We start from the raw sequence: 70,941 nt of genomic DNA on the forward strand, positions 1-70,941 counted from the left end.
AATAATCACATGTTCTTAACTCATTTATTTAACATTATAAATTATATAATTAATATTTTCTCAATTTTTGCAAATACTATAATTGCTAATTCTAAAAAATGTCTGATATAGAAATAGTACAGTTTATATTCTTTATATTCTTATTCAATTCGTAGATATATGATATATTAAAATGATAAAAGTGAATTCATCCAATTATTTTTCTATTAACAATAATTTTTTTTTTATTTTTGTAAATTTATACTTGATTCTCAATCAAAAAAATAATTGTATGTTCCAAATTTATTTATTTAATATTTTAAAGCTATATAGTTATCTTTTATTTAAAAAAAATAGAGTTCCTAAATAAAAAAATATTGCATGTAATAAAAGCGAAGAAAAAAAAACACAAAAATAATGAGTATAATTTTAAAATTTAATTTACTTATATATTATGACTTTTTAGCACAATTAACTTTATTAATACCCACAAATATTTATTTGATTCATATATTCCTTATCGGGATGATAAAAAGTTTGAAAGTTAGCCATAATATTAAAATTAAAATTAAATTAATCAGTAGTGTATGAGTAAAAAAATCAATTTATATAACTATAATAGTAATCATTAATGTATGTATACAAAACATTAATTTATTAATAAAGAATTATGAACAATAATTTGTACCACACCAAAAAGTTTTTATACGTCCAACTCAAAAATATATTTGCATATTTTAAGATATGATTCGAAACTATACTTATGAGTTGCTAATCATATTATATTGTTGAATGAATATATATAAACCTAGATATAAATACAATTTTATCAATATCAATAATAAATTAGTTGAGTATCTTCAGAACTTGCGGAAAACTTCAAAATTTCAATAAAAAAAAGTGATCCACAATAAAACTTAAAGAGTATAAAAAAAAAACCAAATAAGTAGCATTTAGTTACAACAAAATGCATAAAATAAGGAATCACCAAATATGGAATAAAATATTTAGTAAAGATAATAAAATATCACGTAAAAAAGAAAAGTAAAGAATTACATTTCTCATGTCTTTCTTCTGCTTCTACATTTCTATCTTCTTTTTTTCCATAATTAAATCGTTTCTCATGTAGTCTTTCCGTTGAACAGTTAGCAGGTTCTCTTTAGTTAAAAATTTTGGCATCTAGTTTGATTGCCCGACATGGTTAATTTGACTAAGATCACTTGATTGTGTTGACATAGAGGGAAACAAAATGTGGAAATAATGAATACAAAAGAACTAGGGACGAAAATTTACGAGATAAAGAAAAATCCCATTGTCGAAAACTTGAGAAAAATAGTCCTCCATCATCTCTTGCAATATTATTTGCATTACAGCTGAGGGATGAAAGTATTCATTTATATGCAAAGTAATAAAAGATAAAAGAAAATGAATTTATGATGACAGAGATGAGAGAAAGGAGGGATTGAAATAACCACACGTTTATATATATATTTGGAAGATAGAGACGGAAGAAAGGAGAGTAGAAAATCATTTGTAATATATTTTTTCTTAAAGGGTAAATATGTATTATGTTAATTGATATAAAAGTAATTAAAAATCATGAACCGGTTTTAAATGTGAATTACCTAAAATGTCCAATTATGTACGTAGAAATTATTGATGTTTATCACTTCTCATATAAATTTGCATTTTATTATTACACTTTGATACGTGTACTATATTCCACATGTGCATTTTATTTACAGACAATCACAATAGCGATGCGGCCGACTATCTCAATCAATAAATGGGTAGTATCTCTTTCACATTCTCACCACAAAAATACCCAAGCCTAAATCCTAAAACCGGGAACATTAATGTACGTGTTGTAGATTTGTAGTGAATAATAGTGATGCGGCCGATAATTTTGACCTTTACTTTTGTAATACCTTCACTAAAAATTAAGAAAATTGAAATGATATCTTTCATTAAGTAAATTGAAAATGGTGGCATGCATTTGGTCGGCTGAAGTTGACACGTCGAATTATAGTACATTCATTGACTAATTATCGGGTCCCCATTTATTTTTGAAATTTTCCACATTTTTAGGATTGGAACGTTTTTTTCTCGTTACTCCGAAATAAAAAATAAATTTTATTACTCAAAATTAATATTTTCAAATCGGAGTGATAAATAAATATGTTAGGCTAGTAATTCATGGAAATAGATCATGACAGAACTTTTCTAAAATTTAGTACACAAAACTATATCAATTCACCAATATATTGATATATATCAGTTGATATCACAAAATATATGAGTTTTTTACTCAATTCAGTTCGTAGATTTATGTATATCAGTTTCTAACTTAATATCAGTATTTGATATGTTTTATGATATCAACTAATGCGGTTAATGAATAAGCCCAACAACAGTTTTCTATTGAAAGTAAAGAAAAAGATTATTTTTGGGCAATTTTTCACGATTTCTTTTATTTTTAAGACCTTCTTTCATCCAACCAAAATGTCGGATTCAAAGCACAATTTCAGATAGCTGAGAACAAATATAAGAACTAACGAGAGAAAAATAAAATTCTTCACTTATATAAAAGACTTAATTATAATTTCACAAATTAAGTTTAAAAACAATATCGGTTACCATCTTTCTTATTCCTATATATAACCTTTTTTTTCATATCGGGGTACGAGTACAACCACAGTGTTTTCCTATATGCATCAATAGTATGTTCTATCATATCAAACGTAACTATTGATGGTTGTAATCCTATAATAATAACTTTATGCTATACTACTATTTTATTAAAAACAAAAGACAATGATTATATATTCTATCTGCACTTTAATAATTGTGAAGCCAATTAAATTTAATTATCTCTTCTGCAGAAAGAGAATAAATGTAGTATGATTAAAGATAAATTATCATGCATGTGTTAGAAAGAAGGTGTGCTGATAATGAAGGGTCACTCATGCACAAATACCATCTACATTATGATTTTCATCAAAATTTTCTTCTGGCAAAACCTCTTTTGTCTGTCTGCACTACACGAAGTGTGCCAATTATTATTACAAAATGCATCATTGCTAATTAATACCCTACTATTATTTTGCATTTTCCATATGGACGTTAGAAAATAAATTTAACATTAATATAATTATTTATATGTATTTGACATGATTATTTTGGGGAAAGATCAATTTATATATTGAATGTCAAGTTAATTTGCTCCAATGTAATTTATTGATAAAAAATTGCATTTTTGAGTTTGGGTATTAATTAGTTCATCATGATACACACACATATAACACATGCTATTTTAAAATAAAATATTACATAAAGCATACTGATATAGACATAAAACTTAAAAGTAACGAACAAAATAGAGAGCCCGACATGCATGCAAAACTTCTCCTATAGTGGGTTCAAAATGTTTTAGTTATTCCTAATACATCCAAAACATGGTCCTAAAAGTTCAATATATATATATAAAATTAGCATAAATGTTCGAACAAGATTTAAAGTTTTCTTCTTCCACCAAAAAAGGTTATTTTCATGAGGAGGAGATGTAGGAGAATTACTTGACTGTGATGTAAAAGGGAAAAACATGAAAAATGAAAAAAGGAAAGATTGCGCATGCTTTGAGGATCAGAAAGAGAGGATTGAGAAATTAGTGTTCCTTTCTTCACATTCACTCTACCCCTAAAGGGGGCCTCCTATGTTTTTTTTAAACATCATTTACACTCAGCATATACTACCATTTTATTTTTGTATTATTTTTTTTACCATCGTTATTATGATATACTATATGTCAATAGCCCTATTCTAGGATAAATAATGATTTAGGTAATCTATGAGACAGCGCATTTAGGGGGAGCCCATATATCTTACAAAATGTAAGAGGAAGTTCTTATGTGCTCCCTCCGTCTGCAAAATGTTGTCCATGTTTGTCTCGGTGTGGATTTTAAGAAATGTCAAAAAAAGTGAGTGGAAAAAGTTAGTAGAATGTAGACCCCACATTTATATACTAGTTTTATAATAGAACGTGAGTGTAAAAAGTTAGTGAAAAGTGGAGGCCATTTACCAAAAATGGAAAGGAAAAAAAAAAACAAAATTGACAACGTTTCATGGACGGATCGAAATGATAAAACTGGACAATATTTCACGGAAAGAGTAGTACGCATGTGTATTAATTATACCAACTCATCCATTGTGACAAATGAAAGTTCTTATAGGAGTTTGGATCGTTTACTTTTTGTTATATTTATTTTGCTTCATAGTAGTATTATTTTCTTTGTTAGTCTCCACATCGATTTGTCACCAGAAAAAAAGATTGATGAAAAAAACTTCACATAGATAGATTTATTTGGAATTTATGTGAATAATTAATTAATGGGTTTCGGGTGACAATGTTATTGAGGAATACTTAACGGACTATTAAATAAAAATGAGATACGATAAAATACTTATTAAAATGAAATATTATACAATGATTTAATATATTTTTATACATAGCATAATATAGTAGTACTTCTTTTATGTAAATATGTTTCGTTACAAATACAATAAAGCTTATTTATGGTTCTGTTTTTTACAAATTACATTAAATTTGTCTTTGTATATAGTACTTTTTTTATGAAAAATGGCTTTAGTCCCTAATATAACAAGTTTTTGCCAAAATTTGCTATTTTTCATAAACTTATCATATCTCAAATTCTTGAACCAATATAATAAGCTCAAACCAAAATCAGTTGTCACTTGGTCCACATCTTGAAGGCCCAATGACGACATACTCAGCCACGTGGACTATAGTTCTGTTTATTTACTGATTAATTCAATTAAATTCGAATAGAATACGACATCCATTTATAGTATAGTGCTTCTCTGTTTTTCAAAATCTCCAAATTTTATTTATTGTGGTGCCACACTATTTTTTACAATTCAATAGATCCGAGTGTCATAATTATACTTTTTAAATATATTACACACGGTTAGTTATTTATCAATTTTTTAATTTATATTTCGCACCAATATTCGTAGTTTTAGCATCTCAATTATTATCACAGTGTCAACCATTTGAGGCCCAAACTCGCCTCCCCTCTCCCGCAGCATAGCCGGACTGGACCACACCCCTATTCCACGCGTCTCAACACCAAATGAGGTTGCATTGGCATGTGCCCTAATCCCACCTTCTTTATTACTATCACCGTCCCCTAAAATTTGTCCCACTTTGACCCAACACGGGTTTCAAGAAATATAATGAAAAGTGAGTTGAAAAAAATAGTGCATCGTGGGTCCTACTTTTATATATTAGTTTTATAATAAAATGTGAGTATGAATGAATTAGTGGAATATGAGGTCCACTACAAAAAATAGTAAAAAGTAAAATGTAAAATGAGACAAATTTTGGAGGACGAAAGAAAATGGAAAATGGGACAAATTTTCGAGGACTGACTTTTGAAATTACATGTTTTTATCATCAAATAATCTAGACTAGAATGAAATATACACACAAGTACATATCTAATGAAGAAGCCATAGGCATGTTTCTACCAATCATACAAATAGGGGTACATAATATGGCAGAATTCTTTTGTAGATAAGTGATTACAACTCTCAACACTTTACCAATAAATCTGAATCTCACATATTTTATAAGTCATGTGTTCAGGCAGTAGAGTGATGCTCGGACCAAAGGTCATGAGTTCGAATCCACGTGGTGCGAGTGGTGAGCCAGCATAATATTGATATCTAACTCATTGAAAAATATCACAATCTATCACAATCTTATTTCTCATACTGGTATGCACCAAACAAATACCACCATTATTATTTTTGAGAAAATTAAAATCAAGCATGCAATTACGACTGCATAAAACGAGAGGAGTCGTTCAAACTTTTTAACATGACAATGTAATTTATACTAGTACTTTGTTTACAACACATGCCACTTTTGAAAATAGTGAATTGGACACACCAATTGCAACTATAATGAAAAATTAGTGAATTGGACACACCAATTGATTATGAATTGCATAATATAAATAATAGTAGTATGCAATTTTTGAGTGTTTTTAGAATAAACTATATACCTCATCAACATTGTCTTCGTCATTCTAACTTCTCACACTTTATTATCAATCATCTTTATAGATACTAGTATTAGATATGACTAGCTAGATATTTTGTAGTCGCTATCATAATACACTCCATAAACATCATGTGTCATAATTTTTGCACTTGTCATCCATCTAGTAACATTCATGCAACAATATTGGTAAAGTTCTCTTATAATTTGATTTTCTACTAAACTCTTAATACTAATGTGAATAACTCCATAAATCAATATGTAATGGTAGCATCTATAAGGGGAGAGATAAAATCTTATAACTACCATATTTACTTTCTTTTCGTGAAAAGTCATTCTCAAATGAAAAAAGTATTTGAGAAAGTATTATACATTTTCTTATTTAAAAGAGGTATCTTTACTTCTGCATTAATGGAGGTAAAATTTTCTAACTATTATACTTACCCTTTTCCATGAAAATTCGTTCTCTAAGGAGAATGTATTTAAGAAGATATTACTATATTTTTTTTTTTGCCTCGAAATATATCTTGTACAATTTTTTTATTTTTAAAAATAATTTACCTTTCCATTATTTTTTCCTTTCGAGTATGCTAATTTTTGAGAGGATATATTTCTCTTAAAAAGGAAAATACATGATATGCTTTTTTTATATATCTTCCTTCTTTTGGAGATGTACTAAGTTAAAGTATAATAAAAAACTAATAGTTAATACTTTTTCACTAATAACAATAAACCATAAAAGTCAACGAAATAAAGGATAGGAGTACAGAGTACTGCAGTTGCTGATGATATAATGAGATGCATAAAAAAAAAAGAAAATAAAATCTTTCCAATTATTTTGTAATCCAGCGAAGCGCAATTAATAAAGGCAATTTAAATTGAATTCCATATTTACTCCAATAATTCCTCCATCGAAAAATATACAATTTTATTTTTGGTTTAATATTAATTTCCTCGCTTTCTGAAGATTTCGTAGCAGTAGATTCCTCAGTTTGCTGACGCCCTCTTTTTCTCTCTTGTCGAAGAAACAGAAAAAGGGGCAATTATCTGTGAAAATTATTGATTTTTTTTCTAGTTCAATTTCTCGAGATAGTTATTGGAAAATATGCCTCGCACTTCATCGAAAAAAGGCTCCGCAAATTCGACATCTTCCGGCGCTTCATCAACGGTGGATCTTTTTCGCGCAGGTTCTCTCTATTTTACTTGGATTTTGGGTGTGTTCGATGTTTATCAAGTTCAATTAATTGCTTTGGTGAGGAGAAAAATATGATCTTGATGCATATATGTATGTATTTGTAGAATTATTTTAGGCGATTTGATTTTACATCCTTGATCATGTTAATTTTTAACTCCAAAATAAGAATTTATTAATTGGGCATCTAATATATGGGAGCAAGTAGATTCTCACTAGCATGGTGGTGGAATTGGAATGCAATTCGTTGTGTGATTTGATTATTTGAAGTCTTAAATGCTTTCCTTGAGTGATTGTGTTTGAGATGCTTGAAAAAGTGACTGATGTTTGCGATGCAATGAACAATGTCCATTGCTTGCTTTTACTTATTTCAAATTCTGATTTTTTATCAAGAATTTGTTGGAGTAAGTTGACTTAGTTATACATATGGTTGGTGGTAATGCTCTTTGCCTTTGGTTTCATTGATAATGCCAATTAGTATAACTCAATCGTCTTTCAGAAGATAGTAGTATAAGCTATCAATTATTGGACAGTAGACGGCCAGCATAATTAATTGTCACTTTAAAATGTTGAAGTGAAAGAAACATAGTGATTAATGAGCTTCTGAGTTTTGTATCTTCAAGAGGTAGGAGTTATAGTTGGATACACTCTGTAATTTGTAGTAATTGATTGAAACATGCCGTGATAACTTTGGTACTAGACGACTGCAATCAAAGGTCTTAAATTTCATAGATTGTCATGAGAATTGGCTGTGAAAACAAGGCTGATCCCATCAATCGAATTAGCTACTAAGATCTCTAAATTATTAGATCTGGGAAAGGAACAGATAGCAGTGTTGTGTTGGGCGATGACATTGCGGGAATCAAATAATTGAAAGACTGCTAGAAACCTGCCATCTTTTCAAAGTTCTAGTTGACAGTGCTGAATTTATACTCAAAAGCTACGGAGTATAGTTTTCCAATTAGTTTACCTATAATGTGGTTTCTTGGATGTCTTTGAAGATATTATGCATCCTACTACAACCATAGTTATGTCTTTGTTTTCTACACAGGAAAAGCTAAAGATAAGGACTTAATTTGAAACTTATATTTGTAAGTTTAGCATGGAGAGGGTTCTGCATTTTATCAATTTTGCTATTATTTTTACAAATTGTCTTAAGTAAGTAAATAACGCACACTCCATGGATTTGTTCAATTTTGTTATCTACTAGATTTTATCAATTTTGTTATGTAGATTTTATCAATTTTGTTATGTAAAGAAAATTGCAAGAACTGAAGAACAGCTATATGAGTAATATTTTCCATCTTGTGATGCTTCTATTTCTTTTCAATTATGTTCATTTGCTTACTGCAAGATATGTTTTTCTATGGTTCAGCTTCTGGTAAAGCAGCCTCTAAAGAGCTAGAGCGGATTGACCAGCTCTTCTATAATTATGCGAACAGTTCCTCTCGTATTATTGAGTAAGTACCCTCAATCTGCATTGTAAAGTATTATTGGTCTTATATGATCTGCTTTCTCTGTACTTTAACCTGAGTAAAGTTCATTGTTGCAACCCACTGGAGGTTGAAATTTACACTACATTTTAATCATGGGTCAGAATTAAGAAAATGTTTTATTTGTTTCGCATAATCATTTTCAAATTATGAATTCAGAGTCTTGATTTGTATCATATATATCAGTAACTATTTTATTGCAAGAGAATGGCGGGAAATTGCATTTCTTTCTTTCCACGATCCTTAGAAAAAGTTAGGCATAGACTTCCATCAAAATTGTTCCAGAAAATTCTATTCCCATGTCCTTATTAGCTCCATCTGTCCATTTCATTCTCTTAGGCATCTAGAGGTTGATAATTTTGCTTCAGTTACCACATCTAATAAGTCCATCTCCTAAGTTTTCCTCATAAGGTCCAATTAATTTAATTTAGCTAAGTTGAAGAAGAATATTTTGCTCCTCTAGCAATATCACTTCAGTTCCATGGGTCTGTTTAGTATCTAAAGAACAGAATACCATTTTTATAACAGCCCATTCAGCTGTAATTCAGCCCTCTATTGTTGCTTGTAAGTTCTATGTATTCTCTTAGCTACTGGTTAGTACTCATTGGTTTGGCTCCTATTCTCAATCACAAGTTTTATTCTTTCGTATGTATTTGCTTGGACGTGCCTGATTTTTTATCTTTTGTGAGCAGCCCAGAAGGAATTGAGTCACTGTGCTCGGATTTGGAACTTGACCACACAGATGTGAGAATATTAATGCTTGCTTGGTGAGTTATTCTTGTATTTGTTTTATGTAAACTACAGTTGAACATTTTTTTTATCAGATATTGAAATCTGTTTACTTTGATTTTAGGAAAATGCAAGCAGAGAAACAAGGATACTTCACCTTGGTAGGAATGGTTCTATTGTAGTTTCATATTCTACTTAGATCCTGTTGGGTGAATGTTTAAACATAGTCTATGATGCTATTCTCTACTTTCAGTTTTCTTTTCAATAATGGAGAGTTGAATATTGTGTTTCTCTAAATAAGGAACTTAAATATAAATGCAATTACCCCAACTTGTAGAGTGTATTCTCCAGCCTCATATATCATTGAATCTTGGGTCTAAGACAACTATAGGATATGTAAGAATGTGTCGCTGATATTGGCTTGATATTTGTATACTGTAGTTGGTTTTGTATTGTTTGGTGCTTAGTAATTAGATGTGATGTGTATCTGAAAATTGTAGAACTCTTTGGCTTTATCGCTATCTGTAAGGTTGCTATGGTACTGTCAAGGGAAAATTACGGATCTTATGCTTGAGAAAGAGAGTTGGAGAAGAATTATTTTTATCACTTGTTTCGATATATTTGTACGTCTCTTATGCCTTGTTTTGATGAGGTATATAGAAGATTAAATAGCTGTAAGCAGAGGGACTTGTTGAAACATTCATCTTATTTATTTTCACTTAATTTGATCAACCTTCTCTCATGAGTTCAATGGATTTCAGGATGAGTGGCGAACTGGCTTTAAAGCTCTGAGAGCTGACACCATGGTTAAAGTGAAAAAGGCACTTCTGGATCTTGAGAAAGAGGTACGAACTATGGTCGCATTCTGGTTTTTAAATGAAACTGAATTCCAGTGATTATGGCACTTACAATGATGGTACCATAATTTTTCTTCTAGTGCTTATTGTTGATTGAATTTGCTTTTTCTCTTAAAAGGTCAGAAGGTCGTCAAACTTCATAGACTTTTATTCATATGCCTTTAGATATTGCCTGACTGGTACGTTACTCGGAATAAACGTTCAGAGCTTTGTTTTCGAGGCTTTATCTCCTATTTCTGACCTTCTTGTGCTGTATGTTCTCTACTTCTTCCAGAGGAGAAGCAAAAAAGCATAGACATTGAAAGCATTTGTCTCCTGCTGGATCTCGTTCTCGGGTCACAATTCCATCCTCAAGTGGATGCACTTAATCAGTATCTGAAGGTACTCCATTTTACCATATTGCTGTCCATTTGCATGATTCATACGTTCAAAACGATTGATCGTACAATCATAATAGAGATTTCTCCATGTCTGTTTTCTTCTACTTCATTTATGCACAAAGGTTTAACGTTTTAGACCCCTCGTTTACATCTATCACCGGATATATTAAAGTCCCTCAAAGCAATAGTCATGAAGTTATAAACACAGTTGATGGAAATATATATATGGAAGAATATCTGAATAAGCACACATTCATTTATGTCATTATTACAAAAGTATTCATTACATATGTGGCTGATTACAGATACAGATTGATTACAAGGTTATTAACATGGATCAGTGGATGGGTTTCTATCGGTTCTGCAACGAGGTATGTTGATGATCCAGTTATATCTTAAACAAATCCAGACATCTAGAACTACTGTGACGACTTTTCTTGTTGACCGTCATTCTAGGAATATAATTACTATGGTTTATTTAACGATATTGGTTGATGATATTGTAACAGATCAGTTTTCCAGATTTTAGCAATTATGATCCAGATCACGCATGGCCTTTGATCCTGGACAATTTTGTTGATTGGATAAGATCCAAGTGAAGTTAAGTTCATGCCGTGTTGGGTGACATCTGATCGTTACCTGCACGTGTGCCTCAAAGTAAAGTATACATTTGGTGCACCATGCACTTTGCGAATATCTCGATAGGACCTACAAGCAGGATAACAGCTGCTAACATTGTTCCTACTGCTCCCTAGATATTGATTGTGATTGTTTGTCTTCTTCACTTGAAATTGGACATGAAATTGATGACAAACTGATAGCTTGCTATTGATTATATTTGCAGTTTTCTTGATTTAGGACCTTCTCTACCTGTACAAACAAAATTTCCTTGCTATGTATAATTTCTTTTGTCATGATTTTTCCATGTCTAGCCTTAATAAGTTTAAGTACTGATGGTTGCTCCTGAATCAAATTTTGAAGAGATTTGATAGTGATGGTTGGCTTTGATCGGTTGGTGTAGAAGGTAGGCCCCAATTGCAGGTATTCTTTGAAATTAAATAAGCTACAGATAGAAGACATAGAAGAAAAAATAAAGTTTGGTGCTAGATAAATCAAAAAAGGTGCCTTGATTGAGATGAAAGTAGTTACAAGTGAGAACACAGGGCAAATCCTTGAGAGCCATTGATCTAAGTAAGCCCTAGCTCTTTGTATGTATCACACGAGAGTAGATCATCTAAACTCGCATCAAAGAAGAAGGGCAAAAGCCCCTTTTTGTGTGTGGTGTGTAAATATACAGAGCTTTGTAGGGCATCTATGAGATGAAAAGTTTACATTGGCTGTCAAAGTCAGCATTATAATAAGATCACAAAGAATCGACACAGAACATACATTTCCCCTCATTCAATATTTGCTATAGCTGTTGGGACGGGACCTCTAGTTTGTATTCAACTCAAGAACCCCACTGGAGGAGGCTATGATGCCAGCAACGAGCTTCTGCTAGCTGCGGCCACGGTGGGAGGAGGGGAGGATGAAGAAGATGATGAATTTGAGCTGCTTTTGAGTTTCTTCTTCACCCCTTCACCAACATTGTCCTGCACTTTGTTGTTGTGTCCAACTTTTGTGGAGTTTAGGTTCACTGGTATGATGCATTTGCAAAGAAAACCTAAATAAAATCAAGAATATTATTTCTAATTAGCCTTAATCTGATTCATATAACCCAAAGTCTCCAACTTTATAGTATTATCTAATTTACTAACTAACTGCATTAATCAATATACACGTGACATGTACGAGAAGACCAACCAAACAAGGTCAAAGATGGTAAAGAAAAGGAAATAGGACTGACCAATTCTGGCAAGGCGATTGATCCAATTTGGGATGGGATTGGTGGTGAGTTTGATGCAGGCATCATTGCAGAAATGGTTGCAGTTTTTGCTGATCAAATTGTATGCATTTCCTCTGTATTTCACAGCAAGTTGCTCCATCAAAACTTTCACCTGCGTAGGGCTCATATCAGTCCATCCAATCAAGATAGACTTTCGAAATGTGAATCCCTCGCACTGCCTCGGCTCTCCTTCGAAAATTCCTGTGCTTGGATACTCGTGAGCTCCGAATGCATACTCCACTCCGTGAACTGCCAATTTTTTCAATCATCAAAAAATCATTAATTCTGTTCACCAGATTTAGATCTGGTTTTGCACGGATCATAATCTTCAGCTATAGCTACTCATTTGAGATCGAAACCGAAAACGATGTTTCAATTTGTGAGACGAAACATCATTTTCAAATCCGATTGATTTAACCATTCTAAAAAAACAGCTTCATTAATGCAATTACTGATTTTCAAATCAACGAATGAGAGAGAGAGAGAGAGCGGACCTTCTACACCGGAGTGATAGACGCCGAGGCCAAGCCAGTAAGCGTAGCCATTAATGGCGGTGAGATCATACACGTTGAGATACACAGCCGCCGTGGATCCACCGCCCCCTTTAACCGGACTTTTCCCGCATAACATTGCGAGAATCAATCGAAATTTTGAAATCCAAATCCAAAGAGGGAAAATCTACTGATAAATACTGATAAATCTAATGTGATTCGGCTTTTATCAAGCTGAGGTGGAAATGTGAGAATAATCCGGCGGCGGCGCAGTGGCAAACAATGGCGGAGGATTTAAATACAGAAATCAAATATGGGATTTGCAGATTTTTGAAGAGATTTATTGGGGGGTTAAATCATGTTGAGAGAAATAGGGGGAAAAGAGAGAGATGATTGGTTGGAATGTGAGCTGGTGTGATCCAATTCTCTCTTTTTCAAATTTTAAAATATATTCCTCTCCTTGGAGAAAGTAACGTACACTCATTATGATATGCAGTGGAACTCTATGTATTTTATACTCTATTCAAATATTTAATACAATATTTTTATATTTTAGGAATAATGCATAAACGAGATTCGAAATTTAAAATTTCTGCTAGATTCAGATTTTTATTTTTCTGAATGGGAAATTATATTGAAATCATGTAGTTAACACTATCAAAGTGTGAAGGCCCAGTTATATACTAATAAATGCAAGTTTGAATATGTTTAGTTAAATGATTAAAAATCAACAACTTATTATCAAAAAATTAGTGATTTGTTTCTATTGTATATGATATGTATGTTTTACATTATGTGACTGAGGACCAACTTTGTTGGAGTATATTATAGAACTATAGACTGATTTATATTTTGAGCTAAATTAGGTTAACCAAATATACACCATTTTTAATAGCTCTATACATAACATGTTCGATATACATCACTTTCTATCACACAAACATTTTTCATATGAGATTTGGTCATGTAAGTGATATAGAGTAGTACTAACACTTTTTAAATTTTGCAATTTCTTAATTTAAACTCATTTAATCTTAAGTACAATGAATTCTTAGTCTTAAACAATTTAAAAAGTCGTGGATACATGTTGCAAATATAATTACAAAATCATAAAAACAAACTTGAAATTAATAATTGATTTAGTAATTAATTAATACATCCGGAAATCAATAGGACATAGTCGTTATAATATTAGAGCATCCACAGTAATAGGTGAGCGACGGGCTAGCCGATACCCGGCGCTAGTCGGTCCGCTCGCCGAAATATTGCAATCGGCGAGAATATCAGCGAGCGCTCGCCGATGCGCTCGCCGCCATTGTAGGCTGGGGAATCGAGCGATCGGCCAGCGCAAATATTTTTTTTTTTTAATTAAATTTTCGAAACACTATATAAACGCGATTTTCACGTCATTTTCATTCGCACCGCTTGTTTTAACGAGTTTTCTCTCTCTCTCTCTTAATTTTTGTACAAGAACAACAACGCGAAATGAGTAATGCGGGTGGTAGTAGTGATGAGGAGTACGAATGGCAAATGGACGAAGCATTGGAGGCCTATACGGAGGGTGAGATAGACCGGCTGCTACAAAGGGCTATGCAGCTGGCGGTACCTCGACCTCCACCCGTGGTCCACCGCCGAGCAGTGAATCCTCGGGACCACGCAGCTGCACATCAGCGGCTATATGACGACTACTTCACAGAGCGACTGCGGTTTAACGCCAACATGTTCAGGCGGCGTTTTAGGATGCGCATGGAGCTGTTTATGCGTATCCTTGACGCTTTGGAGCGTCGATATCTATGTTTTCGCTTCAGGCACGATGCGGCTGGCAGACCCGGCCACACCCCTATTCAAAAGTGCACTTCGGCAATCAGGCAGTTGGCGTACGGAGGGGCGGCAAACATGTGGGACGAGTACCTCCACATAGGTGAGACGAGTGCCTTGAAGTGTCTGAAGACTTTCTGTGAGGGCGTCGTTGAAATATTCGGGGAACAGTATCTTCGAAGCCCTAACCCCCAAGACTGTCAGGAGCTGTTGCAGATGCACGGGGAGAAGCATGGGTTCCCGGGGATGTTAGGCAGCATAGATTGTATGCATTGGGAGTGGAAGAACTGTCCCGCTGCCTGGAAGGGGTTCTACACCACCGGCTACAAGGGAAAGAATCCCACGATGATCCTCGAGGCCGTAGCTGATTACCGGCTGTGGATTTGGCACGCGTATTTTGGGATATCCGGGTCGAACAACGACCTAAACGTCCTCAACTCGTCGCCCCTTTTCAACGAGCAGTGCCAGGGGGTCGGTCCGACCATCAGTTTTGTCGCCAACGACAACCAGCATGATATGGGCTACTACTTGGCGGATGGGATATACCTTAGGTGGCCCGTCTTTGTGAAGATGATCAGATGCGCAAATGAGGACAGGAAGACCTACTTTGCGAACGACAGGAGTCGGCGCGCAAGGACGTGGAGCGCGCATTTGGTGTGCTCCAGGCTCGATGGACGGCAATTAAGGGTCCAACGCGTTTGTGGGATGTCGGCTGCATTGCTTCTATAATGTACGCCTGTATTATCATGCACAACATGATAGTCGAAGATGAAGGTGTACAACTGACTAATTGGGCCAATGACAATGAAGCTGGTCCAAGCCACGGCGTGGCCACCCCCAACGTACGAAGGGGGGTACCTCACGATGAAGCCGGCCGCCTCCAGGCACATGGCGACATGCGCCAAGTGGATGCGCATATACAACTCCAAAAGGATTTAATTGAAGAATTGTGGGCGCGGAGGAATGCACGGCGATATTTTTTTTGGTTTTATGTATTGTTATGACAAATAGGGCAATTGTGAATCGAGAAACAAAAGAACGTAAATAGACACAGAATTTACGTGGTTCACCAACGTTGTGTTGGCTACGTCCACGAGCAAGAACGAAGAACAAATTGTAGTATGACTGCGGTTTTCAGATACAAATTGGATCTCAGATCACAGAATTATGTGCTCTACTCCCATATATATAGGCACACTCAAGACAGATTAGGCCTAGGAAACATAATCCTATCCCAATTAGGAACCCTAATCCTATACAAATTCAAGGCATACTAACAAATCTCCACCTTGACTTGAATTCTCTCTTGCAGATGCATCATCATAACACCAGACGAACAAACTTCTCCATTCTTGCCTCAGATTTGCCCTCCACAGACAACTAACAGCTCATGACATTAAGCAAGTCCAAACAATATTGGAACTTGTTCTGCGGGACTGACTTGGTGAACATATCAACAGGATTATCAGTAGTACCTACTTTCTTCACCTCAATTCTCTTCTCATCTCTTAGAAAATGATACCTCATATCAATATGCTTAGTCCTCTCATGATGGAGTTGATCCTTGGCTAAACAAATAGCGCTCTGACTGTCACAGAACACAACAGCTTGATCTTGATGTAAACCAAGATTACCAACTAGCCCTTGCAACCATATTCCCTCTTTAGTATCTTCTGTCAACGCCATATACTCTGCTTCAGTAGTAGACAAAGTAACTGCAGCCTGCAAAGTTGCTTTCCAACTAACAACAGAACCACTAAGAGTGAAAACATAACCGGTCATAGATCTTCTACTATCGACATCTCCAGCGTAGTCAGAATTAGAATAACCAGTCACTAAACAGTGAGTATCACCTCCATAAATGAGACCAACATCAGACGTACCTCTCAAGTAACAAAAGATCCTCTTCACAGCCTGCCAGTGCTCCTTTCCAGGATTTTCCATAAACCTGCTAACAACGCTGACAGCATGCGCTATATCTGGCCTAGCACAGACCATGGCGTACATCAAACTCCCTACTGCATTAGAGTACGGGACTCGAGACATGCACTCCTCCTCAACTTCGGATTTCGGTGCAAGATCAGATGACAAATGTATGTTTGTGGCACTTGGAGTATCAATAACCTTAGATGCAGACATGCCAAATCTTGACAAAATCTTCTCAATGTAGCTCTTTTGTGATAGAGAAAGCTTCTTCTTTTCTCTATCTCTAGAAATCTCCATGCCCAGAATTTTCTTCGCAACACCCAAATCCTTCATATCAAACTCAGCACTAAGCTGAGCTTTCAACTTCTGTACTTCAGACTTCGACTTCACAGCTATGAGCATATCATCCACATATAGAACAAGATAGACCATAGAATCATCATCAGCTTTGTTGTGATACACACAGCAATCATACGGACTCCTGCTGAATCCCAACTTGATCATGTACCTGTCAAACCTCTTATACCACTGCCTCGGAGACTGCTTTAGTCCATACAAGGACTTCTTCAACTTGCACACATAATCATCCTTGCCTGGAACCACAAATCCCTCTGGCTGAGTCATGTAGATATCCTCCTCAAGCAATCCGTGTAGGAAAGCCGTCTTCACATCTAGTTGCTCAAGCTCCAAATCATAATGTGCAACTATCACAAGTAACACTCTGATGGAAGTGTGTCTGACCACTGGTGAGAAAATCTCATTATAGTCAACCCCCTCCTTCTGCGTGAACCCTCTTGCAACTAGACGAGCCTTGTATCCAATGCCCTCATCTGGTGTAGTGTCTTCCTTCTTCTTGAAATTCCATTTGCAAGTGACAATCTTTCTCCCCTTAGGCCGTTGAACAAATTCCAAGTCAGGTTCTTCAAAAGTGATTCTATTTCTTCTAGCGTTGCAGCGAGCCACTTGGCACGCTCAGTGCCCGAAACAGCTTCCTTCTAGGTAGGTGGTTCATCTACCGAAGGCTCATCTTCGACCTCATTGGCAACCTGCAATGCATATGCCATCATATCCTCAAAACCATACCTCAACGGAGGCTTCACATCTGTCCTCCTGGCTCTGTCAATAGTGATACTTTTCTGACGAGCTTGTGGATGAACATCCGAACTAGAAGTATCAGCGGCTTAGCAGTACTGTGTTGATCTTCTCCACCTTGGAGTTGTGATTCACTCACATCGTGAGTGACTTGCAGCTCCACCTGTTCATCAACACCATCCAAATCCTCTGTAGCAATAGACTTCACAATAGAGTTAAACATAGAATTTTCATCAAACACCACATTCCGACTGAGAATAATTCTACCATCTGAAGATGACCAAATTCTGTACCCCTTAACTCCATCTCCATAACCAACAAATACTCCCTTCTTAGCTCTTGGCTCCAATTTACCTTCACTCACATGATAGTAAATAGTACTCCCAAAAACTCTCAACATAGAGTAATCTGCAGGTGAATCAGACCATACCTCGTACGGTGTCTTGCAGTCAATGCCAGTGTGAGGTCCACAGTTGATCAGATAACAAGTCGTGTTTACTTCCTCTGCCCAAAACTTCATAGTCAAACCGGCTTGGAAGAGCATGCATCTTGCTCTCTCCAACAACGTCTGATTCATGCGTTCTGCCACACCATTCTGCTGTGGTGTATGTCTAACGGTGTGATAGCGAACGATCCTTTCACTCCTACATAACTCATCGAACTTAGACGAACAAAATTCCAGACTGTTATCTGTTCTCAATCGCTTGATCTTCTTCCCAGTCTGGTTTTCAATTAGAGTCTTCCACTCTTTGAACTTCTTGAATGCCTCACCTTTATGTTTCATCATAAACACCCAAGTCATTCTTGAGTAGTCATCAATCATCGACACAAAATACTTGTGTCCTCCAATAGACTCAACAAGTGAGGGACCCCAACAATCCATATGAATGTAGTCAAGTGTCTCCTTCGTTCGATGAACACCCTTCTTTGGAAACTTGCTGCGATGAAGCTTCCCCAACACACAGTGTTCGCAGAAATTAAGTTTCTGCACCTTATGGCCCGAAAGAAAATCACGATTCGACATGATTCTCATGCCACGTTCTCCCATATGACCGAGCCTCATATGCCACAGCTTGGTCATATCCTTAGTTGCAACCTCGGATGATGCAATATCAGTAAAATTTTCCACGATGGAACCTCTCAAAACGTACAAGGTACCCCGTTTCAAAGATGTCAGAACCACCTTCGAACCTTTAAAAATACGCATTACTCCACCTTCACCTTTGAAACTGAATCCCTTACTATCAAATGTACCCAGGGATATCAGATTCTTCGTCATCTGTGGAACATGCCTAACATCGTTTAAGGTGGAGAAGACCCCATCATGAGTGCTAATCCTGATTGAGCCGATGCCAACCACCTTGCAGACCATGGTAACATTGTCTCCATCTATCTGCTCATAAGTGTTGAAATACTCCATGTGAGGACAGAGATGATATGACGCTCCAGAATCCAAAATCCACACATCATTACAGTGTGGCTGTTCATCCGCAACCAAGGCTAATTCTTCTTCCGAATTTGTGTCATCAGCTTCGGCCACAGTTGCAGAACGTTATCATCTTCCTTCTTGCCCAATTTCTTCTTTATCCTTGGACAATCAGCCTTCCAATGCTCTGGTTCTTTACAATATCTGCAGATGTCATTTGGCTTAGGGCCTTTAGGACCTTTTAAACCTTTTGAGTTCTGTTTCTTCTGTCCGAATTTCTTCTGTCCTTTATCCGTAACAGATAATCCCGATGGCAGATCTTTTGTGGCTGAACTCGTTGCCTGTTGACGATCCTCTCTGATGTGGAGAGCAGATCGAACATCCTCCAACGAAAGAGTTTCCTTGCCAGTCATAAAAGACTCAACAAAATTTTCGTAAGATTCAGGCAAAGACATAAGCAAAATTAAAGCAGCATCCTCGTCTTCTACTTTAACTTCAACATTACGCAAATCTAGCAAAATTTTATTCTAATTTTCCAGATGATCCCGAAGGGGCGTACCTTCCTAATGCGTAACCGAAAAAAACGTTGCTTCAAGAGCAACTTGTTGGTTAGAGACTTCGTCATGTATAGACTCTCCAACTTCGCGCAAAGAGCAGCAGTCGTCTCCTGATCCGCAACTTCGATGATAACATCGTCAGATAGGCTCAATATGATGGTCGAGTGGGCCTTTTCGTCTAGGGTTGTCCACTCCTTATCATCCTCCGTAGCCTTCTTTGTTTTGAGCGGCTCCCATAAACCCTGTTGCTTCAGCAGAGATCGCATCTTGATCTGCCATAAACCAAAACTATTTCTCCCGGTGAATTTGTCAACCTTCACGTTCAGAGCAGACATCTCGATTTACCAGACAAAATCCTCGCAGCGGAATTCAAAACCCTAGTTCGAAAACCAAGGCTCTAGATACCAGTTTGTTATGACAAATAGGGCAATTGTGAATCGAGAAACATAAGAACGTAAATAGACTACGTGGTTCACCAACGTTGTGTTGGCTACATCCACGAGTAAGAACGGAGAACAAATTGTATTATGACTGCGGTTTTCAAATATAGATTGGATCTCAGATCACAGAATTATGTGCTCTACTCCCATATATATAGGCACACAAAAGACAGACTGAGCCTAGGAAACATAATCCTATCCCAATTAGGAAACATAATCCTATACAAATTCAAGGCATACTAATGTAATTTTTTTAATTAATGTAATTTTTTTTATTTTCATAAAATTAATGAATTTTTTCCCATATATGTGTCGTAAATTTAATTCCGTATTTTGTGTTTGATTTCGTAAATTTAGTTGTTTTTTTAATAGTGCTGATGATGTGGTTAGCCTGTGGCTAGCCTATTATTTGTCTAGTTGTTTGTCCTGATGATGTGGCAGGAGGAATTTTAGTGCTAGAAAATATGGAAGGAAGAAAAACATAGGCTAGCCTATTTACCATTGCGGATGCTCTTGCTACTACATGAGCTTTTATCATTATCCGACCCACATTTTAAGAAACTGAAATTGTTATTTACATGTCTATTTTAACAAAACAACTTTATGGAAACATAATTTGATGTTCTCCGGTAGATAAATAAAAAAATAAAAGTTCAATAGAAGAATGGGAAAATAGATTGAATAATCGGGCATGATCACATTTGCATTCATACATTATCTCATATCTAGCTACAGTCAGAATTCAGTAAAAATAATTACGGAATTTCCCACCCAAATCGTCTATTAATTACTTCCCCCTTTTCAAAATTTGTTTGAAAATTCTGAAATATTTTGAAATTGATACTCATTTTGGGTAATGGGCTTCTTTCAAATGGACAAATTGGGCCTAAATGAAATACTTAAGCCCATTAATCGAATTGAATTCAGCTCAACTTCACACTTTACACTTCGATCCTCGTTAATGGTAAATGGAATGTTGAGCACAAGATCATGAGAAGAATTCTAGCGGGGAAGAAGATTTTGAATCGGATCCCATGTCCGAACCGATCCTTTTGCTCAACCTCCGGAAACAACAAACCCACTACGACCGGCGGCGGCGCCACTCGCGATGGGTCTTCTTCTTCTCCATCGTTGAGTAAGTACGATGAACAATACAAAGCTCTTGAAGACCTCGATTTTGTGAAAGCCGCGAAAATCCTCTTCTCCGACCCTCCCAAGAAGAAGAAATTTGGGTGAGCTCTCTTTTCACTTTTTTCCGGAATTTCTCTACAGGCATTACGTCGATCAGTTGGCGTGCAGTAGAACGACTAGTTTTATTTATTGATTGAGCTGATTTTGAGTTTAATTAATGCTTTTTAGGTTGGATTTCCATCTGGTGCAGCTATTCTTTGCTTGCTTGCCGTCGTTGGGTACCGCGTTTTATTCTTCTAATCTAAAGAGCATTTTTTTTCCATATATGTTACGACATTGAGCTGAGTTTTTGTTTTCGGTGGATTAATGATGAATTCTGTGATTTTCTGTGTCAGCTGTGTATCTTGTTGCTCAGTATGCCCGCGGAGAAATGAAAATAATGGATGCGGTATGGTTTTACATATTATGTAGTTTTATCATTGTTTAATGTAGATTTTTTTCCCATAATGATCAATATGTACCTAGAAAATAGGAGATTATGTATGATACTGAAGTACATATGTGTTAGTAGTGGAGAATCCAGACTTCTTCTTGTTTCAAAGTCACAGCTAGTTAGCTATGTGTGAATTGCTGAATGCATGTCTAGAGATGCCTACTAAATGGAGTATAAAATCACGAACGTATGCTTTTGCATTGCTGGCATTCTAAATAGATATTTTCAGATAGATTGAATATTGTTATAGTATTCTTTTATTGGATTAGGAAGGATAATGAAGCACATTCGACTTCCGAGTACTTGCCTAGTTTGGTGATACCTTTTCTTTTCTTAATCAAATAATGCTCATGAGATACTTGCTTAGAAGCTTGTCATGACAGTTTTAATAAAAGATGCATTCATGCATGCATATGTCCTCTCATTGTCAACTCTTCCACCAATGCTCAACTTTGTTGGGTTTAATTTGGAAAAGATTGCTGTTTGTGTTTTATAGTGCTTGGATTGTTGAGGGATTATAAAAGGGAAAAGGATAAGCTCTCCTGCTGCTCTCTGTGAAGTTCCACATTGTTACACTGTCTTGGTGAGATTTTGTGGGGCCATGAAAAGTTTAGATTGCGAATTGAAGGAAGTTTTGTCCCCAGTCAAAAAGACGTGTTTTGAAAATGCTATGTAAAAAAAGTTTTAACATCATGATTCATGAGCATTTGAACTTAAGCGAAAAATTAGTTTTGTTGATGTAACCTCCTACGGGGTTGCTCTTTTTATATACTAACACATGATTGTAAAATAAAGTAAAACTCAGGTGACTTGGTATCATGAGTTTGTATCAGAGAAAATAGATTCTTTAAAGGGATTGACTCTCTGTTTGTTTTTGTATATCATAGCACATTCTGAACCTTGATGTTGAATTTGTTAGATTTTTAAATATAATAGATTAGTTCAAGTCTTGGTTTTCTTGGTGTCGCAGGAATTGATAATTAAGTTTGTTGGTTTAGAGTTCAAAGGGTTATTGCTTTGAATACTTTGTCCTTTTGAAGTTGCACACCCAGATTTGTATGTGCATGTCTGTGTGTGTAGCTGTACATCTGTTTGGAAGGTCGTTCATTCCTAAGGGTATCTACATACACCTCTTTATGATATGTGGGCGGCTTGCATCATGATGTTATACTACTCTTCTAATACTTATGTGATATCTTCTCGAGCAATAGCAAAATAATGTATGTGAATCGTTAGGTGTAGAAGAATGAGTATGTAATGTATGTGAATCGTTAGTTGTAGAAGAACAACTTTGGGGATCATCTATGATTGTATAGTTGAGGTGAGGCAACACTTAATTGTTGCAGATTTTTCATAAATTGAAAAGGAATGACTATTCATGCATATATGTGATACGTTTCATATCTGGCTATGTGGTGTGATATTCTCATGTTTGTGTTTCCTTTGGGTCCTGTGGATTATGTTGTCAGGCTTTGGAAAAAAAGAAACAGGCTGAGTTTGAAGCTCAAGCAAAAGAGATGGAGCTCAAGGCTGCTGAACAAAAAGCATTAGTAGCATCTAATCCAGAGATTTTGGAGGTCAAAGAGAGACTAGATAAGCTCGAGGTGACATTGAAGGATTTAGTAACAAATTCAAAGAAGCCAGCAGACGACGCCACAAAAACAGGCAGAGAAGATCAAAATGAGCAAAAGCGAGCTACTCAGCCGAATGAGTCTGTAGGCAAGACGTCTATAGAGAAAGGAACAGTTGTAAGTGAAGGAAAGACAAGTGGACTTGCACCAGATATTAGTCCCTCACAGAGCAATCAAAACAACATAAAAAAATGATGGACCCTTTAAGGAGTGAAAAAATGAGAATTACTAAGCAAATTTTGTGTAGTGGAACTTGCCAAGAATTTGGTTGTCAAGTGCCTCAGGAAGATGGTAACTGATGAAAACACTTTCAAAGCAGGCTCATTTTTTTGTATGACCAAATTGGTATCATTGATTAATACAGCTAGAAGCTGAAGTAGCTAGTTCCATTGAGTCGTCGACTGTTCTTACCAACTTGTGTATTTGATAGTAGAATTTGGGTTGTTAGGAGTGGCCAATTTTCTGATTGTATATAGCTTTTACTTTTTTTTGGATAATCTTCTTGGCATGAAATGGATGTTCCTTTGTCAAATTTCTCTTCAAGGTATTAGGATGCAACTTAATATCATTGTTGATTATATCGTCTTAGTATGACTTTTCTTGTGTTGTTATTGTGACCTTGTCTTGCTACTACTAATATGTTGGGGTTGGTATTTTATCTCCAAATTAAAATATTTTAATTTTGTGACAGATCCTCAATAGGATTGTTGATGTTTATTTGATCTCCATATTTTTATTACTCAGATTTAGTGTATTGTTTCATCAACAAAAACAATGTTGGTGTTCCAGCTTGAATTTCTTGAATGACATTTTAAACGGTAGAACTTTGACAATACATCTCACAGCTAACCATCGGCACTACAATAACAGTTACTATCTCGCCGTCAATGGTATATATTCGGAGATGCTGACCTTTGTGAAGTCATTATATTGCCGACAAAGATACACTGACACTAGTCAAGCTCTGCCACTGCAACCAAGCCCACACACCAAGGTCCGTCGCTATTATTCTATGAAATACATTTGGAAAAACTCTAGCTGTAACAACAAGTGAGTTGTGCAATTTAGATGGTGTATTTTATCGCTTTGAATTAAATATTATTTTAGAATTTTAATGAATTTCATATTTTAAATAAATTAGGATAAATAAATTATAATGTACAGGAAATTGAAAAAAAATTAAAATGATATATCAATTACTACTATAATTAAGTGAAGAAATAATAAGTTATGAAGGTTGTGACCTAACTATAAATAAGAAAACTTTAAAAGGTCTTTTTATAATTACTACAACTATAGGGGCGACTGTGTAATAACATTAGCTTGTGAAATTGAGTTTTATTTAGGGTTTAGACAGACGTTCGCTCCCTCTCTTAACTCTCCCGCCGTCGATGCTGGGCTAGCGTCTGCGAAATCGATTGATTCTCTTCCAATTATTCTCTCTTCTATTTGCATTATTGTTAATTTCGTCGGGTAAAATACAAAAATGGCGACGGAGGAGGCGGCCCCAGCGGCTCTAAATTACATACCGGAAGTCGTGCTGAAGAAGAGGAAGACTAATGAACAGTGGGCAGTCAGAAGAAAACTCCAGCAAGAGGAGAGGGCTAAGCGTCAAAAAAGCGGTAATTTTATCATCAAGAAGCCCGAGCAATTCATCCGAGAATATCGTGATAAGGTAATAACACTGCCTTTACTATTTTTCGTTTTCTCTCATATGTCTGTTGTATAATTGTATCTTCCAAGTCTATGCTTATTTCCGGATGTTCAAATGTGAATGTTTATGTGCGTGTATTTTTCTTCTTTTTGTGCACTTATATGTTGGGATATCTTTGGTCGATTGTTTAAAGTGTAGATTATACCAAATGTTAGTATATCGTTTGTCTTTCTGTGTGAAACTTGGTTTTGATGTTGTCATGAGCTTGCTGTAAACAATTTTGTTGAAATATGCGAATTTGATATTCCTGAAGAGCTTTGATGGTGATGTATAAGAGTTAGGGTTGTTCATATCTGCCATTTTGTTTCCAGGAATTGGACCTAGTTCAAATGAAGAGTAGGGGGAAGCGAATCAGATCAGCATCAGTAACACCGGAATCCAATCTTCTGTTTGTCATTCGCATACGAGGGTCAGCTTAAATAACCAATGCTTGTGTTTGTTATTTTTGGTTTACAAGTGTTGCTGAGTTTCAAGTTTGTTTCTTCAGAAAAAATGACATGCATCCAAAAACTCGGAAGATTCTGTATTCTTTGAAATTAAGGAAAATACGGACTGGAGTTTTTGTGAAGGCTAGTGCAGGAATGATGGAAATGTTACAAAAGGTGGAGCCGTATGTAACTTATGGGTATGTCATTCCCATTTTCTTCTGATACTTTGGTTTTTTATTGCTTTAGAAGTACTTCAACTACCCTCTATAATTCAGATTCACAAATTGGAATTCTTGGTTACGTTTATATTTATGGTTTGTTTCCTAGAAATATTTATGGTTTGTTTCCTAGAAAATGTGAAGTCAAGGCCTAGTCTTTTGCCAATCCTACTCCTATCACATATGTGTGGCTTGTTTAAATAGAACACTTATTTGAAATTTGTAGCAGTATAAAAATCGTGTTTTATTTATCATATCAATGCTCATAACTTTTGCTCTCTGCAGGAAATAATTGAATTTGGTTTTCTTGTAACCTATGTTCATGCTCGTACCTTTTGTTATGCATCAGGTTCTTTGAAATTTGTCTTGAAGCCTGCTGCTTTATCAGTTATAGAAATGTGTTTAGTCTTAATATAACACTACCTTTCACAGTATAATGCTAAACATCCTAAGTCAATTCCATGATGGCTGTTACTGATGCATGTAGATGGCAAATATTCACCACTAGCATGAATGTCAAGGAACATCTAGAACAAATCATGCTCAATCTTTAATAAAAAAGGGATGAAAAAATGATTTCTATTCCATTTCTTTTGTTGCATATATCTCTATCCCTCATGCTGCCATCTTTCTTGTGCTCCCATTTCTTCAAAGTTTACTCCTTTTTTGTCTATCTGAACAGTGAGATATCTGGTGAAGAACAAGCTCAATTAATATCCCACAGCAACATAATTCTCAATTCGTGAGTCTAAAAACAACTTGTTTGTGGTGTAGATATCCCAATGTGAAGAGTGTCAAGGACTTGATCTACAAGAAAGGTGTAGTAAGAGTTGGCAAGGAGAGGATTCCTTTAACCGATAACAACATTGTGGAACAGGTACAGCTAGTTATATTTTTCATTTCCCAGTGGATCGATCGGTTGGTAAGAAATTTTAACACGATAATATGCTTGTTGCAGGAATTGGGTAAGCATAGCATCATATGCATAGAAGACATTGTGAATGAGATTGTTGCTGTTGGTCCCCATTTCAAGTCAGTCACCAGTTTCCTCTGCCCCTTCGTGCTGAACAATCCGGAAAAGGTGCTGCAAGGAAAGAAGAAAAGGTTCGAAGACGGAGGAGATTCTGGAAATAGGAAGGATAAGATAAATGAGTTGATCAGCAAGATTAATTAGCATATTAGAAATGGTTGTTGGTCTTGAACTTGGAAGCTATTTAGTTTTAAATCTTTGTTTTTGATCGGGATTAATTCTCATGTTTTGGCAGCTAATGTTTTTGTGCAAGTGATATATTCGCGTTATGTTTAAATTGAGAATTTGATACCCATGAATTCGATGTGGATGCATTATTTCTGGTATAGAATAAGTAAGTAAATTAAAGAAAAACATAAATGGTTTCTTCCCCAAAAGCAACTAACTTTTTGTACAAAAATAATTTTTTGGTGATTAAACAACTACGAAGATTAGCAGATTATCTCATTTGCTTCCACGGAAAAAAATAGTAACGCTAGTTTGCTAATTCTTCCACATTAGCAGACTTAATGGAAAACGGCGACGACTGGTTGGCCGCCGACAAACTGTATCACGTTCTTTTCTGCTTCTTCATTTCCGTCGTTTGCTCTCTACTCGCGGCAAGGACTCGCTACCCATTCCTCCGCCGCCGCAGTATTTGGATCGGATCACTCCTATCATTTGCGGCCGGCGCCGCTAAGGAGTTTGCCGACGAATTGGGCTATTTCGAATCAGCTGGTGCATCTGCCAAGGATGCGGTTGCTGATTTGATCGGGATTCTACTCGCTGCAGTGATTCTCTACCTGTTCAATTATAGGGCATCAGGGGCTATCTGGCTGGATCAACACCGGGAGCTTGACATGGTTTGAATAATTGAATTGGTGATGACAGCGTTGTTTGAGATTTTGCTGCTCAAGGATTTAGGTGATTGTTGTTGTTCGTTGGCATATTTGGATTCATGGATTACTTCGTTATTTTTCATGGAGTCGAAAGTTTGATGTTTGTTGCTCGCAATCATTTCTTTCTTAGGATTATTTGCATACAACATGCCATTGAGATCGTTGCAGCAAGCACCACCAATTCGATAATTTTGTTATAATACTAATAATATGGAGTCACTGCGGAGAGAGCAATATGAACTTGGGCAAAAGTGTCACAATATGAATGAATTTAGGCAAAAGCGTTTGTGGAATGGTTTAAGAGATGTGTCAGCAGATTAGGTATCGAAATTGAGCTGCAAATCAATTACTTTTTCGAAATGATGCATGAATGAAATTTTGGTTTGGAACTGAGATGCAAAGCCGTGAACTTATACATTAGAATTTCAAAATTGATTCTGGGGTTAACAGCAGGTTAGTGTAAGTGTAAAACGACATTCTTTGAAGCAGTTTTAGAAGAACTTCAGATTGACCACACAGTTTTCTACATAGTCTGTAGTTAGTGTATTGTTTTATGTCGGTTAGCTTCAATATATGCAAAGCTCGTGCTATCATGACTCAGTATGCAGTTATTCCTTTTTCCTAGTGAAGGTATTTTTTTTAGAGAACACTCAATTAGAAGAGCATGGCAAGTAATTGATGTGTGTTTTGAATATGGTGTAAGGCTTAGGTGAAAGCTTCAAGGTTCGTTTCTTAAGCCATGGAGATCCAAGGTTTTTGTTGGTATGATGACATTGATCATTCATGTTGCCTCTTGGCTTTCCATGGTTTCCTGCTTGCGTACATCTTAAAGGGTAGATTTATTGCTCCTATACTGGATATCATGATTTGGGATTCCGAATTTGCATAAAATTGTTGCATACATATGTTGATTAGCACATGATATCTAGCAGTACATACTTCAGAAAGAAGAATAGAGCAAAACATTTGGCCACAGATGTCTGTAGTGCAAATGAGCGTGTTCTTGTAGTTTCGAATGAGAGAAGAGGTGCATTCAGTTTATTTAATACAAGTGAAATTCTTTCCTGCATTCACTTCTGTGTAGTCGCTGTTTGATATTCTTGTTATTGTATACAGTCATATCTTCTACAGACTACAATTGTCCTATACTTGTTCATTCATGTGTCGATATGAAATAGAATATCGATATGACTTAACTATGTTAGCAATTCATATATTTGAAATCTTAAAGCCAAATTCAGTTCAAATTTCTTTGCTTGATCAGTGATCTTTTGAGTAGGCAGTTTCCCTGAGCACACAAGTGGATCTATTAACTCGGACGGGAAGGGACTTAAATAGAAAAGGGGGAAAACACAGGTATGAAGAAGGGACTTGAATTGAAAATACTTGTGGTTCCTCCCTTTTCTATTCAATTGGTGGAGGGCCGAGGGCTCCCTGAGCAGGAAGCAGATGCCAAGCATTGCCATCACTCTCGTCAAAAATTCAAAGCAGAATCTGAAGAGTGGGAAGCTCCAACTCCTACCAAGAGATTGAGATCACACACCAGAAAGGTTGACCGTCTTCCACTACATAATTTCTGCTTTGATTTGTATGCATTATGCATATGTGTAGAAACTAGAAACGAGTTAATTTTGAGATGCAATTCATTAATAGTTCTGCCACTTGTCAAACTCAGCTTTTGTATCTTTGTAGTTTGTTCCATGTTTGGAGGCCCTATTCCTTGCTTAATATGCTTGCTAAACTCACATTTGTTCATCTTATGTATTGGATGTTATACTTATTTGATGGTATATGATTGATTGTCAGGACAATTGTAGAGGCAGTGCAGTTTTGACACCTACGAGGAATCCCAGAAGGATGCTCGGGATAAGGGTGGTGAATTGGAGAGAAATGAATGAGACGATGAATTATTGGTGCAATCACAAAAGAGCGCGCTAAGGTGGTAATGATGAAGGTAGTGTTTTGATTGATCAAAGGTTTTGCATGATTGTATAGCATGATTGATGAGATTGTAAATGAATCTATTTGTTATCAAGGCTTGAGTGATGTTGCCATCCACATTGGGATAAAGAGTTTAGTAGAAATGCCTGCAATTAGTAATCTACCAATCCACACATTGCGATTTTGCTAATAAATTTTTACTACTCTGTTTTACCTTCCAGTTTTCATTAATAATAATAATAATAATAATAATAATAATAATTGTGATTTGTGAGTAATAACTTTACTTTTATTTTTATAACTATAATAATAATAATAATAATAATAATAAAATTACAAGAACATAAATATAAAAGTAAATCTACACTATATAAAACTAAAATAAAAAAAAATCTGAATCTATAATAATAAAATGCCCTGTCCATATGAGAAGCATTTTTGGGAGTTTATAAACATGAAAAAACTAATTTGTGTTATATGTAGAGTAGTAGCGTAGGCAGTCCAAGTGATGCAGAGGATAGACTGAAGTCCCTCATTCAAAATCTTGGTTTTCTTCTCCAGGAAGATAATCCTATTTCGCCGATTCACATTTCCTCTGCACAGGTGAGCAAACATGTTTATCGAGTATTTTGTCTTTGCTTTTTTTACAACTGAATATTCATAACCGATGCATCACCTTTGATTTCGCATCTTCTGTTATTCATGCCCAATTTTTACGCATTTTTGACCATGCTATCTGCGATCTACATCACTCTCTCCAAAGTTTGTCACTCATTTTGTGTTTTTCTGCCACCAACAAAAACATTTCACGCATCAATCAAATAAACCCTAGAATTCAAATCGACATTCTTATCACATTAGCGATAGATATACATTCACTCCTTCTCACTATTCAAAGCAGAGAGCAAACTCTCGCTATGAAAGGAAAAGCTACTCGAGTTTCCATCAAGAGGCTCAACCCCGCCAGACAAGATGAAGATGCTGCTAAGGTTCCTCTTTAAACTCTCTATCATGCCTTTGTTAATCACACTCTGTGTTTGTGGAACTCATCCTGCTTCAATTCAGAATTCATGAGATAGGAGTAAAACAACCCCCAATTTTTGTTTAAATGGACTAGCAAAGCTCTTATACTATATTATCTAATTTATTCTGTAAAACTTTGTTGTTTTATGCTATGATTGAGAGAGTAATTGGTTTTATATGAAGATGGAGAAGGAGCTTCTTGATAGGGTTACACGGTTTGAAAGCCATATCCATACGTTGAAATCTGAATGTCGACGCCTCTGCATTAGCCTTGGTGATGTTACTGAGCTTGATCAAACGAGTGTTGCATATATGAAGCCGAGCTTTAGCAAAGTTATGGTGAATCTGTCTGGCATAATCCGTGATTTTGAAGGATTGACTCAAGACTTCATCAGTCTGAAGGAAGCCAGCACTCGTTCAACTCATCTTGTTAATGCCTATGTCAAATTCGATATCAACCGATGTCAAAACTTTAAAGCTAAAGTGATCCAGAGATTCCAAGATATGACACAGGAAGTAATCAACATCAAAGCCTCGTTGGAGAAGAAGATTCCTGTAACGAATGAGGACAATTAGATATGTCATTTTATAATGATGATTATGATCTTATATAGCCAACAATTTTTCTCTTATATGCTTGAATGCCTGTCATCTTGTTGTGGCTATACATTTCGTAGTTTTTTGTACCTAAGAATTTGTAGATTTTGCTCTATTAGTTCTACATATATATATGTTATGTTTGATTTTGTTGTTTTTATGCATCGCTTCAATTCCACTTCTTTTATGTTATGTGTGATTTTGTTGTTTTTATGGGTCACATCGGCTCCACAGCTTTATTTTTAGCAAGATTATTTTTTTCAAATTTATGTGGAGATATTTGAAACAAGTACAATAAGATGATACTGTGTTAAGAATTCTTATTGAATAATTGAGTGAGTAAACAGTCCTATTATATTAGAGGGAATGAACTAGTTGGATGGACCTACACTAATACATGTATCTATATTAAAAGTAGTACATATGATTAATACTAGGAGTTGGAGCATTGGTTCATGAATATAGAAAATTCATTAATCTTCAGTACTCATCCCGGTAACCCCAAGCTTCTCTCTCAGAAACTGAAATTTAACTTCAGTGCTGCAATACTTAAAGTTGGATTTCTCCACTTGCATTTACTTCCCTAATGATACTACTTGTGATATAGATGTGCTTAGTTTGACAATGGTACACCAAATTCGCTGTGGTCGAATTGTTGTCAGGGTATCACTCTATTGAACTTTGCTTCTTCTCTCTCTCTTCAGCCAAATTGCTTGATTTGCAGCTTCTGCAGCTGCCACATACTCAGTTCGGTAGATTATGGCAAGGATTTTGAACAAAATTCATGGCTTCAATGGATTCAATATTTTAGTTGGTGCCACAACACTGCAAGATCCAGCTAAGAGCATTGTGTTATTGAACTCGACATGATAATTTGTTGATGTTGTTTATCCCACAACAGAGACTAAACGTAGCACAAAAATATGTTTTGCAGCATGTCTGTGTTTTTTATTTTGCTTCCTCTATTTTCAAGTTATGGATCCGCCACTAATCAAAACGACACTGTTTCCCCCGATTTTCTAAATCCCACCAATTACTACCTTATAACAACCTCCCCACTTCATCCGGAACCTGGCACAGATATTAAAAAAAATGTGTGTAATGTATTAAATAAAAATATAATAAAATATGGAAGAAAAAGTAGAGGAAATAAAGTAAGAGAAAGAAAAAGTAAGTGAAAAGAAATATGTTGGGTTTTACAAAAAAAAAGGAAACGACTCCACTACTATGGAACGTGTCAAAATATCAAAATGACTCTACTAGTATGGATTGAAGGAGTAGTTGCTTGTAGATGTATTACTTTAATCTTTAGCAAACTAAGATAAATTATTTATTGATATATTATATTACAATTATTTTTAGATGTGTAACAACAGTGAATTTAAGTTATTGCTAATACCAATTGTGATTATGATTGTTGAGTAATCAATCAATACTTTTTCTTACTTAAAGACGAAAAGGAAAAGGCAAAGTGATTTTTACCGACTAAACTTTAGCACTATTCAGCAAGAAGCCCAAAAGCCCATTCTTGTTAGTTCATTTTAGATTCTAATATGGAGTACTATAATATTCAACTTAATTTTCAACTTACAATGTAATTTTCAGATTTCCCGAAACCATTCAATTCAAATCATGAATTTGTTTTATATCCATTGAGATCATAAAAATTATTGGTGAGTATTAGATGCAAGAACAACAACCGACATGAGCAATAATACGGCCCAAAAACATGTACCCACAAAGTATTAAAGGAATCTGAGTCTCGAATTATTGGATACGTATAAAATTAATGCTTACTTAGATAAAATTTTGATTCATATTGTTGCGTTCAATTTGTCAATTATTTTCCCACAAGGTTTTCAATTGAGCGTGTAAAATTTCTGGCTTAATATCTGTGTATATGCACGTACTACATCTCGATTATTTTTGTAATTTTGTGGTGATGATCATTGCCAACCCAAGCAATATGATTTGTGAAGAATTATTACAAATGTTATTTTTATATACAGAATTATGAATATGATGAGTAACATGGCAGGCATGATGTATATATAATATTATTTCATCTAACCACTTATCATGCCGTTCTTGACTTTATTGTAATGGGTGTATTTTTAATTGTAGGTTCTCTCCTCTGACCAATCTGTATAGAAATATTAGAGTGCAATTATTTTTTATAATTATGTATGTAAACGACTTTTTTTTCTTTATTACTACGATATCTCCAATCCTACTTTTAATTAAAAAAATTTGAATAAAGAATAATCTGGTTTACTAATTGAGATGTGTTATAGTATTTGTATACGATTGTAACAGGAAATAGGAAACATAAATTCAACGAAAAATGTTAAATTGTTATTGTCATTTGGTTATTATTATTATTATTATTATTATTATTATTATTATAATTATTATTGTTGTTGTTGTTGTTGTTGTTGAAAAGAGAATAAACATAAATAGAGATGAGACATTTATAAGAATGAAAATGAGACGAGTGTCATATTCAAAAGAAAATGAAAATTTATTACTTATTCCATACAAATTTTAATTTAATGCCTTTTTCTATTAATATAACAGGCTGAACAAGTTATTCCAAGAGGCAAAATATAATTAAAATCAAGATAAATGGACGTACATAAATCGATCAAACTATTACTGTTATCGCACTGAATTGCACCTTCTATATTTGACTCGAATGATTTATCATAATTTCACTCAAAAAAATAAACTTATTTTAAGATAATCATGCAATATTATTTTCATAAAGTCTGCATTTAAAATAGTTATGTTTTTATCGAAATCCACGCGTCTATTAAAGTTCATCGTATTTTCCGTCACTTTTAAAATTCATTGAAAATAATAGATTTTGAGGAAATTTGGCTATTATCCTTCAAAAAACTTCAAAAAAGGATATGGTTTACGGTTTACCTACTCTACCAATGAAATCCCATTTCTTCCGGCAAAATTCATACATAAACCACACCCATCACTACATTACTAATGTACTACAATTCTTGTGTTGCCCAAACTCAATGTGATATATTCTCTCTAAGCATAGGTAATAAAACACAGGACTAAGCCAAATATATAGAAATTAATTTCAGAAAACAGAATTTATAACTCAAATTCACAAAGCTAAAACTTGTATAGTGTACAAATGCGAGGCACCTCAAATCTTGGCAGTGCACAACACACCTAGTTTTTTTAACCAACATCCTAGAAATCACATTTTCTTTATTTTTTTCTTCTTCCATTCCACCTTCTGCCTGCTCTATTACTCAACACCTAAACCATACAACACACCAGAATACTTCTCCACTGCTCCATTGAAGAACTTCTCCCTCATCTTCATGAACGCTGCCGATGTCAGCAAGCTGTCCGAGCCCGCCTGGTGGGAGATCCCCACTCTCTCCACATCCAGCAGCTCGGCCAGCTTGCTCAGCCCGCCGTGGAGGCTGTTGGAGAACTTCATCAGATGCTTCACGTCGTACAGCACCGGGAAATACACTTTGATCAATGTGAAGAACCCTTCCTGCGACTCCGGCAGCTTCCTGCAAGTCAAGATCTTGAGCAAGTACCCGAAATCATAGCCGCTGTGGAACGTGATCCAATGCATATCTCCATTCAGAACGATCCCAGACGACATCAGGAGCTCCCCGAACCTCAATGCATCAATGCCCTTGTCAGTGTTCTTGGCAAAATCAATGCCGCTCTGGCGCAGGAGCTCGATTGATTCCAGTGCTGCCACGTCCTCGTTCGGATTGAACTCGCGGAAGTTGAACTGCCAGATGCAGTACTTATCAGTGCCGCACGTTGGCAAGTTCCCCTTCTCGTCGGAGAATGTTAGCCCCAATTGAATCAGCTTCAGCAAATCCACATTGTCTCTCAATGTGTGGTAGTGGAGGTCATTGGTGTTCTTGAAATTTCCAACCGGCCGGATCACGATACCGGGGAACTCAGTGTCCATGGCGATGAAGGGATAATCATCAATTATCTCACGGATCAGCGCGAATTCTGCATCCAGATTGTCGGCATAAACCTCCCGGATTTGAATCGAATCGCTTTTATGTAACACAGACATTTTCACAAACACAATCAGAGCAAGTTGACCACAATATTTAAAATCGAAAACCCCCAAATTTCTCTGTACCGACACGGTTAGGAATTAGATCTTGCGAAGAGCACTAGAAGCAGATCTGTTAAAATAAAAGTCGTCGTTTCTTCACGAAATCAGCTGAAACACACCAGATCTACGCGATCCGCTGAAATAAGAGTAAACCTTAAATTAAAGAGCTGGATCGCGAGTTTCTAATGGCCCAAACGCTCAAGATTTGAGCTTTAGAAGAACCCCCGAAACAAAAGGATTAAAGATTCATGATTTATACACCAGATCTGCAAAAAACAAAAACCAAAACACGAGATCAGCTCGAAATCAACAAATCCTCACAAATCAATTAAGCAAAAATCAGCATCACAAGTCTCCAATTCAGATCCAAAAAAAAGGAACTAAACCTAATCAAATACATACAGAAACAATTGATTCAGAAAGGATTAACCCTTTTTAATGGAATAGAAATGAAATTACCTGAGAAACTCTAAATTCAAAGGAGGCGAACCAGTCAAATATAGGAAGGATACACACAAACACAACAAGCAAGTATTATACGGTGTACAGATACAGATACAGATACAGATACAGGAGGAGAGCGGGTTTGGGCCTCGAAATGAGAACTGCGAAGCGAATAAAAAACCGAAGAGAGAATAGATAGATAGAGAGAGAGAGTTCTTAGAAAGTGATGTGAACACAGAAGCGACGCATTTTCCTGTGCTGGGCATCAAAAGAAAAAGAAAAAAAAAGTTAGATGGATTTCGATTCCAGCGCTTATTTAGTTGTTTTAGAGCTGTATAAATGGACAATTATCCCTTAATTTTAAATTGCAATCTATTCCCAGTATTTCCTTAATCACTGTATACATAGACTTTTTACTATATTCTGTTATTTTCGTGTTTTGATTTAATGCTCTCCTATTTGTCTTTTGATATGAAATTATAGTAAGCATTAATTACTTAGTGTGTTTTATTTACTTTTCTCCATATTCAATCATATTTCAATATACCAATGCATTCGGGTTTCATTAGAAATTTCATTATTTATCATTTATCACTAAGACAAAATAAGCAAGTCAATAAATATTTTTAATTCTACACATTTGGTATTAGAAATTTCAATATTTATTTTAGATATATCTCCTATTTTATTCCCTAATCCTACATATTTTTATATTTTATTTATTATTAGCAACAAATTCAATTCCAAAACAAAAATAATTTGAGCAAGGCCGAGTAAATAACACAAGCAAGAAAATAATAAGGAATATAATCATGCAACACAAAGACAACAATAGATGACAATCAAGCAAGATTGTCTAGAACGAACATGCATAAGACGGAACAACTCAACATTCACCGCTCATAATATTGAATGTAACTTACTACACTTGAAGTACACCAATCTAATGAAAATTAAGACTGACTGGCCGTTGTCATTTGCACAAATAGTCAAATACCAAATTTAAAAATATTTTGATCATAAAGTAAATTTTAAAAGTAGATTAATATCATCATAACATTTGATTGACTAGTACATTATAATGACCATTAAAATAGATGCTTACATATATTTTTCATGCAAATTTCTTCTAGCAAGCCTATGCGATTAGAATTTCGTTAAAATGCTTGTAAAATTACTTTTAGGTTTATATATAGCGTGCAAAAAATTATTTGAATAGATGGAGTTATATGAAATTTAAAAATTTTAAATTATTTAAGCAATGCCAACTATAATTGAAAATGGTAAATGTAATCATATATTAAAAATATACATTTATATAGCATTGAGTTTGCAGTATTATACTCCCTCCGTTCTAGATAATTTGTCTCATTTTTTCATTTCGGTCTGTCCCACATAATTTGTCTCATTTCACTTTTTAATATTTTTAGTAGTGGACCTCATATTTCACTAACTCATTAATACTCACATTTTATTATAAAACTAATATATAAAAGTAGGACTCACATTCCACTAATTTTTTCAACTCACTTTTTCTTATATATCTTTAAACTCATACTCGGTCAAAGTGAGACGAATTATCTGGGAGAGATGAAATAATATTGAATGTGTATATCATTATAAGTAAATTACGTGATTTGGTCAAATTTTACAAGAATCGAGATATTATCATAATCGATTGTGATATTAATTGACATAATTACTCTTAATCATTATAATAAATTAAATTTGGTTGTCAGATGTCATATATCTTACTCATTCGATATTATAATCCTAATTTTGATATTTGATTTAATTATATAAAATGAGATTCAATTCAGTTTTAATTAACCCTGTATAGGATAGCCTGCATTCGTAATTTCACATCCCAATTTTTTTTATAAGGTTAAGAAGATAATTAGATTACTCCAACTTTTCAAATAAATCAGATGAAGCGTCAAAGTAATTATTACTGTATTATTTTGAAAATCCTGAGACAAATTTTACACAGAGTTATATTTTAATTGATATTGGATTTATAAGATGTTGCAATTATAATTAGTGATAGTATTTGTTCGGAACATGTGATATTACTTTTTTAATAATACCATTTGGTTTATGAAATACATTTATTTTCGCCATAAGCTTGACTTCTTAATATAAGGCAAGACACGTGGACAGCAACATATATCCCTAAAAACACTTCCCCTTAAATCTTGATGCCCATATTTCTCTTTAGATTGTTCTAAATTCTAATTAAAATGACATCTTTCTGTATTTATAATAATAATAATAATAATAATAATAATAATAATAATAATAATAATAATAATAATAAATCTCATAACAAAAGATTTAATTTTTTTTTTATTCTTTTATTTATTATGATCCACAATTCTATCAAAAAAACTGTGTCTTGTAAAAAAAATTATTTTTAACGAAAACGGAGGGAATAATTGATTTACAGAATACAAAAAACGTGGTTTGCATGTTTTTTTAATCTGTTCATTATGCTTTATTTTATTGAGATAGTATAGTACTATAGCCCAACAATTGGGTTTTGTTTTTTCTTCAAATTGGAGAAGCATTTTAGGCAGACATCTTCTCATTATCAATTTGAAAATGAACTTAACGAATGATATGGCGTGCCTACTAGTATAAGCTAGCCCCACTTAATAGTTTATTTATAAATGTTAAATTGCTATTGATTATTTGCGCATGTCTTAATAAAAACTGTTTCTCTTCGACTAATAATGGAGTATTTATTTAGTGATGTGATGTAATCCTATATTTATTAATCTTATTGATAATAATGTATGTTCTTTCTCATATTATCTTTCAGTTGAATTGTATTCTATTTTAATAAAAAAAAATGATTTTCTAATCATTTACTTTCATCCCATATTTTATTCTCTATTAGTATCTAACCTATTCGATACATGACATGAATTTTATTTTCTTAAGAAAATACTAATACTAGAATGGGATGCCCACTTGACTTCCTCAGGGAGCTGGATTCCCTGCCGTGCAAAATGCCACAGCAGGGCCACAGCAAGGGATGCTGTGGTGATCTACACCACAAACTAATTTTATATACTTGTATTGTTTATTTTCATTTTAAGAATGAAGGGTTTGGATCACCACAGCATCCCCTGCTGCATCCCCTGCTGTGGCATTTTGCACAGCAGGGGATCCAGCTCCCTTCCTCAGCCGAACGTTGTCATTTTTCCAATTACTTCCTTTTCCCACATTTTTTAAGTTATTTTTGTTTCACTCATTTTAAAAAAATAATAATAATAAATAATTAAAATGAAAAAAAATAAAATAATAGAGAATAATGTGAAGTAGAGTTTTCTTTATATTATTATTTCTCTTACATTACTCTCTTCCATTTAAATATTTATTAATATCATTTTTCCATAAATGAGTGCAAAAAGAAGTGACACAATTAACATGAGTCGGAGGGAGTATTATTTTTTATGGCGGAATATTGGATCTTGAGCATAATTTGTCAGGATATTCTATTTGTGAAAGAAATAGAAAATTCTTACTTTTACTATCTGAATTTTCTTGTAGACAAAAACATAGTACATCACATGATTACATCCCAAATATGAAAGCAAAGTTATCGTCGATAGGGTTGGCACAGTACGGTATACCGCACCGAGAATGTCATACCGCATACCGTACCGCAAATTGCGGTATGACTAAATGTCATACTTATACCTTACCAAATTTTTCGGTATACCACATTGCGGTATACCGAAAATTCGGTATGTCAAAATTTGAAAACCTTTACCTTACCGATATTTCGGTATATACCGCGGTATACCGCAAATCATACCTGTTTGATATATAAATGCGGTATACCGAAAATTCGGTATGTCAAAATTTGAAAACCTTTACCTTACCGATATTTCGGTATATACCGCGGTATACCGCAAATCATACCTGTTTGATATATAAAATATTGAAGAATTGAGATTTAGAATTAGGGCAAAACAATGAATTAATGATGGCTGCTACTGCTTTACGAATTATGCCTCTAATCTTTCTTTAGTTTTAAAAATATAAATATTATTATAATTTTATAAATAATATATATATTAAAAAAATATATTTATTAACGGTATATACCGCAAAATTACGGTATATACCGTAATTTTGCAGTACATACCGTAATTGCGGTATGATGCGGTATACCGCGGTATATGCAAAATCCATACCTTTACCGTACCTTAATCTACCGGTAAGGTATCATACCGTACCGAAAAGTGCGGTATACCGAAAATTCGGTATTTTCAGTATTTTTTCGGTATGGTAAGTGCAGTATTTCGGTATGTTTTGCCAGCCCTAATCGTCGACATACAAACTATAACGCTTTTAGATTTGAGATAAATGAGAGGGAGTCGATACACTTGAAAATAAAGCAACAACCCAATAAATATTAATAGTCCTTCCAAAACCGTTCACTTCCTGCTCTTTTCTCCTCTTTCATTAATCACGAGAACAAAAATAATTTTTTCATTTGTCCCAACTTAATCACCTTCATCTCAAATATATGGAGATGTCTCAGATGTGTATATTATGAAAATGAAAATTGCGATCTTGAGAGCTTCATAATCAAACACCGATAACCTTATACAGTACATATTTTGTACACAGCGCTAGAAATAACAAAATAGAGTTATAAACCCAGTAAACCTTCCCAATAATCTATGCAAAAATTTCAATTAAATGAATTAAATCAGGCTTGTGAACAATTTTACAATCCTATCCTACCAATAATTTTGGATCGCAACAATTATTTATACTCTTTTTAAAACCTTTCACTATTTCTTCTTCTAAAATATTTTCAATTTTCCCATTAATCACAAAAACAAAAATGATCCTTTCATTTTCCAATTTTATTACTTTTCATCTATATATTGAAATATAGTATAACTTTTCCACTTTCAGGTCCTTCAATTATCGTAAGTAAAAAAAAAGTTTCAGTTTATAACTTTATTAAAATATCTAATTTACATAATGTTTTTATTGTTATTTTTAAAACTTTCTTTCATTTTTTTTTCATAGAATTCCATTTTAGATGATTTATATACCCTACTAAACATTAAAAATAAATCCAGTTTGATTTGTATTAAAAAATGAACACTGGAAAACAAAAATGATTATGCGATCGTTCTGTATTCAACTCTCAAATTGACAATTTACTTCATAGGTTGGTGGTTCAAAGTTGTATTACCTGAAGACATAGAATGAAGCAGTTTTGTTGGAGATGGGCCTCGTAAATTGGGCTCTATCACAAGTCATGAAAACGGGCTTTAGGTAATTATTTTTGCTCTTCCCTATTTTCTTGCTATTAGTATTTTTTTCTTTATCTTCAATTATGTGGTGTAGTAGTATATTTATTCTTTTTACCAATTTAGCAAGGTAGAACTTATTAGTTTCGAGGAAGACCTCTTCTCATCGTTGGGACGTGCGTTCATATTATTCCTTTATCTTCATTTGCATGCCATCCATACGAATTTAGGAAACCATCCGTCTCATACATTGATGGAAGGAGAACTATGGCATGTCCAAACACTCAATATTATTTTGAAATTACTCAACTACTACTATTTATTATTCATGATGGCTTAATAACATTTATCACTTCATTTATCACTTAGAATATGTATCAGCTATCAAGAGTAAAATACCATCAACTCCTTCTAAGAGCATCTCCAATGGGAAAATGTAAATTGAGAAGACATATTTCTTATTTACCTTCTTAAAAATGTAATTATACCTTCTTAAAAAATAATGGACTCCAAGGGAAGAAGGTAAACTAAAAGGGCAAACAAAAATAACTTACTTTTTACCTTTTGTTATAAAAAGAAGTAAGATACCTTCTCAAAATAAAAGAAGGTATAATACCTCCTCAAATACATTTTCCATTGGAGCATGAAATTTTATCAAGAAGAGGTAAATATGATAATTATTTTCCTTTACCTCTCCAATTACCCTTTTCCTTAGAGATGCTATGAGGGAAAGGGCAGTTTGGGAGTGACCTAGTTTGTGCACATGCTCAATGCTACACATCATGTGTTGTTCCAAGAATGCTCGTCTATTTGGTCGAAAATTACCATCAAGAGGATGGCACCATTGTCATTCCTGAGCCACTGCAGCCATTCGTGGGCGGTCGTCAAGTAATTGACTACAAGTCTACAACTTCAGGTAGGCTTTAACTTTACATTTGAATTTACTCAAACTTAATAAGTCTTTTTTAGTGACTATATACCTCAATTTACCGTATCCACAATCATATTATAGCATAATATTTATGACTTTATGTAGTCATTTTTGTAATCCGATAAGAGTTGCATATGCGACCATAAATTTAATATCAATAGAAATGCGTGTAGTTCGAAAGGTTCTCCATGATTAATGAACCTAATTCCGATTTTTAATGGGTTGATTGAAATAAAGTAAATGGTTGTTATGCAAAAATCTTACATCATACGTACAAAATTTATATGCATTCATATATATAGATGAATTTTCACTAACAACTTTTATCGAGAGATATAAAGAATGTTGCATAGAAGATAATGAAGATTTCAGGTTCTCATTTGCAGCATTAATTCGTAAATTGTGGTTGCGTACTTGTTATGCCAGTGGAATTAACCTATTATGAGTCTTCTTTATTCTCGGAAGTTGGATGTGTGAGGACATTTCACAAACATATTCATAAAAAAAAGGAGAGGTTGACAATGGTTCATGTTGATCATTTTTAATCATAGTTGTGTGCAGGAAAACAAAAAATACTACTCCGTACTCCATAAACTCCACGGCCAAGCCATTGGTATTCCAAAATTTTGGTACTGGATTGGAAATGTTTCATACCCAAACTTCTGTATATTGAAAAATTCAATAGGGTAACAGCAAACACCAATATTTTGATATGAAATACGGCATTTACATTTTTGATACGATATACCGTAGCTTTCCCCTCCTAGCTATGCTCATAAATCAACACTTGTTTCTTGGGAATTCGTGTTTGCCAAACACCAAGAAAGTTTGGTATGCTAAAGCCCATCCAACCAATGAACCAAAAAAACCCATTTTAATTTTTATGTAATACTACTATTTAAAATTTCGTATATGTATGTATAGGCCCTTTATTATTATCAAAATAAGACTGCTAATAAATATTTTGCCAAATGATTGAATTATTTTGGAATGACTATAAGGAATGCTAGTGCCACATAAATAAGGCGCTTAAACGTCATCATTATTCTTTAATGTGTTTTCGTAGAAAAGGGCATACAAAAAACAATAAGTCTACTCTGGGCTTACGAGTACGCCAAAGAAGGCCAAGACAAATTCAAACAAAATTTGTCAAGATCTAACAAATTAAAAGCAATTGCAAATACATCCTTTTTTGTTAATGAATGAACAACTAGAAATTTTTAAAGACCACATGAAAACACATCAACATACACACATATAAGTAGATACTAGTACATTTTTATTTTTATTGATAAATAACAGAAATTTTAAAGGTCGTTTGTGGTGGACTTGAATCTTTAAGATTAAGGATTAATCATTCTACCACTACGCAAACATATATGCGTATTTCTATTTTGAGTTGGTAGAAGCTAAATAAACCATGGTCTATATTAACTTGTCCTTTATTTTTTCTTATTAAACTCAATTTGCTTAATAATGCACACTAATTTGCTATTTACCACTACCTCCGTTCCAGCTAAGATGGCGACTCACCTTTCTTTTTAATTTGTTCAAATAAGATGATACATTTCTATATTTAAAACAATAAAGTTGTCACACCTCAACCCTTATGACATATGCACTTACTATAAATAAACTCAAGATTTTAAAATAAATAATCCACACGTCAAGTAAATATAAAACACATTATATAATTTCAAAAATCAACATTTATCAAGTACATATTTCAAAACATTCTAAACCGTAGTGGACCCTCTCACCACTCTATATACTATACATTTATCTACATGCAAAAATAATGAGGAGGAGAAGTTGCCAAAATGCGTAAGCCACCGACCCTGATAACATGTGGAGTTCCTACGACCCATGTCAACGAATAATTTTACTGATATCTTATTCCTGAAAAATATTAGTGGTTTATATGAGCCACAACTCGGTGCATATAAACCTTACCTTTAATTTCACACACAAATATCAAACTCATTCTTTCATCAAAATATATCACCGGAAGTAATAAATATCATAAACAATTTAATATTCATATGCATATGCCTCTATGATCCTTTTAATATTCTGTGACTGAGCAAGCCTGGTATCTGCCCGGGATTTCCATTGTATACGACCTGCAGGTTCCTTTTTAATTATTTGACCTTTCCACGAAGGCCCCTCTTTGATTTGACCTTTCCACGAAGGCCCCTCTTTGCATATTTTCTTTGACCTGTAGGTCCATTATCATTGTATATGACCTGTAGGTCTTTTGCCATTGTATATCAGATCCAGAGCAAGACAGTCACATATCCTCTTTAATCTCATGACTCGAATAATTCCAATACCATATGCAAAACATATCTATTGCACCAATCACATATCCATATCATATTCCACTCAATAATTCCAATTTAATATACTATTAATATATTTATTGCACCAAGTATATATCCTCATCATCACCATTAAACACATATCATATCAGTATCACATCGTATAATCAATTATTCACTTCAATTTAACACATAGCAATTAATCATATAACGCATGTAAAATTAAAAATGTGATTTATACACACCTGATTACGACAGATAATCTAATCGAGTTTTTGATTCTGTCTCATGTTCCATGGCCCTCAATCTTGAAACTGAAAATATGCGTGTGCTTCCTCTTCTAAATTTCAATCCTATCATTTTATTTTATTTTTCCCTAAAATTCCTCTCGTCCCTACTAGCTAAACTCATGTTCTCATAATCCTTTTCCTTTTTCTTATTAGTAATATAGTCAAGTAAACCGATTCACATATATTAACCAAATGCCCCCTTTTTTTTCTGTGTTAATACGTGTAATTCAAATGGCTACACGTGGGACTCTAAAATGAGTTCTTATCCCAAATCTCGTATTGCATAGTACTAGTATATATTTGTTTACATAATATATATACCATGCACATATATAGTTCCATGTACACAAAGACACACATACGCACACTTATAATATTCATATATAATAATTAAAGAAAAATATGTATTGTATACATATAACTCAATTAAGTTAATCATCTAACTTTATAATTTTGTTTAACTTATCTACATATAAACAATTCTATTTATTAGTCATGAAAAATAAAAACTATTCTTATGATATCCATAAAATATATATATTATATAGCCAACCCATTGCATTATAGCATGTAATAATAAACATATACTATAGACTTAAATTTAACTATTAAGATATACTATAAAAATTAGTCCTAAGATGACAATGAAAATATGCAATTGTGTAAAATGATGCAGGTGGTTTGGGGATGTCACAAAAGTAACTTTTTCTCTTTAATTAATACATTCAACTATTTTTTCTCTCTTCATTTAATACTCAACTCACTTTTTATCTCTATAATTAAATACATTAACTTATAATTCCTAAAATCTCGTGTTAACTAAGAAATGTGTTATATTAGCTGAGATATATTTTTATTCAACTGTCCTCATTACTACTCCCTCCGTCCACGATTAGGAGTCCCAGTCACTTTTGCGCACCTATTTTATAAAAATGATAAAAAAATAGTTAAAGTGGAGAAATGGTAAAGTAAAAAAGAGAATAATGTTGAGAAGACTCTTGTCAACATTATTCTCTATCATACTTTACCATTTCTCCACTTTAACTATTTTTTATTATTTTTATAAAACAAGAGCGCAAAAGTTACTAGGACTCCTAATCGCGGACGGAGGGAACAATATAACATGCACTGAGTATTTGCTTTATAATTTATCGAGTTTTATCTATTACTACTATAAAAGAATCAATTTTTGACAATTCAAAATATAGTCGTTACTACATAAATATCCGTCGCTCACACTTATTGACAAATATTTGAGGCTAAATTGACTTCGCAAAATTCACCCTCTCTAAATTTTTAGTTTTACCGATGATAAGTTTCAGTCAGTCTATGATAACAAAAAATCAAGGAAGATTGATCTGGTAAAATATCGTTGACAATTTCATAAAATATTACTATTGACAAAATATTACTAATTAAATGCTGCTTCAATTAATGTTTATAGAAGAAAATTCTCTTTTCAAGTGAGATCCGTCATAACTCATTTAATTTTTGGACTTGCACAACGCGTTAAAACACAAGTTTTTTGACCTCGCCAATTTGTGGCAAAAGAATTTCTGAGTTTTTTGACTTCACCTACCTTCAAAGTTGTGTTCTAATCATTTTATCCAGTAGAATGATTTCTAATTATTTTTTTCAATGTTCCCACTTCTGAATTTGTTAAATAAAATGTATACATACTCCAAGTCTCCGATTACGTTGATTCTTTATTTAATTTAGCTTCCAGGTGGCTATATAAATTTCGAAATATAGTTATGGATAGGGACAAGATCTCACTTGCAAATATACTAATGTGAATCAACATGTGCTCTTAATAATATACCACATTATATTGATTTAGATGCAAAGTTTAAAATAAACCACGAGAAAAATAACTGCTATAATTCTACTGTAATGACGGAAGAAAATTTGACGTCTAAATAGTAGAGATGCCTCCACTATTGACTCCTCATCATTTTCAAAATTGATTGTTAGTTAAAAGGGTTGTTAACTATTCCACATCAATATAATACCACTAGAGCAAGTGGTAATTGGGAAAACAAATAAGTTTTCCTAAATATTTATTGAGATTAAGGCCGGCGTGGTTCAAAATAAAGCATAAGAAATTAGAAATCGAACAACAGCGAAATGAACTAACCCCATCAAAAATTAACTACTCTATTAGTATTTGTTTAATTGTTTCTTATGTCATTAATGACATGATTTCGTTTGTAAAATAATCACTTGGTTATTATTGAACCAATTGGTTATCGGTTGAGATATCAATATTTATGAGCTTATTGTTATTCTTTAGAACTCTCCTTGAGTTGTAGTAATGGCATTGATTACTCACGCTTGCTCCTCCAATCAATAAATATGTGAATTGTGGGATCAAATTATTTACCTGATTTTGCAAGAATTGATTACTGCTCCCTCCGTTCCGGCTAAGATGACACCTTTCTTAGTCGCCACGAGATTTTAGGAGCAATTGATTAATGTGTTTAATCGGAGAGAGGAAATGTAATTGTAAATATTAAATGGAGGGAAAGAAAAAGTAATTATGTGTATTAATTGCAGAGATAAAGTTTTCAAAAATAATAATGTGTCATCTTATTTGGGATAAACTAAAAAGAAAAATGTGTCAATAAGATACGACGATGAAGGTCGAATGGAGTAGTAATAAATAATCAAGATCTCAAGAGACATTACATATCATTAGATAACAAGTTTGAGATTATAAAATCATCATAATATTGATTTAATGGTGTTAGTACTTTTTTTGAAATCAAATAGTCACTGCTGCAATAATCACACGTATCAACGACATCACTACTTTTTAGTCATTGGAAATTCTTATTGTACAAAAGGGTAGTCCAAAATAGCCACGCACATACATACTTTAACCTTTTAATTTAATAATTCTATGAAGATCAAGTGAACTACTGTCTATTTAAATGAAAAAAAGTTAACTTCAAATGCAAACAAACACATGTCATTCATTTCTGAGCACAGCATTACAAGTTACAACTGAACCACTTCACTTTCTAGTAGCTCATAGAAAATTCCTTCCCCACTCAATGAATAATTTGTTTTTTTTTTCTTATATATTTCAAAAACAGAATCATCAAATTTACTAATTACAAACTATTCAAACTATGATCACCTTTTCTTTTCTCCTTTAATCCTTTTAATGTTAAAGAGAGATATAACTCATAAATAAGACGTCAATATTTATTCGATTTGTAAATTTGGTGATCTTGGTCATAGTAATTTTTTTATGTATAAAATAACTATATGTAAAATGCAAAAACAATGTTCAAATTAATTTCGTATGAACAATGTTCGTCCTGCAAAATAATCAGATATTAATTTCGTTCCGTTTGTAGCATAAAATAATACCAGCTCCATCCATTATCCATAAACTTTGTTAAAATTTAATTTTACTCTTCTTTCTCACATTTGATATTTGTCTTTTTCACTACTGAACAAAATTGATTTTATGATTTTCAAACCAAAACAGTAGATGCAGATGAGCCAGATTCGAACATAATTGAGAGGACACTCATAATATATATAGAGTTTGGTCTTTTTATTGCCGATTTTATGATTTTCAATTTTTTCGAGATTTATATTTCATGTCTTTACTAATATATCAATCAATTAACAACCAATCCTAAAATTTTGGGTATCAATCGATATAAATTTCGAAAATGATTTTGTCTTACATAACGTATAATTAATATATATCATCAAGATTTAACAATAATTTTGCATTGTTATCAATTTTTATTAATTTCGGAATTAATCAATTATATAATTTTCTAAATATGTATTTGATTTTTTTGAAAGAAATAAGAAATGGAAACAGAAGTGATTATAAGGAAATTTTTATATGGAGTACGTACTCTCTCTACTTTAACTATTTATTATCATGTTTTTAAAATAACGTCAAAAAAAATAATCAATCACTTGATTTGGGATGAAGGGAGTATATGACTCCTATTGCGGGACGGAGGTAGTACTTGCCAACTTGCATGCAGCAACATGTCATGTGTTATTCTTTTTAATTAATACTACCTCCGTCCCCCAAAGTTTGCTACACTTTGACCCGACACGGATTTTAAGAAATGTAATGGAAAGTGAGTTGAAAAAGTTGGTGGGATGTGGATCCTACTTTTAAAGTATTAGTTTTATAATAAAATGTGAGTAGGAATGAGTTAGTGGAATATGGGGTCCACTACCAAAAATGGTAAAAGTGAAGTGTATCAAATTTTTAGGGACGGACCGAAATGGTAAACTGTGTCAAATTTTCAGGGACAGAGGTAGTAGTATTAAACTACCTCCCAACTTGCATGCAGCAACATGTCATGTGTTATTCTTTTTAATTAATATTAATATTAATATTAGGAATATTGACATTTAATATCATGAATTTTTCAAAAAGTTGGATTTTTCTCACGAACTTTAAAATTGGCAAATAATATCACGAACTTTATCCCGGGTTTGTTTTTTCCCACGAATGAGAAATTTTTCACAAATAATATTATGATACGGATTTTTTTTCATAATTTTTCGACAACAATTTTGAGAGTTTCAAGTTTTTCAATCTTTGAAGATAGTTTTTTTTTGAAGCACACCCTCCAAAATTGTTCTTCAATCTATTAAAATAACATGAATTTTTTCATTCGTGGGAAAACAAACCCGGGGTAAAGTTCATGATATTAGTTGCCAATTTTAAAGTTGGCGGAAAAATCCAACTTTTTAAAATTTCATGATATTAGATGCCAATATCCCTTAATATTAATATGAGAATATTAGTAGTAATTGTGACGAAATTATGCATTTCTTGATGTAGTAATTACTCCATTAACTAAATACTACTGTATTAAAGTTACTTCTTTCTTGATGTTTTGGTATCATACTCACTATTTTCTTTTTATGCATGTGAGTGAATTGTAAATTGTGAAAATTTATACTAGTAGATAAGTTTTTTGTGAATAAGCCTTGAATATTTATCTTATATCTCAATTCTCAGGTTTTGTTGACATTGAACGGCTTGTTTATAATGATTTAGCCGATGAGATTTTACTCTCATTCTTAACCTTGCATATATAGGAACTGGCTGGTTGGATTGTGAAGTAAACTTTTTTTATTAATTGACAACAGGTTATTCATGAAGATTAACATTTAACTGCAAATTAAATCAAGAATCACATTTACGACTGATAATTTTACCTGTTATGGTATACCATTTATATAGAATGGATTAAAATGGTATATCAATGTCGCAGCATGACAATATTCAGTTAATTTCTTGGCTAGTATTTACAGGGTTGATTAAATTCCAAATTATCGTTATGATAAATATTACAAGTTACTATTATTTTTTAAATAAAAATTACTAGTACTACTATTTTTATTGATAAAAGTTACTCTTCTTATGAATAAAAATTCTATTCTAATATACAAAAGATATTGTTCTTCTAATGAACAAAATTATGTTCTTGTCAATAAAGTTACTATTTTAGAAGAAAAAAAAATTATTTAACTTAATAAATGTTCTAATAAATAAAATTTATTTGTTCAAATAAATAAAAATTACTCTTTATTTTGATTAAAATTTTTTGTCTAAATGAGCCAATTGATTTAGCCTATTGGGATGAACACTTTTATTGTAGTACTTAGTTATATTTTTTAAGGCAAATGAGTACTTTATTCCTTTGCTATTTATAGTCTAATTTTGATTTAATAGGAGTGTTTAGAATTATTTAATTTTGTGAATGAAAATGGTGACAAGAGTTAGTATGAATTCTATTTTTATATATTAATTTTGTAATAGACGGTGAGTGTAATTAATGAATTAGTTGAATGACGAAATCTACTTACTTAAAAATGAAAAAAAAAAGTAGAAAAACAAAATATTTTTTCACGGACAAAAGGAGTATGACTTTAAATGTCATACTATAATTAACTCAAATCCGAGACCTGTGACATCAGACATTAATAATCTACCGTTGAACGAAATCACACACATTCTATATTAAACATACAAATACCTCTGGATTTTACTCCCTCTGTCCCATTGAAGATGACCCACTTTCCTTTTTAGTTTGTCCCAACTAAGATGACCCATTACTTAAAATATAAACACTTTATCTATAGTTTATTCCCTCTCTCTTACTTTACTCTCTCTTCTCAACACAAAAAATAAAATTGCATAAAATCTCGTGCCGCCCAAGAAATGAGTCATCTTCCTTGGGATGGAGAGAGTACTAGTTTTGGGGATCCGCACTGACAGAAGACGCGCCTGCCAGAGTATGTTGGATACAACAATTTATTGCAATTCTAATAATATACTTAAAGATAAATAAAAAATACACATTAATCCTTATTGTGGTATTGAGATTAATCTGTAATCACTATCCCATTTAAAAATAAAATTTAAAAATTCAGATTTAGGTGAATAAAATAAAAAAGATTCTGTTTCCACAATTGCAATGGATTCTATGTCACACTAAATTCGAAAATGTAATTTATACTAGTACTAATTTCCAATTTGTTATAGCATCGTGGTTGGTAAAGTGACGAATTTTATTTTCCTTCTATAAATCATGCTCGCTCGCGCCTCTGTGTCTCTCACACAAACACACACACAGACAAAGCATAAACACACAGCATAAACAAAGCGGTATGCCTTCTGTCCCCGGGAAACTCGTCTGCGTCACCGGCGCCGGAGGCTTCATTGCTTCGTGGCTGGTTAAGCTCCTCCTCGAGAAAGGCTATACTGTCAGAGGAACCGTTAGAAATCCAGGTGAATTTTGTGGAAATTGATTTTAATTTTGTTCTTATTTTTTTTGCTTGTTTGTTTAAGTTTTGGATTTAATTTGATCTCCAGATGATCCGAAGAATTCGCATTTGCGAGAGCTTGAAGGAGCGGATGAGAGGCTGATTCTGTGCAGAGCGGATCTGAACGTGTACGAGAGCTTGCGCGAAGCTATTAATGGCTGCGACGGCGTCTTCCACACGGCGTCGCCTGTCACCGATGATCCAGTAAGTTTTTCCAATCGATCCTGCAATTGCGTGTGTGTGTGAGACTCAATGTTTACGTCACACCGGTTCTCCGGTGGGTTGTTGCTAATTCAATTTGACGTGAATTCACATATCTTGCTGCTTATGTTTTTCGGTTTTTAATTTTCTCGAATTTCACGATTTCCAATTCATAATCAATTTTCTCACCAACCAAAAGTGGAGTATAATTTTTTCTTATTTTAGCCAATCCAATTTAAGCTACAAAAATCACTTTATACCAAAAACGATACATTTCCTACTTTGGTGGATTAAATATTTGATTAAGCTCAATGAAATCTTGGAGCCTTAAAATTAATTTTTAGTACTATCATAGTACTATGTGATCAATGTGACAACCTGTGATTTAATATGACGAAAAATATAAAGTTATTCACCTAACTTATAAACGTAAGTATTACTCTCCCTTGTTCATAAGAGACAGATTTTAGGAGATCTTGTTTTGCTTGTTTAGTAAAAAGGGAGAAAATATATTTTATGTTCATTAATGTGTGAGAAAACTTATTTAAAAAAAAATGGAAATATAACATATTTTTTTAATAAACCAAAAGGAAAGTGTGAAAACTGAAGGGAGCAGTAAAGTAGTGTGTGCAAGTTGGCATAGTACTGGAGTAGTAATAACTTATGTCATTGAGTCTACTAAGAGATGACCTTACCCAAGAGGTATGCTTAGTTTGCCAAAGTTAATTTTTGATGAATTGTAGTATTAACTTATGTGTTAATAATAAAGGAACAAATGGTGGAACCGGCTGTTAACGGCGCCAAGAATGTGATACGCGCAGCAGCGGAAGCGAAGGTCCACCGCGTCGTGATAACCTCCTCAATTGGTGCAATTTACATGGATCCCAACAGAGACCCTGAAAAAGTCGTGGACGAGACTTGCTGGAGCGACCTTGAGTTTTGCAAAAACACCAAGGTTTCTTTTCTATTCTATTCTCTAGATTAACATAATAAAAATTGTCATGCTATCATTTCACTACGCATGTGAATATATTTATCTAACTTTTATCGATTGTCGATATGTGACCATATTGATTGTCTCCTTGGTGGCCTCTGATGTCTCTATCATGTTAGGCGCGAGGGATATTAGCATAAAATAATACTAAGAATAATTACATATGAATAAAATATATATCTAATTTGGGACATGTTGTGTACAGAACTGGTACTGCTACGGCAAGGCTGTGGCAGAGCAAGCTGCATGGGATGAAGCCAAGGAATTAGGGGTGGATTTGGTGGTGATCAACCCTGTTTTGGTGCTTGGCCCACTTCTCCAACCAACTGTGAATGCTAGTGTCCTTCACATACTCAAATATTTGACTGGCTCAGCAAAGACTTATGCCAACTCAATTCAAGCCTATGTTGATGTCAAGGACGTCGCGCTGGCCCACATCCTCCTGTACGAGAATCCCGCGGCCTCCGGGCGCTACCTCTGCGCGGAGAGCGTCCTCCACCGAGGCGAAGTGGTGGAGATTCTTGCCAAATTCTTCCCGGAGTATCCCATACCTACCAAGTGAGTTTCGTTGTCTTTGTTTGACTATGTCTTTTTCGTGGAGTAGGTAAGCATGAATTGAATACTAACCACACATGCTTCTTGGTAATACGTTTATAGTTTGCCTTGGGTATTTTGATTTGACCCACTATGATATAAGTAAAGCAAAACGAAGTTTCTTGTGGGCATTAATCATCATGGAAAAAAGTATACTCCACTTCAAGAAATGCACCATTTTTTGTGATGCTCAAGAGTTTTCACCAACTCTTAGGTCACTATCAAAAATGGACCCAAACCAACCCCAATACACCAAATATTAATCCATCATGCTTGTAGCTCTTCTTTTTAATCATAGTGGGGTAGCCAAAGAATAATATATATTTTTCCCACTAATAATTGCTTCCCTGTTTTGGGTGGGATAAAGGCTGCACAACTTTTCTACTATACTTTTTCCACTATTAACATATAATTTTGAATGATGCAGGTGCTCTGATGAGAAAAACCCAAGGAAAAAACCATACAAGTTCTCAAACCAAAAGCTGAAGGATTTGGGGCTTGAATTCACACCAGTGAAGCAAACTTTGTACGACACAGTTAAGAGTCTTCAAGAAAAAGGCCATATTCCAGTCCCAACTCAGAATGAGGAGCCCATTCGTATTCAGTCTTGACCTATTTGGAGACATAGAATAAAGTCCAAATCATATTAAATATGTGTAGTACTATCATTATATTATGGCATTATTTGTTGCTCCTTTTTTCTAAATGTTTATGTGAAGAAAAAGAGTTGATGATAAAAATGACATGTAATGAGAAATTTACAAAGTGTTAACCATGTCATGTAAAACTCACTATATTTTATATGGTACTACTCATTAACAGCGTTTGGATTGGTTAGCACTTAGCTATGCGAATTTTAAATAATATGGTCACACTCACGTATTTATTTTCAATTTTAATTTATTCCACTTTATGTGCCCATGCCCATGAGTATCATGATGTATCCTGAGGTGCCTTTTCTTACTCTCACTATCGAGTTAGGTGAAATTAACACGCAAGAAGTGAATAATAGAAATGTTGAATTACTACTTTCGCAATTATTGGAATATGTTTAACTATATTTTCGACTTGTTATCTTTTTTTCAAACGAGAACTAAACTTAAATCCCCTAAGATTAAATTTTACTGATGGTATGTTGTGGGACCATACTAGGAATGAGTCGAATGACAATCAAATAGGAGTACTATGATTGAACCACTTGTTATACATACGAAGCAATTTTTTTACTGAGAAGCAGAGAGTTATTAATGTGTCACTATCTCTAGTTTGATACTCCAATGCAATTACTAGTACTATGCAGACTAAGGATATGATCAAAATCAACGTCAACACCATTCTTTCTAGAGTATAGTACCATTTTGGTCCTAAATACATGACTGATGATTTTGGTTCAGAACATTCACTTTTCAAAAAGTAAGTCCAAAACAAATGAAAAATGGTATTATTTGCATCCTTTTTTGACGGAATCGTTAATTCTTGACGGTCAACAGTCATTTAGTAAAAATTTGACCCGCTTAGACTTAATCTAAGATTATTAGTTGGTTAATATTATGTTAATTATTTTGCTAAATAATTCAATATTAGAGTTCTAAATAAAAAGACAAATCTCCTCATTCTTCCAAAATTAAAACCCTCCATTCTTCCAAAATTTTCTAAGTTTGAAAAACATGAAATGTCACTCTCTTTTCTATCTTCTCTCGCTCCCCTCTCCTAAGAACCCTAGCTCCGATTCCGACCAAAAAGCCCGATTCCGACCAATTAATGTTAGTTTTCATGAGTTGGAATACGCCCAACTCGCTGTTACGCTACGCCGACGGTCTCGGTGAAGTGAAACACGCATACTTGAGAAAGAGGAAGACGACAGAAGGATGTCCGCCTGACGAACAAGGAGCGTCGGCTTCGTCGGATGTTGTGGGTTCAAACCCTAGTTCTTCTTCTCTGGTTCCAGAAGTTCATTGTTCTCCGATTCCAGAAGTTGAAGACGACGAGGAAGCAAGTCGAAAAATCGTGTCATGTTCTGTGACAAATACAATGAATATATGGTGTTGATGGGTTTTGGGTTTTAATGGTTTTTGGATGCTGATGGTGTTAAGGTTGATACATTGCCTTATGAAAATATTTTTTTGTGGATGTAACTATGGTTGTTTTTTAGCTTTCTTAGTGGTAGGATTGATGCAGTACCTTATGCCAATGGCTTTTTGATCATGTAAATATTCAGGACCAATTCGAATTAAAAAATGAATATAAAGGACCACTTTGTATTGTATTTTGTTGTCCATTTATTGATTCAATTTGATGTCAGTTTATAGCCATAGTCGACGAAGAAGCAATCACATACGAAGAAGCAATCTCATAACGTATGAAACCAACATCACCTACAAAATTTTGTACCTATAAGTCTGCAATTGGTGTGCATAAATGTTCAGGACCAAATGGAAGTAAATAATTTATATGAAGGATTACTTTGTCTTGTATTTTAGGATTGTCCAATTAGGGCTTTCTGGCTATTTTTCTAAGAAGATTATGAATGATTCACTTCAAAATTCAAATACGAACAACAGTGTTACAACAATAAATTCAAATTACTTATCTACTTCAAAATTCAAATACGATTCACTTTGGAAACACTACATCAAATTACTTGAACATAAACAAAAGTGTCACAACAACAACAAAACAAAGAACAAGCTCAAAACATTCACTAATTTCTGGATTTTTTCATTAATTTCGGTAAAATTCAAAGTCAGCTCCTCAAAATCGGCACCACCGGTTGAGGTTGACGAAGAACAGGCCCGAGCTTCGACATCACGATTTGGCTCGTACCACTTGAAGAAACAGCATTCCTTCCTCTCACATATGAAGTAAAGCTTCCCCCTCGACGGTTTGCCTTGTCCGTTGACAATATGGAGTGCCGCCGTCTTCTTACAATAGCAGAAAGCATAGCTAAATCGGATGTCTCCGAAGTCATGAATCCGGTCGCAGAGATGGAGAAAAAGAATTAGGGTTCTTGGGGAGGAAGAAGAAGAAGAAGGAGCGGGAGAAAATGAGGGAGAAATTTGAATGAAATAAGTGTTGGATTTTGTGTTTAATATTAGAGTATTTTCACTATTTCCATTTAGGATTTAAAAATGTAAAATCCGAAAAAAAAATCAATTAGATACAGTAATTAAAATAAGCTAATCGAGTCAAATTTTTGCTATTTGACGGTTGACCGTCGAGAATTGACGGAACCGTCAAAAAAGGACCTATTCGAGAGCTTTTTCGTATGTTTTGAACTTACTTTTTGAAAAGTGAATGTTCTGCACCAAAATCATAAATTGGTCATATATTTAGGACCAAAAAAGGATTATACTCTTCTTTCTATATCCAATTATCCACATCCTATTTGGTCATTAATGAGAGGTGTGATTGCCTTGGGCCTAGATATATGGATTCCAGTAACAATCTCCTAGTATAATATTGAAAAAATTTCAATATCTCAATTATGTATATTACTCCTTTTTAAGACTGAATTGGAAGGGGCCACGCCAATTTGAATTGATTTACTTTGTACAAATATTAGCAGCTCTCTTGGTTCCGTCACCAGTTAGCCAGCATCTTAGAGCAACCTTAACCGCATCCCCATTTCTAGCCCCAAGTCCCCTCCATATTATCATTCTCTTAAATTTGAGTTCCAGGCCACAACTGCTCTAACCATGCAGGCTTCATCTTGGGCCACAACTATTAAATTGCACTATTCACAACTTCAACCTATTTTACTCGTAAAATAGAAAACATTGAACAATTCAAATCGGGAAAATTCATTGTTTAGTCGGAAAAAAGAAATTAAAAATCCTAGAAAAAGAAAATTACAATTCAACCCCGGACTAGGCGTTGCATCGGGCGACGGTGGCACGTGCCAATTGTTGGCGTTGACGAATTCGTCCATCTGTCGTTCGTCGATGTTAAACCAATCCATAGAAGTCGAAAATATTGGAATACAAGATGGTTGAAATTGAGAAAGTGTGAAAAAATGGTGCACAAATGGAATATATATAGCCAATAAAACAAAAAAAATAATAAAAAAAATCAATGTTGGGGACTTGCGGCCCGGCCCAGAAAACATCCAACGGCGGGCAGGGACGCATGGTGTGCGGCACGAGCACGATTAACGCGCAGGCGAGATGGGCCCCGGGAGCATCCTCAGGCTGCGACTGCGTCCCCCAGGACCGGCCCAGACCGGAAAATGCACGCCTCCATCTCTGCGTGACGCGGGCTGGGACCCAACTACGGCCCGACCCATGCGCTAATGATGATCTTAGGCTTTGAAGTTTGAAATTAAATGGTACTTTAAAGTTTTGATTTTTTTTTTTGCATTTTTAATTTAAAGAAATGAAGAATGAGATCAATAAATAGTTAGATTAGAGAATGGTGGATTGTGAGTATTGTTTATTGAGTGAATGCATGAATTTAATGGATGAATTGTGGATGACCTAATCTGATTTGATCCGAGGCTGAGGTCCTACCTATTTTTTTGGGTATTCATCATTCTTTAGATTTTTCTATTACACTAATTTTATGGTTGTGAACTTGTGATGATTATTTTTAAGTTCAAATTTCGATATTTTTCAAATCATCATATGTACTACGTTGTATCTGGGCTCCTGATAAGGCTAATTTCATGCATCGATTATGTGGTGAAAAACACTATATTTTACTGGGTCTAACACAATTTTTAAGCCAGGTGTGTGACGAAATCGCTAGATTCAGGAGGAGCCGGAGGAAATGGACTAGCGAAGGAAATAAAGGAAAGTGAGCAGAACTGAAGGGAAAAGAATGGCTAGAAGAAGGGAGTCAATAGCGGAGGGCAACAAAGACTATCTATACCTCGCTGGGCCCACTTCAACGCCTATAAATAAAGGAGCATGCATCACACGCCATATACGATTTTGCTCTTAGCTCACACACAAAAACACACACTTGAGAAATGGGAATTCTGGGGTAGTTTAGGGTTCTAAGGGTTTCATCTTCAGGGAAAGTCAGTCGTAACACCGTCCTTGCGAAGGGCGAAGATACAATCTATTTTACATTCTGTTTTAGCATTTTATTTCGTCGAACTTCACATTTTGGAAGTCGATTTGGTTGTTGCTACTTACCGATTTATCTATGCATTTAGTTTCTGTCATGATGGTGTTTATCTTGTGTTGATCTACGTTGATTCTGTATAGTTTGAAGTTTTATTTCAGCAGTTACATGTTAATCTCTGTTTTGGACAATTTTGTGCTTGATCTGGGGAATTCGGCTGTGGATCTGTGTTGTTGTTGTTGATCGGAGGTTGTTTGGCGATTCTGTAGTTATGGGTATGTTTTTGGCCGGGTTTGTGTCGGATGCTTGGATCCAGAGTGGATTTAGCATCCGAGGTTGGATCTGGACAGGGGATTCAAGTTGTGCATGGATTTCGGACTCTTTGCTCTCTTTGCAATTTACTCCGTCTAGTAGCCGTAGATCTGTTAGTTTTTTAATTGTTCTTCGTTAAATTGCTTAAATCCAGTCTGCTTTGTTTTCCGATTACATTTCATCTCTGTTTCTACTGAGTTTTTATGCAATTTGATTTGAAGAAGATGATGTCGCTGTTAGTTAGTACTTTAGTTAGTTGTTTTCCAGCTTTTCGTCTGTGCTCTGCATTTTCAGCCATGGTCCCCACCGTAAGATTATTTCCTAGGTCTAGGTAATTTAGAATAGTTTCTTAGATCTAGTGATTGTCTCGGTTTCCAGTTTACATGCATGATTTCCGTTTTGCCTAGATCTAGCTGTTAGCGTAGCAGATTTCAATTCCAAGTTTAGTCTAATTTCCTCAACCCAAAAATGCGTGGCAGCAGCCAACCCAAAAATAGTTCCTGAATCCTTGAGCATGTTCATTTCGCATCCGTCTCTGTGGGATCGATCCCTACTTCCCTGTGCTAAATTTTAGTATACGTGGTTGATGGTTTTTGAAGAGGTATTCTGTGTGTCCGACGACCGAGATCTTCCAACGAACCGTGAGTTCCTAGACCTTGTGATCTAGTGGATTCACTGGACCTAGGAGACTTGTTATTCCTTACTGTGCACACAGTCAAAACCGTTAGGAGCTTCAAATGGCGTCGTTGCCGGGGATGGATGACGTTTATTGTTATTGCGTTGCACACAGTCAAAACCGTTAGGAGCTTCAAATGGCGTCGTTGTAGGGGATGGATGGCGTTTATTGTTATTGCGTTTGAGGATTTGGTGTAAATAGTTTAATTTCTGTTATTTTGTTTTTTCTTGACAGTTTATGAACACGGGCTTCCATTCTGGAAGTTGGGCTAGTTCATCTAGGTCAGGGAGCGGCCGATACAAGTGGCAAGTCAAAGAGTCTACGTCCACTATCACCACCAGATCAGGTTTAAGGACGGTGGACCCATTTCCGTTCGAATCAGAAAGTGAGAAGGAGTGGAATTCGTCAGGAGAAGAAGACCCGAAGTCGTCAACAGAAACAGAGCATTCCGAGACTGAGGAGGAGGAAGACCCAAATATGGCTCATTTAGTAGATCCCGATCCGGAGATAGGGTCACTCACCGCACATCTCGACGGTGAACCCGCCCATGCTATAGTCTCAAACCCGCGCCGAAGGTCTATTAATATCAAGACAAATGTGCTCGGAGTTTTTCCCACATTCTCTGGACGAAGGAACGAATGTCCTTACGAATTCTTAAACGAGTTTAGTAAGTTGTGTAGCATTCAAAAGCGCCCCAACGAGACGACTGAGGAGGACTACCGTTTGCGTGCAGTCCCGTTTGCCCTCAAGGGGGAGGCTAATACTTGGCTGTTGAGGCTCCCTCCAGACTCGATCAACACATGGAAGGACTTCAAGCTGGAGTTCTTGGATTATTTTATCCCGTCCAACAAGACGAATGCCTTGAAGAAGGAGATTCGGGAGTGCAAGCAAGAATATGATGAGTCTCTGAGCTCTTATTGGTCCCGGTTTAAGGGACTATTGGATGCTTGTCCGAACCATAGGATGATGGAAGCGGAGACTTACTATCTGTTTTACGAAGGTGCAAACCCTGAGTCAAAGGACTTCATGAATTCCTCAAGCGGGGGAAATTTTACCAAAAATAAAGCAAGTGACGCCAGAGAAACTTTGGGAAGATTGATCGAGGCAAAGAAGGCCTATGATAACCCGCGGAGCATATTGAGAAGGGGGTCAGCCAATTCAGTAACGGAACAAAATGACAAGAATGTGGAAGACATGATAGATAAATTGGAGAAAGCACTGTTGAATGCAATTGAGAAGTACAACCCTCATGCTTCTGCGGAAAATGAGAAACCCCCTGGTCCAGAGGAAAGCAACTTCAGCCTTATTATGGTCAGCCCTGTGAAGGGGAATGCCAAGCCCAAGCAAATTCGATGGGGAGCTGGAATCCGGATGGAAGTTGGAACCAAGGAAGACAAAGGGATGCCCCATGGAGGACTCACCCCAATTTTAGATGGACTGACAATGATCAAGGTCAGCGACCCCCACTGCAGCTCACGAATTATGCACACCCTCCGGAGAGGCAGTCCAACTGGTCGGGAAAAAGTCAAGAGGGGCAATTGCAACTGGGGTACATGAATCAGGACCAGACTAATTGGGAAAATAGGAATCAGAACAATCCAGGGAGCTCTTATGTGCCACCTCACTAGAGAAATAACCAGGGGAACTATCAGAATTCTCAACCGAATCACCAAGGGAATCAAGGGTCTAGCAACCAGTACAATAACCACCAAGGAAATCAAGGGAACTATCGGCAGAACCAAGGGCAGAACCAAGGTCAAGGATCAAATTTTAATCAATTCAACTCCAGGCCACAAAGGAGTCTGGATGACATGGTCCACGACCTAGTGAATTCACAACAGTTCATGCAGAATAACTTGCATTCCAACAACGACGTGGTGCACAAATTGAGGACAAGTACGGTTTAGCATCCGAGGTTGGATCTGAACAGGGGATTCAAGTTGTGCATGGATTTCAGACTCTTTGCTCTCTTTGCAATTTACTCCGTCTAGTAGCCGTAGATCTGTTAGTTTTTTAATTGTTCTTCGTTAAATTGCTTAAATCTAGTCTGCTTTGTTTTCTGATTACATTTCATCTCTGTTTCTACTGAGTTTTTATGCAATTTGATTTGAAGATGATGATGTCGCTGTTAGTTAGTACTTTAGTTAGTTGTTTTCCAGCTTTTCGTCCGTACTCTGCTTTTTCAGCCATGGTCCCCACCGTCAGATTATTTCTCAGGTCTAGGTAATTTAGAATAGTTTCTTAGATCTAGTGATTGTCTCGGTTTTCAGTTTACATGCATGATTTCCGTTTTGCCTAGATCTAGCCGTTAGCGTACAGATTTCAATTCCAAGTTTAGTCTAATTTCCTCAACCCAAAAATGCGTGGCAGCAGCCAACCCAAAAATAGTTCCCGAATCCTTGAGCATGTTCATTTCGCATCCGTCTCTGTGGGATCGATCCCTACTTTCCTGTGCTAAATTTTAGTATACGTGATTGAGGGTTTTTGAAGAGGTATTCTGTGTGTCCGACGACCGAGATCTTCCAACCATCCGTGAGTTCCTAGACCTTGTGATCTAGTGGATTCACTGGACCTAGGAAACTTGTTATTCCTTACTATGCACACAGTCAAAACCGTTAGGTGCTTCAGCTCCCATCAAAGATTAGTTGAATAAATATTGCCCCATCGTGTCTAAAGTAAATATATATTCTTCCCAAATATTATAGTAGTAGTACTACTCATTAACTAATTAAATGGATATACCATTTACAGAAGGGATCACCTAATACATCGTGTACTACAGTTCCTAATACATCATTATAAGAGTGGCATGTGGATCTCTTTTTAAGTAAAGAAAATAGTCAAATACATTTCCATTGTAAACTCTCCCCTATATTATGTCTCCTTTCTCTCTCTACTTCTATTATTTTCTTCTTTTTCTCTTAATATTTTTAATCTAAATGTTTAAGCACTTCTTTGAAAAAAAATTATAATAGCATCGGTTATTTCATAAATTTATATAAGAGAGTCAAATTTTGACTTATTTTAAAATATACGAAAGGTAAATTTTTTTTCTTCTTATTTTATTGAAATAAATTGATTATTAATTAATATCGTCAAAAATATCAATTTATATACTATAATTAAAATAACAAACATTAATTGAATGATTTATTCAATAATTAAATTTTTCCATAGATATTTTCTATAGCAAACATTATAGGCATGATTTTATCCAAAAATAAATAGTCTAATAGGCTAGGCGACTAAATTTCAGTTTTTGCAATGGGCAATAACCTTTACTCGTTGGCCCAATAATAATTCAAATTGCGCCATTGCTGTTAAAGGCTAATTGGGCCTGCAATCCTCTCACTCTCTCGGTGTACCTGCACCTACATAACCTAATTTTTTAATACTAAAAGTAAATGAACCAATTTTTATCAATAATATACTTCACTTTGCTTGTTTAACCCTTTCGCCCAATTCCATTTATCTATTGACTTTAATTTCACTAATCAAGAAATAATTCAACTCCTAATTAACACCCCCCCCCCCTACCCCAAAAAAAAATAATTATAAAACAATAAAAAGAGCTAAACAAAAGGAAAATTTGAAACTCCAAAAAAGTCTTCATATAGTGTGTCCACACTACCAACCATAGCAGATAAGATTGAGAAGTCGGGATTATAAACATACAACGTGCTAATTTATAATTGGTTTGCAATATTAAAAAGTGTGACACAAGAAATTTCTTAATTAAATTATATTCAGACCAAATACTTACTATAAGAAAGATTAATAAGTCAATCTAATAATGCCCAGATTGAGTATGATAATCATTAAACAAATATATAGGCGTGGATAAAGTCTCTCTTCCTCTTGAACTGACGTTAAAGTCTATGGATATAAAACGTGCAACACCGACAAAGATATATACACGTCAACCCTTATCACTAAAGTCTAATTTCAATCAGCATTTATTCGGCCCATTGAATTTATAAACTTGATAAATACCAAAATCACTGTTCCAATTTCGGCTATCACATGCCCATTGTTTTGGCATATATATACTTCTTTCGTCCAATAAAAATATAAATAATTAATATATAATATATGAATGTCCAATAAAAATATAAATAATTAATATATAATATAAGAATTAAAATAGTAGTAAAAATTAGTAAAATAAAAAAGAGAATGCGAAGAATAGTTAAAGTAATATTAGTGGATAGTGAAACTCACATTATTAGTAGTGGTTAATGGTGGTATAAATTGTAAATAAGTTGATGTATAAGGATAATAAATTAGGATAACTTTCCAAAAATAGAATGCATATATTTTTGTGGAACGAATGAAAATAGAAAGTGCACATATTTTTATGAGACTAGGGGGGTACACTATTAATACTACTGTTATATATATTTACAATTAATATTACCTCTAAGCAAATACATATATTAATTTTTTATTTTATTAGTTGGTCATTGTCAATTTATGAATAAAGAAAAGCTGCGATTATAATTTCTAAATTAAGACCTGCTAATTAATTAAGACAATATGTCATTAAAAAATACTCCTAGATTATGGTTTTATAATACTAGTAGCTAGGTTAGATTTCATAAATTACGTTTCTTTGACGGGTTGACCCTAACTTGGAATGAGACACAAACACGAAGAGTGAGGACAAAAAAGAATTAAAGGAAAGTTAATTAGTAAATACAGGAATCTAAGAAGACCAAAGACCAATTTAATCCACGTTGAAAATCCACAAGGATTATTATAAAAAAAGCAGCTCAAATTTTCTTCTACCAATAAATAACAATTGACCCAAAATAGTGGGTGTGACTAATTTTTGAATTCTCTATTATAAAATCACATTTTTTTGGCAAATTTTTACAGTTCAATATGTTAGTAGAGTTAATTTATTTGCACGTATGTAACAACCCTCCTATTCATAACGTAGGTCTCTTTGTAACTTTCAAGTTTCAACTATGGGGAAAAAAATATGTGATCATAATATGGTCAATCGAAGTCACAAGACAAGGATAACATACTACTAACATATTTGTATTTAAAGAGTAATTCTAACACTATAACAAAGTCTTCTTCAACAATTACGTCATTTATAATGTGTTTCACCAAAAAATGATTGTGTCATTAAGATTAACAATCATTAATTTGAATATAATACTAATTTGTTATTGATGTCTTTCACATTTCAAGAGACAACAAAGACAATGTAAATATCTCATATAAAAAGCACATGAACTAGTTTGTCCAAATTGATGATGTAATGCATGGCGTCACAAGCCACGAGTCATGATCAAAATATGGCAAAAGTGCGCGTGGACCATCATTTCATTGTTTTGTAGGATTACTATTTTCTTAATGTCAACATAAAATAGTGAAGTCAAGAATTCTATTTGAAATTTTAAATCCATAATTAGGACTACATTGTAGAATATGACATGCGTAACATTTTTAAATTATAATCTAAGAAACTCCGACAATTGCCTTTCTCAATTTTGACGCCATACCCAAATGGGCATATATAATTTCATGATGCAACTTAATAATAATTCAATAGGTCTTCCTATGAAAATAGTTCTATACTATAAATTATTGAAACTTCCATATATGAATGAAATACTAAATCTTTTCTTTAAAGTATTTAGAAAAAAAAATAATCTTGAAAGGCGTGTCAAAATTGTGAACCTATTTATAAATTGTAGTAGCATCTATTTAAATTTTTTCTAAAGACTACGTGGACACACTCCTATTGACTATTGACAGAAGAAACCAAAAAATTATTGAGAGACCTAAAATTCAAACCATTGTTATATCTCTACTAAAGACAGTATCCTTTGTTATACTAAATCACATATGAAGTTTCAATATTAGTAAATTATTTATTTTTACCATTACATATTACACATTAACAATTCATCTATGTCACGTGATTTATAAAATAGGAATAAAATATACGAAAACATAGATGATAAATAATGAAATAAATAAGCAGGAATTGAAGGTTTAAAAAAAGTAACGTCGGTGTCAACGGCCGACAATTTGGTCTGTCGACAATTCTACGATCGTCAATTTACGTGTGAGGAGATTAGTCAATTAGTGCTCATTTTATCCAATTTTTCCAACTCATGTTTTGTCAGTTTCTGCTGTCCTTTTGTGTTGCCATAATTCCCACTTCGTAAGTGCATTCTGTTATTTTACGATTGATAATTAGCCAGTTAATTTATTGCACAAGAAGAAACTACACTAGTCTAATTTGTGCTATTGTGAAATTGTAATTAGTGAAAGGTCATCAAAGATTGATTTTGCAGTTTTATGAATCAAAACCATATTGGGGTATAGTTGAAAGAGATTCGTGTACCAATAGAGCAGATGATGATCGATCTATTTGGCTGATCATATGATTAATTGATTCATATGTTAAACAGTTAATTGTATATTCGAATATAATTAATTTATGAAAATACTGCCATCAAAACTTTCAAATTGGTTATCCGAAAAATAAAAAATTGCTCGTGACTTCTCCATGTGATGATGTAGTACTTGACCACGAATTTTTTAATATGTTTTGCAAACTCAATTTATGACTTTTAGGTGGGCAAAACTTGTCAAAACCAAACATTATTCGAATAGAACCAAAATAGAATTTCTCTTTACGAAGAGAGAAGAAAAATTCCCAAGTCTGGAATTTCTGAAAATTCTGAAAATGATGCAGGATTTCTATCTAGTCTCATTTGTATAGAGTTATTACGGAGCGGATCAAGGATACATGGATGTTAGAGTTGGACAAAACATATTTGGTCTTTTACTAATTAAATTGAACTTCAATTTAGTTCAAGACTAAACCAAATATTATTATCATACACTATGGTCAAATAATATTGATTGTTCGTCCAACCCCAAATTACGAGTAATTCCGGACTTTCCTATTTAATTTATTATTTTTCGCTTGTAAAATATAAATATTAATTAATTAAATATGCCTATTATTTTACTTTAATTAATTAATTAATTAATTAATACTACTATATTTTTCCAAGAGTAGCCTAGTTCAAAAACTTTATTTATTATTCGTGAAATACATTTCAATCGGCTGAGTTTCTGAATAGTACAACTTTTTCCCGAACACTTCTTGAGGATATTATCAAGCCGGACTTGCCCGTCACACGATTCATTACTACCCAAGATTTACGAAACATTCTCACCTTTTGATAAGTTAAAAGTAATGTATAACAAATATCATATGTTTAATGTTATATCAACAATTATTAAGAACAACAACCACCGACATCTCATCTTTCAGTAAATAGCCAAAAAAGACTTATTTCGCTATTAGATCCTTTTATTACTTACTATACCATACAAATGTCGTTAGTTTCCCAAGGCAAAGAGACTTGCGTACTAACAATGTAACTTAGGTTGTGAAATACTGTTTTACTTCTCCAACCTGCCTCACCTTCTATAATACTATAATGTTACACGAGCGGTTTACCAAGCTGAAGAATTAGACTTATTTGTTTTTTACACATTTAAATGTTTGAGAAAAACCTTATAAATATATATGCAAACACAATGCTTTACACTTTCTCTCGCCATGAGTAAAATTGGATTGTAAACTTTATTATATACTGTACAAGTCATTCTAACTGCGCAAACGTTCGAAAGTTGCTTTTAATTCACCAATCCTAACAACCCAAACAACCGACTTTTATAAATATAAACTTTCATGCATTACATAATTTCAAATCAAATATAATTAATATTATTCATATATTTAATTATGTAACAACACTATGGAATAGTAGTATAATTTGTGAGTAAGCTAATAACTACTAAGCCTCTATGTGATGAACTCAATCTAAAACAAAAAATTCTAACTGGATATTTTCTTTGGATTTTATCACAACTACTCAAAATAATCATGTAATAAAACTGTTTCTTATTTTCTTTGAAAATAAAAAATAAGCCTATTTTTTCAAAATAAGCCACGTATTTTAATCTTTCTAGTTGCAATATCCTAAGAGATTGGGAGGGACTCTGATTCCTCAGCCGATCATTCGTACAAAGAATACCTAATCCCAAAAGTTCAATGTTGACGGCTAAAATTCAAGACGTCTGTATAAAGTGTGTGGCAAACCCTAGTACTAATAACTATTCTAGATACTCCATCCGTCTCACTTTAGAAGTCTCGGTTGAATTCGGCACGGATTTTAAGAAATGTAAAGGAAAATTGATGAAAAAAGATAGTAAAATGTGGGTCATATTTTTTTATATTAGTTTTATAATAAAATGTGAGTGGAAAAAAGTTAGTGGAATGAGGGCCCTAATACCATTTATGGAATATTTCAACCGGGACTCCTAAAGTGGGACACCCATAAATAGTAAACCAAGACTCTTAAAGTGGGACGGGAGGAGTATAAAAGATTAATGTATGAAACCCAAAATTAAAGTAATATGGAACCATCTTAGCTTTTCATACCTATCTACCTCTATTACTTATTATGCCTATATGTAGTAAGAGAGAATTACTACTGGATATATAAAAAGAAAAATTAGAGTACTTATTTAAATCCAAAGTCTTCGCTAAAGATTCAATTCCTACTAATTTTCAAAGTATTTTCAGACGACCAAGTATGAAAATTCGAAGTCTATGGCATCTCCGCCGCCATGACATCCAAGTCTGGGCCCACAAACCACCTCAAAAAAGTATATACGACAATCTTTTATAGTACTATGATTATTGATTATATCAAATTTAATTAATTGGTATTTTGTCGATAAATTAAGGGTTCAAATCATGGGTACTGAAGAATTAAAAATTTTAATTGATATAATAAAAAAAAACAATCTTTGATACTTTCTTTAAATTTCTAAACTCTTATCTATTTGATTCACATTAATTAATACACCACCTCTATTGGCCTTGAAATTCTTCTTCCTCGTATTAGTCAATAGTGGTAAACCGCTTTTGTCCAATTAATTGTATTTAGACATGCTTTTAGAATTAGAATTTTTCATTGTTTATTTATTTATTTATTTATTTTCATTGTTAGATAAAGGGTATTCACTGATAAATCTAGTGATTCTTTCCATGTGATGATTTTTAGACATTTCAAAAAATGAGATGGTTGATCCAAGAATTTAAGACTGATCCATGTCCAAAGCAAAGATCGATCATTTGACTATTTGATTAAGGATGAATAAGTCTCATGATATATTCGACCATATCTCTTAGATTTTTTATTGTTACTTTTAAAAATAAATTGGTATATCTTATAATCTCAATGACATGCTTCTTCCGTCCGGAAATTGGAGTCCCATTTATGATAATTATAACCGGAACTCCTATTTGCAAACGGACCAAAATAGAAAAACGAGACTCCTATTCGCTAACGAATGGAGTACTAGTTAAAGAACAATACATGTTCAACCACCAATTGTATACGTTTAGAACCATATATATCGCACATTTGCACATAAACGACTAAGTTAATTAGGCAGAAAGGAGTAAAATATGCCAGAAATTGGATGGTTAATTGAATTAGAAATTGGATGGTTAATTGAATTAGGACATGGATATACAAGTTGGAGAAGACATGGTTCAATGAATATCACACCAACCCGTTCGTGCACACATATGTAGATTTGGTCTTGGTCTATGCTAAAGTCTTCGATACTACTAGTATTTGCTTTGCTTACAAATTTAGAATTCAACTATTGGCATATATTCTAATTTTACTTTTAACTGATCATGATTATATGGTTTCAAGATCAAATTGGTTTTCGATTGTTTCTAGTAATTTGATACCACTGTTTTTCGATATGTATGTATTGACTCGTATTAAATACTAGTACACGACTTGAAATAAAATTCACACTTATTTAACTACTTCGATGCACAGAAAAAGAAAAGACTTGTGTTTCTTCTTTTAATGCAAAAATCCAAACCTAGGTTTTCATGTTAATTCAACAGAAGTTAATTAATGATTTAACTTCTACAAATACGTCTTAATCACGCGTCTATTAAATATTAATGAAGTTTAGTATACTTTTGAACATTAGCTCAAGTGGACCAGCCAACTTTGACACGTTTTCATAATTCATTGTATTCGATCCCCTTTAACTCTAACATTTTCTTGATTTATTTCAAGTGGAATTCAAGTTTTCAATTGAAACAAGAAAAAAAATACTACTATACTATTACTACTAAACATGTTAATAGTGGAAGATTTTTATATGAATATACTATATAAATTCGAAATAGTACTTTTTTGTAAGATTGAACGGCCATAAATGTCGTTTGTGGGATTTCTTTGTGAAATTGATTAAACGTTACAAACAATTTATGTTTTAAATATTAGATAATTTATGTACATTTAATCATAATATTTTTTCTTCTAAGAAAAATATTGACTCTTGTACGGCCTTATCTAAGAAACATATAATTACAACTAGGAGCCTATATAAATTTGATTTTACGAAGAATAATATGGTCATCACAAATTTGTAGTATATCTCGTTGTTCACCCCCCTAAAGATAATGTGCAAATTGGGGTGGTGGGGTCATTGTAAATGGACTCGTGTGAAATACGTAGAAGTAATATCTGGTTTGAGCCTTATAGGTAAAGAAAAATATTATATGGAGTTAAGAAAAACGTGAAATATCAAGTGGATTCTCACCTTCTAGAACTACTACTGGTGATGGATTGAGTTTGTACGAATGATAGTCAGATTTGTGTTTTTCACATGAATTAATTGGACTAGTGATCACGACTCTTTATGGAGTATTCATTAACTTTTATCATTTTTATGAATATTTGCGTGTAAATTCCTCAACTTTTATCAAAATTCTTTTGTACTCCATATGAATTTTAAGATCCGCTATAATTTACTCTAAACTGATTTGTTATCGTTTTGCAACCAATTACTCCTAATTTTTTGTGCTGATATAACTTAGGTCAATTTCTAATGATACACTAAAGTTATGGAAATAGGCAATTAGCTCCAATGAAATCCAAAACCAATCCAATTTTAGGTTTTCGAGTAAAATATATTTATCTTTAGGTTTATATTAAACAAAATTAAATTATATTTTCAAATTTTTTGAGTAAAAAAGATAGTGAATAAATCACTTTTTGACGTGACATTAAATTAAAATAAGTTGAGTTTAATGTAAATGGTTGGAGATACTGTAAAGACTTAAACTTGCAATTTCCGAGCATTAGACAGCACATTGTAGGCAACAATAATATGTCGTATTACACTAAATTAAATTTCAAAGATTCATTTGTTATACTCTTTGCCATTTCATTTTCATTTATCGTTTCTCGTTTCCCCATATATCTACTTCGTTTTTCTTAATATAAACCATTGTTCATGTCCAATTGATGAAATTATTTAATCTAATAAAATTTAACGTCATTTCGCTTCGTATAAGGCGATTG

At 34.0% G+C, this 70,941-nt stretch overlaps 7 protein-coding genes, 1 long non-coding RNA gene and 1 pseudogene across 15 annotated transcripts; 6 read left to right on the top strand and 3 right to left on the bottom strand.

Moving 5' to 3' along the window:
- The first annotated feature begins 6,986 nt into the window (after nucleotides 1–6,986).
- LOC125186556 (defective in cullin neddylation protein (DUF298)) lies at nucleotides 6,987–11,626 on the top strand. Its single transcript, XM_048082936.2, has 9 exons — nucleotides 6,987–7,248; nucleotides 8,629–8,713; nucleotides 9,439–9,513; nucleotides 9,600–9,636; nucleotides 10,237–10,320; nucleotides 10,451–10,511; nucleotides 10,607–10,713; nucleotides 11,018–11,083; nucleotides 11,222–11,626. The coding sequence occupies exons 1-9, from the start codon at nucleotides 7,167–7,169 to the stop codon at nucleotides 11,309–11,311; spliced, it is 687 nt and encodes a 228-aa protein (XP_047938893.1). The 5' UTR covers nucleotides 6,987–7,166; the 3' UTR covers nucleotides 11,312–11,626.
- A 196-nt stretch (nucleotides 11,627–11,822) lies between these two features.
- On the bottom strand, nucleotides 11,823–13,553 carry LOC125187702 (deSI-like protein At4g17486). The gene is made up of 3 exons (XM_048084333.2): nucleotides 13,092–13,553; nucleotides 12,559–12,846; nucleotides 11,823–12,375 (listed from the first exon to the last, which is right to left on the bottom strand). Exons 1-3 carry the CDS (start codon nucleotides 13,225–13,227, stop codon nucleotides 12,185–12,187), a joined length of 615 nt encoding a protein of 204 aa, XP_047940290.1. The 5' UTR covers nucleotides 13,228–13,553; the 3' UTR covers nucleotides 11,823–12,184.
- Nucleotides 13,554–21,291: 7,738 nt separating this feature from the next.
- On the top strand, nucleotides 21,292–24,134 carry LOC125187444 (uncharacterized). Its single transcript, XM_048084038.2, has 4 exons — nucleotides 21,292–21,579; nucleotides 21,707–21,756; nucleotides 21,874–21,926; nucleotides 23,441–24,134. The coding sequence occupies exons 1-4, from the start codon at nucleotides 21,338–21,340 to the stop codon at nucleotides 23,795–23,797; spliced, it is 702 nt and encodes a 233-aa protein (XP_047939995.1). The 5' UTR covers nucleotides 21,292–21,337; the 3' UTR covers nucleotides 23,798–24,134.
- Nucleotides 24,135–24,962: 828 nt separating this feature from the next.
- Nucleotides 24,963–27,291, top strand: LOC125188384 (Ribosomal protein L30/L7 family protein). Of its 2 annotated transcripts, XM_048085192.2 has the most exons (5): nucleotides 24,966–25,277; nucleotides 25,628–25,725; nucleotides 25,804–25,941; nucleotides 26,737–26,839; nucleotides 26,921–27,291. In XM_048085192.2, exons 1-5 carry the CDS (start codon nucleotides 25,089–25,091, stop codon nucleotides 27,134–27,136), a joined length of 744 nt encoding a protein of 247 aa, XP_047941149.1. In that variant the 5' UTR covers nucleotides 24,966–25,088; the 3' UTR covers nucleotides 27,137–27,291. The 2 variants fall into 2 exon arrangements, with proteins under 2 accessions (XP_088914987.1, XP_047941149.1); XM_089058861.1 differs by having other exon boundaries at nucleotides 24,963–25,277; nucleotides 26,737–27,291.
- Nucleotides 27,292–27,350: 59 nt separating this feature from the next.
- LOC125186971 (uncharacterized) lies at nucleotides 27,351–27,985 on the top strand. The gene has a single exon (XM_048083464.2). The coding sequence runs from the start codon at nucleotides 27,502–27,504 to the stop codon at nucleotides 27,838–27,840; it is 339 nt and encodes a 112-aa protein (XP_047939421.1). The 5' UTR covers nucleotides 27,351–27,501; the 3' UTR covers nucleotides 27,841–27,985.
- Nucleotides 27,986–28,573: 588 nt separating this feature from the next.
- Nucleotides 28,574–31,580, top strand: LOC125188385 (uncharacterized). 6 transcript variants are annotated; one of them, XM_089058863.1, is made up of 5 exons: nucleotides 28,574–28,632; nucleotides 29,150–29,420; nucleotides 29,677–30,414; nucleotides 30,713–30,800; nucleotides 31,018–31,580. In XM_089058863.1, the coding sequence occupies exons 4-5, from the start codon at nucleotides 30,729–30,731 to the stop codon at nucleotides 31,408–31,410; spliced, it is 465 nt and encodes a 154-aa protein (XP_088914989.1). In that variant the 5' UTR covers nucleotides 28,574–28,632; nucleotides 29,150–29,420; nucleotides 29,677–30,414; nucleotides 30,713–30,728; the 3' UTR covers nucleotides 31,411–31,580. The 6 variants fall into 6 exon arrangements, with proteins under 6 accessions (XP_088914989.1, XP_088914988.1, XP_047941150.1 ...); XM_089058862.1 differs by having other exon boundaries at nucleotides 28,598–28,703; XM_048085193.2 differs by lacking the exon at nucleotides 28,574–28,632 and having other exon boundaries at nucleotides 28,640–29,420; nucleotides 29,677–29,824; nucleotides 30,295–30,414.
- A 2,949-nt stretch (nucleotides 31,581–34,529) lies between these two features.
- LOC125188898 (putative CCR4-associated factor 1 homolog 7 pseudogene) lies at nucleotides 34,530–36,287 on the bottom strand (annotated as a pseudogene). The gene is made up of 2 exons (XR_016130948.1): nucleotides 36,017–36,287; nucleotides 34,530–35,823 (listed from the first exon to the last, which is right to left on the bottom strand). The product of XR_016130948.1 is annotated as a putative CCR4-associated factor 1 homolog 7 pseudogene (transcript).
- A 7,598-nt stretch (nucleotides 36,288–43,885) lies between these two features.
- Nucleotides 43,886–44,956, bottom strand: LOC148926843 (uncharacterized). Its single transcript, XR_016130390.1, has 2 exons — nucleotides 44,781–44,956; nucleotides 43,886–44,113 (listed from the first exon to the last, which is right to left on the bottom strand). It is a non-coding gene; the product is annotated as an uncharacterized LOC148926843 (long non-coding RNA).
- A 6,419-nt stretch (nucleotides 44,957–51,375) lies between these two features.
- Nucleotides 51,376–54,276, top strand: LOC125191244 (cinnamoyl-CoA reductase 1). The gene is made up of 5 exons (XM_048088759.2): nucleotides 51,376–51,615; nucleotides 51,700–51,854; nucleotides 52,621–52,806; nucleotides 53,051–53,403; nucleotides 53,867–54,276. The coding sequence occupies exons 1-5, from the start codon at nucleotides 51,495–51,497 to the stop codon at nucleotides 54,048–54,050; spliced, it is 999 nt and encodes a 332-aa protein (XP_047944716.1). The 5' UTR covers nucleotides 51,376–51,494; the 3' UTR covers nucleotides 54,051–54,276.
- The last annotated feature ends 16,665 nt before the right edge of the window (nucleotides 54,277–70,941 follow it).

This window comes from Salvia hispanica, chromosome 5, assembly GCF_029641045.1.
Source record: "Salvia hispanica isolate PSC_SH4W2 chromosome 5, Shi_PSC_v1, whole genome shotgun sequence".
Classification (NCBI taxonomy): Eukaryota; Viridiplantae; Streptophyta; class Magnoliopsida; order Lamiales; family Lamiaceae; genus Salvia; species Salvia hispanica.

What these genes read in the sequence shown, in the direction of transcription:
- LOC125186556 (XM_048082936.2), top strand. Translation starts at nt 7,167, where the DNA reads ATGCCTCGCACTTCATCGAAAAAAGGCTCCGCAAATTCGACATCTTCC. An exon ending in AGTTCCTCTCGTATTATTGA is followed by an intron (nt 8,714 to 9,438) that starts GTAAGTACCCTC and finishes TTTTGTGAGCAG; the next exon opens with CCCAGAAGGAATTGAGTCAC. An exon ending in AGAATATTAATGCTTGCTTG is followed by an intron (nt 9,514 to 9,599) that starts GTGAGTTATTCT and finishes CTTTGATTTTAG; the next exon opens with GAAAATGCAAGCAGAGAAAC.
- LOC125187702 (XM_048084333.2), bottom strand. Translation starts at nt 13,227, where the DNA reads ATGTTATGCGGGAAAAGTCCGGTTAAAGGGGGCGGTGGATCCACGGCG. An exon ending in CTATCACTCCGGTGTAGAAG is followed by an intron (nt 12,847 to 13,091) that starts GTCCGCTCTCTC and finishes AAAAATTGGCAG; the next exon opens with TTCACGGAGTGGAGTATGCA. An exon ending in CAATCGCCTTGCCAGAATTG is followed by an intron (nt 12,376 to 12,558) that starts GTCAGTCCTATT and finishes GATTTTATTTAG; the next exon opens with GTTTTCTTTGCAAATGCATC.
- LOC125187444 (XM_048084038.2), top strand. Translation starts at nt 21,338, where the DNA reads ATGAGAAGAATTCTAGCGGGGAAGAAGATTTTGAATCGGATCCCATGT. An exon ending in CCCAAGAAGAAGAAATTTGG is followed by an intron (nt 21,580 to 21,706) that starts GTGAGCTCTCTT and finishes AATGCTTTTTAG; the next exon opens with GTTGGATTTCCATCTGGTGC. An exon ending in AAATGAAAATAATGGATGCG is followed by an intron (nt 21,927 to 23,440) that starts GTATGGTTTTAC and finishes TTATGTTGTCAG; the next exon opens with GCTTTGGAAAAAAAGAAACA.
- LOC125188384 (XM_089058861.1), top strand. Translation starts at nt 25,089, where the DNA reads ATGGCGACGGAGGAGGCGGCCCCAGCGGCTCTAAATTACATACCGGAA. An exon ending in TCCGAGAATATCGTGATAAG is followed by an intron (nt 25,278 to 25,627) that starts GTAATAACACTG and finishes TTTTGTTTCCAG; the next exon opens with GAATTGGACCTAGTTCAAAT. An exon ending in GAGCCGTATGTAACTTATGG is followed by an intron (nt 25,942 to 26,736) that starts GTATGTCATTCC and finishes TTTGTGGTGTAG; the next exon opens with ATATCCCAATGTGAAGAGTG.
- LOC125186971 (XM_048083464.2), top strand. Translation starts at nt 27,502, where the DNA reads ATGGAAAACGGCGACGACTGGTTGGCCGCCGACAAACTGTATCACGTT.
- LOC125188385 (XM_089058863.1), top strand. Translation starts at nt 30,729, where the DNA reads ATGAAAGGAAAAGCTACTCGAGTTTCCATCAAGAGGCTCAACCCCGCC. An exon ending in AAGATGAAGATGCTGCTAAG is followed by an intron (nt 30,801 to 31,017) that starts GTTCCTCTTTAA and finishes TTTTATATGAAG; the next exon opens with ATGGAGAAGGAGCTTCTTGA.
- LOC125191244 (XM_048088759.2), top strand. Translation starts at nt 51,495, where the DNA reads ATGCCTTCTGTCCCCGGGAAACTCGTCTGCGTCACCGGCGCCGGAGGC. An exon ending in AGGAACCGTTAGAAATCCAG is followed by an intron (nt 51,616 to 51,699) that starts GTGAATTTTGTG and finishes TTTGATCTCCAG; the next exon opens with ATGATCCGAAGAATTCGCAT. An exon ending in GAGTATCCCATACCTACCAA is followed by an intron (nt 53,404 to 53,866) that starts GTGAGTTTCGTT and finishes TGAATGATGCAG; the next exon opens with GTGCTCTGATGAGAAAAACC.